Source organism: Callorhinchus milii, unplaced genomic scaffold (genome assembly GCF_018977255.1).
Source record: "Callorhinchus milii isolate IMCB2004 unplaced genomic scaffold, IMCB_Cmil_1.0 Scaffold7, whole genome shotgun sequence".
Lineage (NCBI taxonomy): Eukaryota > Metazoa > Chordata > Chondrichthyes > Chimaeriformes > Callorhinchidae > Callorhinchus > Callorhinchus milii.
Window position 1 is genome coordinate 6,834,996 of NW_024704748.1, and position 72,089 is coordinate 6,907,084.

Genomic DNA, 72,089 nt, shown 5'->3' on the forward strand with positions numbered 1-72,089 from the left:
TAACCAGTGCACATTATAAATCTGCTTTACTAAAAGATTTACAAAATATACAGTCGAATGTAGTCTGTGTGTATACTAAATATTTATATTTACAGTAGTTACACCGTACACTGAATTCACTTTGCAGTATATTCTGTGAAGCGCTTTGAGACGTCTGGACGACGTGGTAAAGGCGCTATATCAGATGCAAGGATTATTATTACTATTATTATTATTATTACTATCATCATCATCTATGAGAAAAGGCAGACCAGATCGCATTATTTTCCAAAGTTCATGCCTACAGTACCGCAAATCCAAAGTGTCATCTCCTTTATGACTCTCTTATTTGGGCGAACGTAAGAGCTGTGATAGCACTTGATATAATTCCGTTTAAAGGGGCCATCCTGAGACGCCTTGGGAAGCGACTGGTCTTGTGTTATCAGCATCCAGAAAAGTCAGATCCACTCAACACTCGAGGTCAAAAAGTGAAACGAAAAAAAATCCCCGGCGCCTGGGCAAATACCAGTCACCAGTCTGTATCATTTTGCCTCTGAATTACCTCTAAACCGCGTGCGGATTGCCCAGAACGACGGCAAAAGAGAGCTATCCTTATTGGGAACTAAGTGAGTTCGAATCATTTTGCTTCGTGATACATATATGCATATATTTTTTTAAAAAACAAACGCTGCACAGAGTCGGCAGTTCATCTCCTCAGCGCCCTCTTCACTGTTCGAAACGGTACTGCCCTGTGTGTGTGTGTGTTGTGTGTGTGTGTGTGTGTGACAAGTTCTTGGATCCCGTCCCCATCCTCTTTGGGATCGGGAGCGAACTGGTCTCAGCGATCCCCCCCCCCCCCCCCCCCGAAGCGTTGCCGTTTTCTGGAGAAAACCGTTCTGTTTCGGGGGAGGAAACGTCCGGAATTGAATTCGCCCGTTGCACATTTTTTTTATTTTTATTTTCGCTCCCCCGTCACTTTCGTGTGAAGTTCCCACCGCATCTCCTCGCGAATTGACATTGTTTCGCTTGGAAAGCCTTTCTCTCTCTCTCTCTCTCTCCCTCTCCTCTCCTCCCCTCCCTACTTGATGTGCAATGCATTTATTGACCTAAGTTTAGAAAGGGTGAGTGGGTGAGAGTGAGTGAGTGAGTGAGTGAGTGAGTGAGAGTGAGTGAGTGAGTGAGTGAGTGGGTGGGGAGGGAGGGATAGAGGGAAAGATAGAGGGAGGAAGGAAGTGGGGCAGGTGGTGGGTGGTGGGTGGGGGGGGGGGGATAAAGTGGGGGAAGCTAAAGCAAGGATTGGTTTGCAAATTAATTGTTACAGACTTAATTTTTTTCAGGAGCGATTTAAATCAGGTTCTGCCCGGAGATCAAGAGAATGGTTCAAACCGAAGTGTAAGTGCACTGTTATTATCTGCAAAGATATACATCATATATATATATATACATACACACACACACACACACACATACATCTAATATATAAGGAGTGACATGAGTTGCAGTTAGCAGATAGATTTCCAATTTATATTTAACTCGTATCCAATCGGTGAAATCCAACCGAATTGATACGTGAAACACGAGATCAATCGTGGGGTTTGGATGGATGGATGGATGGGGAGAGAAAGAGGAGGAGGAGGAGAGAGAGCGTCAGTGTGTGTATGTGTGTGTGTGTGTGTAGTGCAGGAAAGGACACGCTGACGTGCTCTCTCTCAAGCAACGCTGTGTGTGTGTGTGTGGTGTGTGGTGTGTGTGTGCACTGTGTGGTGTGTGTGTGCATTGTGTGTGTGTGTGTGCACTGTGTGGGGAGAGGGAATTGGGGCATAATCTGTAGGGTCTGGTGGAAAGCGAGAGAGGGGAGGGGGTGTGAAAAAAAATCTCGTCTTCTCGCCTCCTCCCCCCATACCCCCTCCCACACATCCCTCCCTCTTTTCAACAGCTTCCAGTGAGGGTCATTCCTGAAGATCGGATGACTTTCCTGCCTGGAAAATGGCGAGTTTCGAGAGAGGCTTTGGCGGAGCGGCGCTGAGCGCTCTCCTCCTCTCCGCCGCCGCCTTCTGCGCGCTGTCTGTTGCCCAAAGGGCCGAGGATGGAGGAAAACCGGGAACGGGGGGAGAAGACAAAGACCAGACATCCTGTCACGGAGCTTTCGACTTGTACTTTATTTTGGATAAGTAAGTGGAGGCGCCGGGTGTTGGGACGAGTTTATTTCCCCTTCACTGGGTCTGTCCTTGTGCTCTCTCCTCTCTCCCCCCCTCTCTCCCTTTCAGTTGGGAGTTTTGCTGTGGGATCAGTATCTATGTTGTCTTTAACTCTCTCTCTCTCTCTCTCTACATATATATATATAATATATATATCTCTTTGAGTTGGAAGTTTTGCTGTGGGATCAGTATCTATGTTGTCTTTAACTCTCTCTCTCTCTCTCTACATATATATATAATATATATCTCTTTGAGTTGGAAGTTTTGCTGTGGGATCAGTATCTATGTATGTTATCTTTAACTCTCTCTCTCTCTCTCTCTCTCTATATATATATATATACCTCCCTCTCCTTTTGAGTTGGAAGTTTTGCTGTGGGATCAGTATCTATATTATTTTTATCTCTCTCTCTATATATATATAAATATATATATATAAAAATTTATATATATATATACCTCTCTCTCCCTTTGAGTTGGAAGTTTTGGCGTGGACCAGTATTTGTGTATGTTACACACAGACATATATATATATATATATAGATGCAATAAAAAGGATGGAACAGGTACTGTTTTGCAATCGCGTGCAAAACGACTCCTCTGGACGATTTGCAAAGTAGAAGGAGAGAGAGAGAGAGGGAGAGAGGGGGAGAGAGAGGGAGAGAAGGTGTTTGCTTTACTTGTCTCTGCTGTGGGGTTAGTGGAGAGCTGGAATCAGGGACCAGCGCAGAGCCCCGAGCGGAACCCACTGCTCTGCTGCTCCGATCCCTTTTGTTTGTTTGTTTGTTTGTTTGTTCACTCACTCACTCACTCACTCGCACTCACCAACTTGCACTCACACACTCTCACTCACTCACTCACTCACTCACTCACTCGCACTCACCAACTTGCACTCACACACTCTCACTCACTCACTCACCCACCCACCCACCCACTCACTCACTCACTCACTCACCCACTCACTCACTCACTCACACTCACTCACTCACCAACTCACACGCACTCACCAACTCGCTCACTCACTCACATACTCACTCACTCTCTCACCCACTCACTCACTCACTCACACTCACTCACTCACCAACTCACACGCACTCACCAACTCGCTCACTCACTCACATACTCACTCACTCTCACTCACCAACTCACACTCACTCACTCGCACTCACCAACTTGCACTCACTCACTCGCTCTCACTCACCAACTCACACTCACTCACCAACTCACACTCACTCACTCGCTCTCACTCACCAACTCACACTCACTCACCAACTCACTCTCAGTCACCAACTCGCACTCTCTCACTCACTCACTCACTCACTTGCACTCACACACTCTCACTCACTCACTCACTCACTCACTCACTCACTCACTCGCACTCACCAACTTGCACTCACACACTCACTCACTCACCCACCCACCCACTCACCCACTCACTCACTCTCTCACCCACTCACTCACTCACCAACTCACACGCACTCACCAACTCGCTCACTCACTCACATACTCACTCACTCTCACTCACCAACTCACACTCACTCACTCGCTCTCACTCACCAACTCACACTCACTCACTCACTCTCACTCACCAACTCACACTCACTCACCAACTCACTCTCAGTCACCAACTCGCACTCTCTCACTCACTCACTCACTCACTCACTCACTCACTCACTCACTCTCGCTCAATCACTCAGTCGCTCTCACTCCCACAATCTCAATCGCTCACTCTCACTCTCTCAATCTCTCACTCGCTCTCACCCAATCACTCACTCACTCGCTCTCACTCAATCACTCACTCGTTCTCACTCACTCAATCATTCACTTGCTCACTTACTCTCACTCACTCTCAATCAATCACTCACTCACAAGCACATTTGGCTGGTGGCTAGAACACTTTTTTTCAATACTTTTGGTGTTATTTTTGCTGTTGTTGGGAGAAGTGTTCATGTATGTGGAGGTTGGAGGGAAAGGGGCTTGTTCACAAGCTCAAACAGGCTCCCTAGGGAGACGGTGATAGCAGAGAGTGTTCGTTCATTCAAAAGCAAATGATATCAATTTATTTTAGGAAATAATAATTTGGGATACAGTAATATGAGGACTTCAGGAAATAACAATACATAAGACTGAGGGATGGTGGAAGGCAAACTGGATGGCCTCGATCTTTCTTCCTCTAGCATTTTCTATGTTCCTACTAGGTAATTTGAGGCTGATGGGTTTGGGCAGAGTCACTCAAAAATGTTAAATTATCTAACTTAAAAAGCGAAACGAATGTAAGGCAGCAGTTAACTGATGGAAAGACAGGATAATTGGTTCACTGAAGTGAAGACCAACACATGGACCGGCTGGGTCTAAACTGATGCTTTGGTATTTGTTTTGAAATTGTTGACCGGACTTGACATTCAGTAAAACTAAAAAGCATTCAGATTTTAGAGCATGCACTTTGGAAATTTATATTGATTAGCATAGAATCAACTTGTTGACTGGACTTGACATTCAGTAAAACTAAAAAGCATTCAGATTTTAGAGCATGCACTTTGGAAATTTATATTGATTAGCATAGAATCAACTTGTTCCATTGCTTAGAATGAGTCCTTCCTCCAGATGCTATCCTTCGGGAATATGAATGCACTTTGTTGTTGTCCTAAAAAAAAATTGGTCACTCAATCCAAGACTGTTTGTGGGACACTGCTGTGTCCAATTGGCTGCCACATTTCACCCACAAAATACCCATCAATCTGCTTCACAATATATTCTGTGAAGCCCTTTGAGATGTCTTAACACCAATAATATGGCACAATATTAAATGCAAGGATTATTATTAATTTACGTTTACTGTTTTGCATAGTTTCATGATCAAAAAAACACTTCATTCCACTTATTCTGTACTGTAAGCTACTGTAATAAAATAACATTCCTCAAGCCGTTATTAATGGAATGAGGAAATATTTAAATGTAGAAAATAACCAGCAATGATTGCAAAGCACAGCCAGCAGTGATAGCCAGCAATGATTGCAAAGCAGTCATTTCAAATGACTTACATAGTGCAAAAAACTGCACAAATGCAAAGCTCATTAACAATAAGGATGATTACAGACTTGAAATCAGTGCCTTGAACTAGTTTTGGTCAAACAATATATTTCACAAGAGGGTTTCTTGTTTCCTTTTTTGGTCTGTCTGCTGACTGCACTGGCCGGTGTAAAATTCACACCAAAGAACTGGATCACAATCAAGTCGTCTTTTTTTCAACCGCCAGGTGTCTGACACATGTGGAAACACATCACTGTGCTTGAGGGTGTCATGAGGAACCTGAGAGTTTTGTACATCCCACCTATACGTGAAAATTCCCATGTTTGGAATGGAATGCGTACTCTCTCCCTGAGGGGTCGTTTCAGGCACAGGTTGGCGAGAGCCAAGACTTGGGGAGCCCAGTGTGTGCATTGGGGTACTGCTGGAGTCTAAGCAACGACAACCGCATAGATTGTCATTGAGGTCACTACGTGTCAAACTTCCTGCTGCTTGTCCAGTTTGGATTATCCTACCCATTAAGGTTTCGGCATGAATGATTAACAAATGGGAAAAATCCTGGCCTCCAGTACGTCAATCTCATATCGTGTTAGGTCCTTTAAAACCTACGCACTTCCCCCACCACCCCCAATTCACAGCTACACACCTTATTGCCATTAAAATGACCTGTTTGTACACAGCTGCACGGAACACAATTAGATTCAAACCACATAATATTGCTATGATCCACAGTATATACAGTTGGGAATCTTGGGGGAAGGGTGATTTTATTCTATTCAGTCTTTGGCAAGATTGTCTTTGCTGGCAGCTAGTGTCAGTAACAGAAAACTGGACCTTGCAACTGAATTACTTCATCTGAACTGAAGTGATTTTGTGCGATGTGATTTGAACCAAAGTGATGCTGGATTTTATTTTACTGCAAAGTATAGGGGAACAAAGCATATTTGTAACACTGTGTATGTTTTACCATATTAACCTTTAGAATGCTACTCATTGCAACTGAATTAATTATAGAGTACAACAGACAAATAAATAATTAACATGTCTTCCTGCTTGTTTGCAATCTACTTGCAAAGATTAGACATTCAACAACAACAACAAGATTTCATTTATAGAGCGCCTTTCACGTCAGGAGGACGTCCCAAGGCTCTGGACAGTTGGGTCAGGACCCGAGCGGGGGGGAAATAGTCAGTGTGAGGGGAGGGAAGGGAGGGAGCGAGGAGGGGGTAGAGAGTCGAGAGGGGAGCTGAAGGCACGGTTGAAGAGAAAGGTCATGAGACCGGCCTTGAAGGAGGAAAGGGAGGAGGCGGCGAAGGCACTGGGGGATAGAGTTCCAGAGCCTAGGGGCTGAGAGGCTGAAAGCCCGGCCACCGATGGTAGGACGGTTAGGGCGGGGGATGTGGAGCAGACCGGAGCCAGAGGAATGGAGGGTACGGGCAGGTAGGTAGGGGGATAGTAGGTCGGAGAGATAGGAGGGAGCAAGGCCGTGAATTTCCGACTATCTTACAGTAAAAGGAGTTCTCTCACTCTCTATCTTATAACAAAAGAGTCAATATATTTTACAACTTGCATTAACATACAGAAGTACTGAGGTGGATAGATATTTGTTAAGTGATATGGGGCAAGGACGGATAATTGGACTTGAGGTTCAGATCAGCCATGATCTTATAGAAAGGCGGATCAGGCTCGAAGGGCTGAATGGCCTACTCCTGTTTCTATGTTTCCAATACCTACCATTCACAAAGGATGCCAAAACACCAACAAAACTATCTTGCCTTATAGAGACCTTTCAGATAGGTTGCATAACATCTCAAAAGCACATTACAGGGATGTATTGATTACCAAACAATGTGGGTGGAGGGGGGGGAAGGAGGAAGGAATTTTAGGTTGTTGACCGATTAGAGAGATACATTTTTGTGAAGGTTTTGAGGGCATGAGAGAGGGCGTGAAGGAAAGGGAATAAAGGGGGAATAAGACCCAGACAGAGCAAGAGCATAGAGACCAGTTGGGGCCTGAATCGAAATGTATCTGGAAGAGAGCAACTCTTCACTTTTGTTTCAAATACTTGCTACTTTACGCCATTTGAATGATACATTGCTTTTAATTTTTCAAAGGAGCTTTGTTGTTGAAATGCGCAAACGTTTCTGTCTGCAAAAGAAAAACAAGTGATTTTGTTTCTGTGAATCCCCTAAGCACCCCTGATATAAACAGCAGAAGCTTTGTGACTAACGTAATCAAAATCAAAATAATTACACATCTACTTAAAAATAGGAAAGTGATCCAGATGCCTTAACGGTACCTGAATATTGTTGCTGCACAGTAGTTTAAAGTTTGAAAATCCACAATGACTTGGTACGTAGAAACATTGAATCTTACAGGAGGCCATTCGGCCCATTGTGCCTGTGCTGGTACTTTGAAAGAGCTACTAACTAGTCCCACTCTCCCGCTCATACCCCACAGCCCTGCAATTTTTTTCCTTTTCCAGAATACATCCGATTCCCTTTTGAAAGCTATTATCGAAGCTGCTTCCACCACCCTTTCAGGCAGACCATGACAGGCCATAACAACTCTCTGGGTAAAAGAAGTTCTCCTCGTCTCCCCTCTGGTTCGTTTGCCAATTATCTTAAATCTGTGTTCTCTGGTTATCGATTCACCATACATTTATGCACAGAGTTGAGTTTAAGACCTCTGTTGTTTAATTTTTTTCCTTACAAGGGTGAAAATCAGCAAATGCCGAAATCACAACAGATGCTAAATCCTGCCAGCCACCAGATGTGCTTCATTTCGACTTATGGGAACTCTGTGTCATAGTGGAAAATTTTGTGGGACAACCATGCAGATTGCATTATAGACACAGAAATGTAACAAACAAGAAACTCAAGTAACATCAACAGAATTATTACAGTCATTAAGCTTCACAGTAAATCCTGTGAAATGCTTTGAAACATTTGCCCAACATGAAAGGTGCTGTATAAACGTAAATTGTGTTGAATTACATTATTTTACTGTGAGTCTAACTGGGTCCCTGCATTAGTATACAAGCAAGTCATTTTAATGGCAATAGCAATTTAGATCGCATCTGACCATGAATCTTTCATGTCTTGAATATTTTAGATTCTTGTTGCAAATAAACACTTTTTACGGAAACCATCACAAAGTAGTTGTATGAGCCATCATAAATTATACTTCCTTGTATTATTCCTGACAATTTTATCTGCTTAATGTATAACATATGCATATATCTACATATATATTAGTACTTAACATCTCTCTGTGTAATATACCTATATATTTAATGTACGTTAAGTTTAATATATGTTAGTCTGTAAAATGTAACAAACACTGCATATAAGATCTAATAACATATAAGATCTTTGCTCCGTAAACATGGGTGTGACAATCAAGTTGTTGAAGTGTTGTTGTGTGCTGTGCCAATTTTAAGGCTTGTATTTCAAGTGGTAAACATAGGAATATACAAGACCAGAACGTATCATTGTGATCCATCTGATTGGTCCCTCTTAAATCTTTGCTATCTGTTTTGCATCCTTGCTGCAAACCTACTGGTATCATAGGGAGTGGAAATTCTACCTGGGTCTAGATCTATTCTTATTTCTATTTTGTTTCAGGGAGTTCAGAATTTGCCAATATCTTAAATACAGTTTTAATTTTAACGTCGGATTTTGAAAATTACTTTTAAGAACCACAAAAATGGCTTCAAAGTTAAATCTGAAATCGATGATTAGCCACATTTTTGACACTCTGAAGCAAAGAAAATAGTGTTAATGTGGACTCAGGTGGAATTTCTCCCTTCCAGTTCCCTTTTGAAATAGTCAACACTATTCAAATCCACTAGCAATGTCAAGTCAAGGCTGTTTGACATGCCTTGGCTGTTTGTTTGTTGGTTTGTTTGTTGGACATCATTGCATGCAAATCGGCCAGTGCATTCACCTACAAAATACAGTCAGTATGCTTTATAGTAAAGCACTTTGAAGCACTTTGAGACAATCTCCCAACACGAAAGGCTGCATATCAATTCAAAGATGTTTTTTTGTGTGTGGAACTTCTTTCTTGTCGCAAGGCAATTTGACTCTCATTGTGGAGACAACTACAAAGCAGTGATCTAGTTGAGAGGTGGAGTTCAAATGAGGTTGTAAACTTCAAAAGCAAAGCTTTAGTGCTTTTTTTTGTTTTTGTTAAGAAACGGAAGGTGAAGGGGGCAAAAACCACAGTGCAGAATACGACCAATAATTACTTGTGGGGAAGAAGAAAGAGATAAATCAAAAAGCACATTGAGTGTCTTTCACACTCAAGATTCAGATTAATACTTTGAAGCCACTCCTATGATATTTCTACTCACACAGATTACCTGTAACCTGTAACCATAATTATCATTACGGTAAATAATGGAGTATGTCAAAATTCTCTAATCTTTCGTTGGGGAGATCATTGTGCATCAATTTTTCCGTCCACTGTGAAAATTTATCAACAGAAAAAATAATAAAAGGGCAGAAAAAAAAACTGCTAAATAATGGACACTAGGAAAAATTATAAATATATGGGAGCAATTTTGAGTCAGTATCCTTTTTGGGATATGTAAATGTCACCTGTCTAAAACATTTTACGAGATTACACTTTGCTATGATGCCTGGATATCTTGGTGTACAAGCTGTTCTATTAATTTTATGGGTGATTTTATTTATGTTTGGGTCTGTTCTGTGCCAGTAACATCTGTCAGTGTGGATGCTGATGGACTGCTGGTCTGTTCTGGGTCAATACAGTATGTTCTCACTGCAGGATTAACATTGCAGCTTTATTACCATTCAGGTATTGATTGCCAAATTGCAGTTGATTCACTGACATTGAATGGCCACTGAATAACGCATTAATAATAATAACAATTCTTGCATTTGATATAGTGCCTTATCAGGTTGAAATATCTCAAAGCGCTTCACAGAATATTCTGTCAAATGAAATGATTGTATATTATGTGGGTGAAACATGGCAGCCATTTGCGCACAGCAGAATCCCACAAGCAGTCATGGATTTAATGACCAGACTTTTTTTTTATCATCTCTTTTATCACATACAGTAATGATAATCCTTAAATGTTATATTGCACCTTATTCATATCTTCGAGATGTCTCAAAGAGCTTTGTAAGACTTTACTGTAAAATGTAGTTACTGCATTTATAGGCAACAAATCTGTACATCTACAATTCAATACAATTTACATCTATACTTGTCAGAAGGGTGTCTCTAAGTGCTTGAATAGTAGTTTAAATTACATACTTTAGTGCTCGGAGGTGCCAAGGTGATAGGATTTGTACTGTATTTTGGTTATGACACTTAAGGCTCAAGTCTTAAGCAAGATTAGATAGTCAAATTTCAATGTACTTCACAAATCATTTTCATTATCTTTATAGAATGTGGGGGTGGCAGTTACATTCAATGGATTTTCAAGTACCAGTTTACTTATTTGCTTAAGTTTGAATTTGTGCGTTCTTATTTATTCCAGAAGACTGTAGTTATTAACAGATAGTTACATTGGTTCTGTGTTATTCAGATCATAACTCTGTGTTTTTCAGATCTGGAAGTGTTAGAAACCATTGGATCGAAATATATTCTTTTGTTGAGCTCCTGGCAGAGAAATTTTTGAGGTACCATTAATTTTTACTGCATTGTTTATGTACAGACAGTTCAGTGCAGTTAACGTATTTTGCCAAATATTGCGCACATTTTACTAACAGTACTGCTTTCTCAGTCCTCAGCTGCGGATGTCTTTCATCGTATTCTCTTCTAGAGGTACGACTCTGATGAAACTAACCGAAAACAGGCAAGTAGCTGTTAATCACTCCAGTGCTGGGGAGGGGGGGTGGGGGAAAATGCTGTCTATAATACGTACGGTGACTAAAACTAGATTTTCTCGCAACTAGCAATTTCTTTAACATAACGTAAAAATAAAATTAAAAAAGGTTTATCTGATGCTTTTGTAAAACCAACACCTAAGTTTTGACAAAGTGTCTTTTAAAAAAAAAGAAAACAAAGCCATATTACAAAAATACATATTTGCCCAGATTATTAAAATAATGTGTTTTTATTAAAGGGAAACCATCCGCAAAGGACTTGAAACACTTAAGAGAGAAATGCCTGGAGGAGACACATTCATGCATGAAGGCTTCAAGAGGGTATAATTTGCAACTCAAGTTTTGTACATAAACATCTTTGAAACGTTTTTTTTGCTTCTATAGAAATGATTACTGGCGATTCATAGGAACTGAGTAATTTTGTTCTCATTTAAAACTTACTGCAGGCAACGGAACAGATTTATCATGAGAACGTTTCAGGTGAGTTCAAGCCTTCCATCACAACAAGCAAATTTGATATTTTCCACAGATATTTTCTCGACATCAATAACAATTATTTGAGTAAGAAGTACACAATTAATAGATATCCCGGTTGTAGATGAAAGCTAGGAGTTTGAATGTCCACCCATCTGTAGCATAATCATAACACAGACTGTATTCCAGTGGATAATCAAACTGCATTTGATTAGTACAACAATTGCTCTGCAATAACCTATAGGCTTTTTAAACAACAAACTGGTGTTTTTTTTTATTGTTTTGCCTTATTTCACATTGATACTACACCTGAATTAATAAAAGAGTTACATTCTGGAATTTGGCCATCTTCTTTCGTAACGTAAATTATAACATTCTGTATAATTTTTTTCTGTATTTTTCAAACAAAGGTTATTTATTTGCCATCTCCTGTCTCTGACAAGTCACAGAGAGTAGCCGAGAGCAGACCTGCTCCCAGGCTTCTGCTGTCAATGCCACTCTTGGTTGCTAGGAAGTGCATGAAAGCGGTCTTGTGACAACAAGTCTTCCAATATTCTTCTCTCTGGGGAAATGCCTGAACTCCATTTAGCACCTCTCTGTATAGTGCAGTTGAGTCTGCAAATTGAGTGGAGTGTTGGGAGAGAGAAATTATTGGCTAATTATTGGCCAAGTTGTAGTTTTGTGACAAAGCAGGTTGTAACGATAAAGAATATGTTCAGCTACATTTGCAGATGGACTCAGAAACGTTGTTTAAAAACCCTTTAGTAGTTCTGTGCAATTTATGCAGCTCAATAAATCTTTGGTACATTTTAAACAAACTATTCTGCAAAACATTTGCAGCAAAATTAGTTCATTGATTCTGCAATTGGACCAGTAAAAGTAATTCCAGGGAGAGTGAGCATTATCTCATGGTCTTGTGGCAAGTCAATCAAGTCAAATACAGATGGAAATTTCTGTTAGAAGTTAAAAACTGTGCGGAATAACTCTGACTTGGCAATAGGTTACTTGAGGGGTTAAGCAGCACATGGCGGAAGAGAATAAGTCACAAGCACAAGATGATTATTTTCTGGTGCAACTAGTAATCAAAATGGACATGCCATTTATAGCACAGAGTCACTCAGCACTATTTTGGGTTTGTACAGTAAGTCATAAAACTATTCTGTTTTTAGTGCCAGCAATTTTAGCAGCAGGAGGACAAAACAGGCTGCAGAAAAATATGGCTTGTTCTTGCTTGATTAAGCCTGGTATAGCCCGATATGAAAGGCACTAGCACTATATCGAGTGCAAGGATTATTATTATTACAGCTCCCACAACCTTTGCTTTCAACACAAGTCACCTTTTGAGTTTGGCTTTCAGTTGTTTGGCTTTTGAAGTTTTTTTTAAAGTATTAGGGTTTTAAATCAACAAGGAATAAAATATTACTTCTGACTTTACAATTCCAGGGATGCGAGCTGCCAGTGTCATCATTGCTTTGACAGATGGGGAATTAATCGACAGATTATACGATTATGCAGAAATGGAAGTAAGTTCAGAAGTATTCACAACAATAGAGAAAGTTTCCAGTATCGAATTTACCTTCAACGCCAAGTCAATTTGATACAAATGTGTCTCTCTTTCATTAGGCTAAAAGGGCCAGGGACTTTGGAGCTACTGTTTATTGTGTTGGTGTGAAAGACTTCAATGAAACCCAGGTAAATCCATTTGCAAATTGCTGTAGTATGATACGTTGAGTCCTGTAGCGTCTGTGGAGTTCGGTAGTGTATTGTTTAGAGCGCTTATCTTGCAAGCGAGGGGACCAGAGTTCGATTCCCACAAATTACGCAATATATTCCGCGAAGTGCTTTAAGATGTCTCAATAATGTGATAAGGTGCTATTTCAAATGCAAGGGTTATAATTATACTGTCAGGCTTTTTGAATGCTCGTTTGGTTGTAAGGTTTGATGAACAAAGTGCTTCAAAGTTGTTTTCAAATGACGAAATAAAACTGATGGATGCTGTCCTTGCAGAACACGCTTGTATGTGTTGTAACCCAAAACTGTCTTTCTTTTATAGTTGGCAAAGATTGCTGATAGCATAGATCATGTATTCCCAGTAACAGGTGGATTCCAAGCATTAGGAGGTATAATTGATTCGGTAAGTGAGGTCCACTGAGGCAGTCAGTGGGTTTTCATTCTCACTGTGCCTGCATGCATTTGGCACGTTATCAAATGGTTTCCTTATGGAAAGTTTGTGACTCGAGCCTTTAATCACCAATCAAAGTAATTCATTGCCCCCCTTGCCTGTGTTAACAGATCCTAAAGAAGTCCTGCATTGAAATTCTTGCAGCTGAGCCATCGAGTGTCTGCGCTGGGGGTAGGTTTAAATGTCCCACCAAACCTGAAATTTACTAAGTGAATTAAGTTTAGAATGGTGATTTGCAGTCCTTTACATCTTTTAGTTCCGTTTCCATACAAAAAAAGTGACGGGTTAGAGACAGGATGTTGCTTACTCATTTGAGAATAACAGTGTGATGCTGTGAAGGGAAGACCTTAGGGTGGGTTTACTGGAAGAATGAGATCAATGAGGCCAAAGGGCCTGTTTCATCTGAACCAATCTTATGAGCCAAGGGTCTTCTTCATCTGAACTTGCTTTGTCCTGTGCTGTTTTTCTACTAATCCTTACAGCCTTGATGGTGCACTGCACAAATGAATGAGACTCAGTCCTTCAGCAAAGTTCTCAATATAAGATAAAATAGATCATAAGAGAAGTAGAAAGTGAACAAAAAGGAAAAAGTCAGCACTCAGATCATTGCACAATAAATATGGTATTCTTTGTATAATTTTCTGCTCCATATTTTTGTAAGAGTCAAGTTTGAACACCAGTTGACTTGTGCAGGGTGAAAATTGTCTACAGATCCCATGAGATTAGGCAGATCTGTCAAAACCCACAGCTGTGGATTGTAAGGAATGCTGCTGCAGCTTAACTGGATAGCATAGTTATATGTAATATATATGTATAGTGGCAAAATTGTAACCTTTAATATCAAGTCATAATCCAGTGTTCAAATTTTAAGAACACACACAAGTTTTCACCTCCTTTCTGCTGTACATATCGATCGATGCTCTCAATGCTTGTTTTTTAAAAATTGTTCAGAAGAACAAAATGTTTAATTCCATCAGCGAGGTGTCGTTTATTTTAAAAGTTTTAATCAAGCGGGTTCACATGGAAGACACAAGTGGGGTCAAAATTACACCTAGATCTAGATTTATTCTATTCACATAGTATTTTGAAAGGTTGAGCAAGTAAGTAGGAACCCGGTTGTTAGTTCAATTGGCGGATCGCTTTTTCGGAGGTAATAATTCCTTGAAAATAAATAAAAATAATTTGGTCACTCAATCCACAACTGTTTGTGTAAACACTGCTGTGTACAATTGACTTCCGCATTTCGCCCACAAAGTGTACAGTTAATTCACTTTACAGTATATTCTGTGAAGCACTTTGAGACATCTCAAAGATATGATAAGGCTCTATATCAAATGCAAGGATTATATTACATTTCAGAGTGCACAGAATTTAGAAAATTGTTGAATTCAGTCTTAATTTTCAAGCTCATTTTGTGAAGTTTCTTCAAATAAACTTACAGAAAAGCAGCTTCAAAATTACAGGCTATGTTTAAGAATTTAACATCATCCTGGTGGTCTGAAATCCAGCATTAATAGGCTATGTCTTGACCCAGGTAGAATTTCTACCCAAGAACATTTTAGTAGTATTACCACCATTCAAAGTTTCCAGTGCAAACCAGACTTTTGTAAATGTACAGGCATGTGACAGAGATGGCACACTCTGCATTTATTGCTCTGAAAAGGGATAGAGTTCATACAACGTAACATCAGCAACTACAGTATCTTTTTCTTAGGACTGCACACAAACCCCCTCAATGAAATATATGGAAGGCATCCCTAAAATCTGACAGTAAAGAGTCCCTGAATGTAATCAACTTAACTGAACACAACAAACAGACAACCTTCCTGTTTACTTTAAACAGAGCAGATGGTTGTAAATTGGGGTCCAGTGAGGTCAGTTAGCCAGTTAAAAGTGAAGGAAGGATATGCTTCTTCTCAGGCTGATAATGGCTTCAAATCAGATCACTTGCAAAAGAAACAATGCAGTGTCCCTGGCTTTCAACAATCTCGCAAGCGTCAGGATTTGGCTATTTATCTCTGTGCCACGTCAAATTAAATAAACGAGCCAGATGTGGCTTACATTGGCACATCTGTTCTGAAGGTATATTGGTTCATAGTATTATAGAGTGCTACATCACAGGAACAAAACAGGCCGTTTGGCCCATCAAGCCTGCGCTTGCTGTTTTTCTCCACATGAGCCACCTAATCTAATCCTGCTCTGTTGCTTGCTCCCTCACACTCATTAATATTCCTCTCAGGCCAATTCCCTTTGATTATAATTCATGGAATCTGCTGCAACAACTGTTTGGAACAGAAAATTCCACATTACATCCCTCCCCCTGTATTTCTTTCTCTCTCCAACTCCTTTTTAACATGAACTTTTATATGCATCCCCTCCCCTCGTTGCTGATTCACTGAGCTGTGGAATAAAATCTCACTATTTATCCCATTGTTAACTCTTCATAATGCGGGAAGACCTTCAAGATTATGTGGGTTATGAAAAGGGTAAAATGGTGTTGCCATTCACTGAATAATGGTCTTGAATATATGCGATTCAGCAACTACCTTGCCCTTTAAAATACCCTCCCTCTACCTTACTCTATCGGTCTTTAAATCCTGCTTACAAACCGACATCTTGACCATGTCTATGGCAACCTTCCTGTCCTCCCATTATTTTGTAGCACCACAAGACATTATCTTATGCGGAGGGCCCTATATACCTGCTAGTTGTTGCTGTTGGTGATTAACACCTTCATTTTAAAAGGCAAAGCACATACCAAAATATTGCTCAGCTTGTCATCATAGGAAAGGGTTTCACTTATCAGAGGGACTAAAACATTTAATGATAAAATAAATAATATGGGGTTTGTTTTCTTAAAAAAAACCTTAGCAGTCAAATTTGACTGAATCCAATTGGCCTACTTAACAGTGCACACAGTATACACATTAGATGTTATTATCCAGCATCAAATTGTTCTGTTTTGGTGGTAGAGTTTTACACATTGAAAAACCACAGACTAATTTCCGTAGCAAAATCCAAATGATGGTATTTACAGCGGTTCATTTATTCATCAGATAATGAATGAAAGACTCTTTTCTCAAATTGTAATTTATAGCAGTCAGTGCTGGCAATAAAGACGATCTTTTTGTTGTTGCACAGGATAAAATGCATTCATGTGATTTGAGGGAACTCAAAAGGACATGAGTTGCTCAATGAATAAAGGATGATCTAATTTGTATTATCTGGTTGTTCTTTTGTTTTGTCTGACCCCCTTATTTAAAAAAAAACCACAGGCATTGAGAAATGAAAGCATTGTGCTTTTTTGATTTCTGGCTCATACCACGCTATATAAAGTGCAGCTAAATGTTTGCGTGGCCTAACCTGTCAATGCAGAGTGTGCACTGAGAAGGGTGAAAATAATAAAAAATGGCATTGCTGAGTTGTGACAGACATGTGTGAAGATATCCTTGCTTTTAGAACATGCCACTTCATGCTTTCTGCCTGCATATTGATGGATTCGGGGACAAAATTTGCATTCCGCAAATCCTGATATGGAGCAAAGCACTGCTATCTCGGTAATAAGGCTGATTTAAAATGACCAGGACATGTAGCCTGTAAAACAGGCCATCAATTTGGAGTTGGAGGTGCATTGTATATAAGTTGACAGCATCATTGCTTTGATTATGCTCATGGTACGCAGACATGATTGAAAGGTTTTGCTGGATGTGGCATCCTACTGGCCACGTCAACCACCAGGTGTGGATGCAAACAGTCAGCTCCTCATCAGAGTCACAAGAGCAAAGCCGACAGCACAGCCAGCGCGCACCAGCTTCAACCCACCATCTTGCTGCCAGCGCTGCCCGATTATTTCAGAGCTGACCTTTTTCCCTTCGCTATCTTGTCAAAATCGACAATGTACAATCTGACAGTAACTAAGGAAGAAAAGGACTCGGTCACAGTCAGGGCCTGAAATTAAATAGAATTAGCCATTTCAGCATTCAGCTTTCATATTAATCACATACAGCTTGGCTCGGGTAAGAGGAAGAATTCGATTCGTAGGCTTGTCCGCCATTTAAACGCGGAAGGGAATTTATGTAAAATTGAACTGGCTTCCTTTATTACGATGACATTTATTGGAGAAATGTGCTGGCTGCTAGCTGACAGAGAAGAGTCTTTTTTTTTAGCTCTGTACCTCAGCTGACAAGGCAAGTGGAGCATCAGGAGAGCAGTGGATGTAAACTGCAATGACGTGATTAAACCCTGTGACATTAACAACAGTGCAGTTTACAGTTTGAATGTTCACAGCTTTGCTTGGCCTGTACCAGCCATCTTTTCTCTCTAATGCAATCTCTTAAGCTGAAATCAGCATTGCTAATATAGCTGCCACTATTTAAGATCCTTCATTATTTTTTTTGATGGGGGGGAGCACTTTAACCCTATTAATTATGCAGTTACAATTGTAAAATAGTTGGCTGGTATAAATGTTTGCCAAGACCGTGAGTTGGATATGGATGAAGAGCCAATCATGTTTATTCAGTTAGCAAGATGGGAGAAGGAAGAGGATAAATAAACTTTGCATAATGTGCAGAAATTCTGACACTGGTGCCAAAAGTAATATTCAAAACATCTTCTGGTGCTTCCTGTTGAAAGTGAAATGTTGTGGAACTCGGTCTTTAAAAAATGTTATTGGTTTAAAGTCATGGGGAAGGTACCATTAAGGGCGCATTTGTTTCCAATGAGATTGGAAAGAATGTAGTATTATATTTTGTCTTTGTGCAAAGCAGGCTCTGTAATTTTTAACCCTCTTGGCTTCGAAGAAATGCCATCAGAATGCTATAATTAACAAGCTGGGATAATTGGATTATATGCAAGAAGGTCTCAGTCTGTCGGCAGGGTTTAGGCATAAAATGCATTGTCTGGATGACATATTTGTGCTTTGGGACGCTACTCTGCGTGAGGGGAGCTATATAAGACACAAACTGTTGTTGTTGTGCTCAGCATGGTGGTCGATGTGTTTAGTGGCGGAGTTCATGTATTTTATCTCATTCTAAGTCCAGGCCTGTGACTCCAATCTCAAGCATACATTCAATTGAAATATATTAAGCGTTTAGCCAAATTGTTATCTTAGATGTTTGAATAATTTCCTCTGTTCCTCCAATCCAGTGTCTCGGGATCATTATAGAAATGAGAGCCGAGTGAAGACATTTTATTTTAAAAGCCAAAATTCCTGCACTTCCAGATTTTCCCTTTGAACTGCGTTAAAAATACCGTAGATTAGACCTCTTTGTCAGCAGGGATTCCAGTGTTAGAACACGAAACACCTCAGGTTGGACGGTACACTTAATGTTTATTCAACCAATGCACATAAGTAAATTGCCAGTCACAAAGTTGTATGTTTTGGTCTTTTAAGGTCGCCTTAAAAGCACCAAATTATCTACAAACTCTGCACGTTCTACATAGCTCATTGTAAAGATAGGCAGAATAAAAAGTAGTAGATAAACAAAAGAACAGTACATACTGTGAAGCGTTTTGAGGTAATATAAAAGAATATGATTGTTATAGTGCTGACTTATATTTCCACTATTTGTACAATATAATAAAGACTAGATTTATGTGGCATGTTGATTTGATTACAGAATCCTTTCAAGTTGTTGTACGAGGAAATGGATTCTCTCACGCACGGAATACAGATCAAGTGCTTTGCAGCTTCAAGATAAATGAGACGGAGACAATAAGTAAGTATAGGTCTGACATTACAACATGCCACCTTCAAAGTAATGTTTTTGCAGCATTCACATCTATTACTCAGGCTGATCAGAAATGAGATCAGGTGCAGAGGTAACGACAAGGATGATCCTCAGTGGGATAAGCAATAGGAGTGACTGGACTAGATAAGCGAGGGCTTCCATCCTTCACAAGGTCTGACTTTACAATGTGCTACCTTTAATGTTAGGCCTTTTAAGTAATGTCTGTTGGAGCTGAAGCACCACCAAGGCAGCAGCGCAAAGAGGACAAAGATTTGGAGTTGAATATATAAGATTTTAAATGGGATTGAGAAAGTAAACTCAGGGGAATACATTCAGATATGAAAAGGCAACTGAACAAGAAGGCACAAGTATAAATATGTACAAACATATTTATTAATGTTATAGGGAATCCTGTAAAGCATTTTGTGGCATATGTTATGTCAAATGTGTCATTTGATATAATATATAATATGTCATCATTATTATTAGTACAATCACCCAGAGGGTAAATAATGACTGGAACAGGTTATCAGGAAGGATAGGTGAGGACAGAATACTGGAACTCATTCAAAAAATAGCTGGAGGCTGTGATGGGAGGCTCTGTTCTGGAGGATTTGTTCTGGAAGAATGATATCAGATGGGCCAAAGGGCCATCGTCATCCAAACCTAACACTGGTGATGTTGTGAAGGGCACGTCTAAGACCGACATCAGGAAGTATTAATTTACAGAGGAGGAATAACAGCTGCAAAAAGTTAGCAGCAAGTCTTGTTGAGGCCAAGACTGGGCTCGTTGAAACAGTTTAATACTGTGTTGGGAAAGTAGTAGGGTGGGTACTCTGGGAAGATGAGAGCAAACGGACTGAAAGGACATTTTCATCTCATGGTATTGGTAACTACAGCTTGACCCCGTTGAAATGAAGGCCATAATAATGTGAGACTAAACAACAAGCGCAGAGGTTCACGGACTTTCCTGCAAATTTCCACAAAGTGAATTCCATACTTCAATTGGGTTCAAAAGCATTTAGTTGCATAACCATCCTCGATGCAGCTAGACAACAATAACTTGCATTTATATAGTGCCCCTCACGCCTTGGTCCTCAACTGGGTGCTGGTATATCACTGGGATGCTTGTAGGCTCAATTCTGAACACCAGACTACCAGTGTCTGCTGGCAGCCATTGTTGAAGTGTATTTCTGAAGGGGTGGGTATACTGTGTGTTGAAGCGGGGTAATACATGTGATATCCATGTCCTTTTGTTGTAAGGCCAAAGTGCTGACAAAACTCTCAACTGAGAAGCCCAGATTCAAATCAGAGCCTCGGCTTTTGTTTACCCACCACAGTCCTGCAGAAGATAAAACTGTCCATTAAACCGCTTCTTATGCTCTCAAGAGTATCTCCTAACCAGTCACCTAAAGAGCAGAACTGGGACCATCTCTACCCAGAACAGGTCTTTCTTTAATGTCGTTAATGAGCCAGGCACACAAGTCAGCTTCTCGATATATTGCCCTGCTCAAAGCTCCCGAGACCTTTGAAAGCAGCACAGGGGATGTGGGAAGGAATTTAGTTAGATTGCGGTCACGACTTCAGGCAAGAGGTCAGCCGAGATCCACGTTAATGTTTACAGATCCTTTTTGCAAATCTCGCAAACCTCGACCCCCGTTATGATTTATGAAAGCAGAGCAAAGTGATGCAACTGTGCAATGGGGTGTGGGAGAAATAATCCCTTTAGGTTATGAGCTACGTGGAAACTTTGTACCTGGAGCTTTCCAAGCCTGCCACTATCGCATTTCATAGCAATGGATTCATGAAGGGCTTTCTCAGAGCCTTGCAGCTGTCTGTAGTTGTGTGAACTTGGTATCTGCCTCTCAGCTTTCCAATTACACACAGAGTTAAAGGAATATTTATTTCAACCGTGCAGTGAATATTCAGCCAGTTAAGTGACAGACAAAAAAAACTCACTGTAGTTATACTTATTGAATGTAAAATAGCAGCAAAGTAGATGTGAATGATCATGTAAGGTCTTTACGTGGGGGTGGGGGTGGGGGGGGGGGCAGCTGGGTGTTTGACACATGTGGAAACCCATCACCATGGTTAAAGAGTATCCAAACCAAAGAGTTCCATGCATCCCACTTATACACTGGAATTGCAAAGATATTTATTAGAATGGAATGTGCACTCTCGCCCTGGATTAGCCCAGATTGGCAAGAGCCAAGGCTTGGGCATCCCAAAGTGCACATTTGGGTAATGCTGGAGTACAACCAGCTAAAACCTTGCATAGCTTGCCATTGAAAGCATTGTCTGTCCAGCTATGAGCATCCTACCTGTTAGGACTTTGGCTTGCAGGGTTACGGGAGCTGAGTGGGTAAAATCCCTGCTCTCAGTGACTGGTCTGCTCTTCCATGTTCCGCCAATAAGGCAGGTCTAGATTGAAACACAAGACTGAATAAGCATGAATTGCCGGTTCCACGTGAGTAACTGCACCTTGTAGGTATCAGTGAGTGGTTCAGAAAGGACTTGCAACATTAATTGCAACAACAATCTCCCAGATAAAATGGGTCATTCACTTTGAGGCTGTTTGTGGGACATTGCTCAATAAAAACTGGCTGACAGATTTGCCAACAAAGTACAGTCTCTTCACGTTTTACAGTAAATCCTGTGAAGTGCTTTGACACATTCTCCTGACATTGAAGAACACTATAACAAATGCAAGGATTTTGTTTTCTTTCTGTGACATAAATCAGCGTTTGTGTTGGTGTTTGTACACAATCAGATTCGAGGATTAAATTTGATCCCACCATCTAACTACCATTTAAATATATTAGGCACCGAAACCACACCCATCCATCTAGGAGGGCTGTTAGAAATGACCGTATTGACCATTGTTAGTTTTTCTGAACAGTGACTTGAAAATCAAAATACTACGCTTCTAAAGCACAGAAACACAGAAAGCACAAAATAACATCTTGAATGTGCATGTCTGTAGCTCCTTGTCGCATCAAACCATTTCAAAACGCTTTGCGGGAAATTATTGTCAAGGTGTAGTGACTGTATTTAACAGTGAATTGAGTTTTAATGTAATGAGGAATATGGAATATTCCAATCTCATACTAAGCCCTCCCAACACGTTTTAAAAAGTACATGGTCATTCAATCCACGACTGTTTGTGGGATATTGTTGTGTGCAATTGGTTGCCACGTTTTGCACACAAAATACAGTCAATCCACTTTAACTATATTCTGTGAAGCCCTTTGAGACATCTCAACAAAGTGATAAGGTGCCTATGTCAAATCCAAGGATTATTATTACACATGCAGATAAAAAAAAACGGAAAATTGCAGTTCAATTTACCTGTCACCTTACTGTGGGAAGCCATTGCCATAGATTCGCTGCTTGCGTCTAACTGCATCGCAACAGTCACCACACTTCAAAGTGACTCATTCTGTGGAATGCTTGGAAAGGTTTTCACTTGACAAGGGGCTACATTAAGTGCAAAGATTGTCCTCATCAGCCCCAGCTGGCTTTCTGTCGTGTTCAGAGGCATGACCAGGAGAGCATTGTGCTGTTGCAGTCAGTTGAGTTTGTGTCAGCACTTATTGCCGCAGCAATTTAACGCACTATTTTCATCTTGCAGCCGAGAAGCCTCTTGTAGTTGAAGACAATTACTTACTCTGCTCTGCTCCAGTGATAGAGGAAACTGGAAAGTAAGTAATGAGGCGGCTTCTTGCATCCCTTTTCGTTATTCAGTGCAATATTTTCATGAGTTGTACACTTGGTACATTTCAGTAAGTTTCTGAGAACAATAGTGAGGCACTTATCAGTGGGGCATTTGGTGTTATGCCTTTGGCAATGTCGAAAGCTAAAGGGATTTCCCATCATATTCCCCCTCCTGCGCCCCCACACCCAAGCAAAACTTTGACCCCAAATCAATAACATTTTTGTATTTTAAAATTTTGCTTCTTATTTGGGTACTATTTTTTGTTAAATCATTTTAATTTGGGGGCAATTATCACCTTTCAGAAGCTCTCTCTGAATGTTACCAATTTGCGGCTGCTATCTCTCTCGCCTCCGAGTTGGGAAGTTGTGGGTTCATGCTCTACATCAGGACTTTGAATCTAATCGAGGCTGACACTCCAATATAGTGCTAGGGGAAGGTTGAAGGTGTCATCCTTTGAGTGATACGCGAAACAGAGATCCCGTCTACCTGTTCAGGCCCAACAATCTTCCAACAGATTAAATTGGTCCATTTTCATTTACTTTTTATGGGGGACAGGGTTGTGCCCAAACTGACTGTCTGCAAAACACTACACTTCATCATTATATCCTTTGAAGCGCTACATCAAATGCAAGAATTGTTATTAATTGTGGTTGAATGGAATTCAAGTATTGCTTTTGTGTGGTCAATGCAACTTCCATTTATATAGCGCCTTTCGCATCGGGAAGACGTCTCAAAGTGCTTAAATAGGAAAATACCAGAGGTCTGAACTACATTCACTTCACCTTTCTTTACATTCCATATTTATGTTTTTTTTCCCCAGATCATTATTGCTTTTCAATTTTAGCTATTAGTTCAGGACCTTGGCTTTTCCTGTCACTGTTTCAAATTATCTCCCTCCCATTGTCCTGACTGTGTGTTCAAAGTGGCTTCCATGTTTTACTGCAAATACATAGTCACTATAATTTACAGTAAATGTGAAGTGAGATGTTTTGATGATGTGAGAGGCACTATATCAACTGCAAGGATTATTAATTGTTATTATTAGATTCTCATCTCACCCATATTCACCCCACAAAATTTAATTAATTTACAAAATAGACAGTCAATGCATTTTACAGTATAGCCTGTGAAGCTCTTTGAGACGTCTCAATGACGTGATCAGGCACTATATCAAATGCAAGGATTATTATTATTATAATTATTAACAATAATTAATTTGTTGCACATCTCATTGATGTTTGTAGGGTGTTGCTGGCGCACATTAGCTGCCACATTTGCCTCCGTGACATTCACTTTCAATTAATGTCATTCTGTGAAGCGCTTCAAGTGATTTCTTTTACACGCGAGGTGCTATAGAAATGTTGACGTTGTTGTAAGCCTCTGCCAAGCAAAGATCCCACCCCAGTCAGCAGATGCAGAAATTACAACCTGAACATGACAACCTCATTGTTCACCTCTGCAAATGTGCAACTGTATCTTATAACTTGTACTTCAATTCAGCAAAGTGTGCAAGTCTTGTTTAAAGGCTTTTCATTTTATATAAAATAAAATAAACAACAAAACTTGCATTTACATAGCGCCCCTCATGCAAGGTATCGTCCCAGAGCGCTTGACAGTGGCAGAGCATGGTGCCGATCCAGGGGGGAGAGGGGAGGTGACCATAGGCACGGTCGAAGAGGAAGTCACGACCTAAAGATAGGGAAGGATGGAACAAGCCAAGGAGGGTTTGATGGAGAATGTTTAAGAAAAATAAAATAATAAAATGCAACGTGGCTACCATTGTGGTAAATAAATAGGGTCAGTTACGTTTTTAGAGACCTGGGTAGCTTGGGATTTATTAGACGTTAGCACAAGTTCTCAATGTAAGATTCACGTTACTTCTTCAGATGCAGGAACTGCGCAAGTAGGAACGGTTAACCTTATATGATCCTTGCTGCAGTAGAATCATTCCCATTCATGTACTGTGTCAACAAATCAAAACCATATGAACCCTCCATCAGTCTATGGTGACACTGTTGACTCTGAAGTGGAATAACTACCAACAATTTTGTGGGAGTTGATCAGTGCAAAGAAAATGTAAAAATCCATAAACTCAGCTTTATGTCATCTTCGGGCTATGGTTAACCAAAGAACTGAGTTGCTGTAATGTTGGGATTACTGGACAGGATGGAACTGTGGTTTTCCTGTGAGACTTTGCTTGTCGAGACTGAATCTGAACCCAACGCTGCCTTTGCTGCACCTGCAGTCGAGGTAATGGCTTTCACAGAGATGCCCGTTGTCCAATATTGTTAGCAGTAGCTGAGAAGTTGCGTGTTTACAGCTGTAAGGTTTCAACTTCAAGCTCCCTCCCACTGCTGTCTCGGTCTGCTTGCCCTTAAACTGGAATGTGCTTCCACTGTCTGCTGGGCATTGATTGATAGGTAGCCGGAGGCTTAAGAGGGTTACAGAGAGAGAGAGAGAGAAAGACATTTACTGTCTTCACATAGCCCTGAGTTCTGCCTTCTGCAAACTGCATTCTGAGAATAGTTTTAAACATCTAAAATGCTCCCTGCAACTGTATTTTACACTTGTTTGCCTTCTTTGAGAAAAGTAATGGCTTGGAAATGTGCACTGTTTGCTACTTGTTTTATGGCACAGTAAATTAAATTGCAAAGAAAAAGAGTTGCTTCTTGACGCTAACGTTGTTCTCTTGGTTGTTGACCTCTGCTGTCTAATGCTAAGCACGATACAAGTTGTTAATATTTTCATTCATAAAGAGTTAATTTTCGTGCGAGCATTTCCAGTGCTGCATTGTGGCTGTGGCTTTTGCTCATTTTAAATGCAGTACAGCTCCATTAAAACACTTTAATTGTGGGTCCATAAAATCCCAGCCAGTGTTTCAACCGAGCATGATTGTTGGTCAATGTTTCCACCGATCATGTGATGGGTGACGTCACAGCACATGCACACAGGAAGTAGTCTGAAGCCTCAGGCAAGTTTTGTCCCTCCACATGCCTCTATTTAGCTAGCAGTAAGAGGGAAACTGGTTGTTAGTCGATTGGCGAATCGCTTTCCAGGGGTAATAATCCCTAAAAAAAAATTGGGTCACTCAATCCCCAACTGTTTGTGCACTCAATCCACGCTGTGCGCAATTGACTGATGCGTCTTGTCCACAAAATACAGTCATTCCACTTTCACTGAGTTCCAATACATCAAAATAAATCACAGACCTTCAGATTATTTATTACGACACACTGTTAACTTCCATTCGTTCTCATCAACAGTGCATTTCAGGTGCCACAAACACGACCAAGATAAATTCCTGATACCGGAATTTTGCAGCTTAACATTTCACATCGGGTTGTCAACTTTAAACAGACAAAACCAAAAAGATTTATGCCAGTAAATTAGTACATATGCTTCAGTAGATAACGCCCCCCCATGAATAATAAGCTTCATTATAACATGGGTTCACTTATATGGGTGGTCTGTGCATCCCCTGCCAACAATCCTGCGTTCCTTAAAAAAATGGTCAACTTACAGGTATCAGCCTGGCTCAGTTGGTAGCATACTTGCCTCTGAGTAAGTGGGTTCAAACCTCACATCAGAACTTTGAACAGTTGTAGCCTTGGCTGATGCTCCAATGCAGTGCTGGGGATGTGCTGCATTGGCGGAGGTGTCGTCATTTAGACGAAACATTAAACCGAGCTGCCGTCTGCCTGTTCACGTGGACATCTCATGGCATTATTCAAAAAGAGAGTTTCTTCCTATGTCCTGGCCAGCAATCCCCCAAATGAAATTGGTCATTCACTTCATGGGTGTTTGTGGGGGAGATCGATGTGCGCAAATTGGCTGCCTCGTTCCCTACAAAATGCACAACCACTGTAGGTCCTGTGAAACGCTTTGAGACGTCCTCTCGACATGAAAGTCGTTACGTCAAATCATTAAAATCAGTAAAATTATCGAATTACAATGAGTGGCTGTCTCTTCATACTTAAACCAATCTCTGCCTCCTTCCGTCAACATTGAATCATTCTCAATCATTTTATTTTTTAGGAAGGTCAAGAAAATTCAAGGTTTGCCACCTTCCTCTCAAATGTCACTGTTGGTTGATGTGGTTCAAATGGTCTCTGATGTTGTTGACAGCTGCCCTTTCTTTGAAGCCTCATTTATAGCACAAGCAGAGAGTTCAATTCAAATCACGTTCACTGGAGCTGAATTTACATCCTACAGCACTGCCAGGTGCCAAGTGGATAACATATGATAATTCAAAGCCATCCTTCCTCATGTCAAAATCGCATGTTTGCAATTTGCTGATCCACACTCATCAGTTGCCCTTAGTTCTAAGACCTGCAATTGCTAATGGTCGTAGCCTTAAAACCATTGCCTTAAAATTGAAGGTCATGCACAATTTGGAGAATTTTTAAAAAATAGCTCATAATATGGCACCTGGTTTCCTGCAATTCTAACCACCTTCCAAGTAAATAATTGTTTTTGGTCAGCTGGGTCTCTGACATATCCAGAAATCCATGACCATGCTTTAGGGTTTCCAAACCAAACAGTCTCACATATAATAATCCTTGCATTTGATATAGCGCTTTTCACGTCGGGAGGACGTCCCAAAGCGCTTCACAGAACACACTGTAAAGTGAATTGACTGTATACTTGTGGGCGAACGCGGCAGCCAATTGCGCACAGCAATGTCCACAAACAGTCGTAGATTGAAAATGACCAATTTATTATTGTTTTTGGTTTTGGAGGGATTATTATTAGGCTCTGTGTGGAGTAATGAAACTTGCCCAAGGTTTCGCCCTCTGCCTGGAATTGAACCCAGGTCTCTCGCTTGCAAAGCAAGTGCTCTAACCACTGAGCTACAGGTCTCCACGCATATGCCACCTGCACGTGGAAATTCCAGTGTCTGGAATGGAATGCTCACTCTCCCCCTGGAGGGACACACCCTGCTTACCTATGAGTTTTCTACAGATCAGCCCATGTTTTAAAGGAATGACATATTGCAATATTCCCTTTTCAGTCTAGATCGTTCATTGTACGACATTTTCTCTCTGTTTTGTGCTAACCTCAAATCTCAAATCTTATAATAGCAATAAAAATCCTGCCATTTGGTTTAGTACCTTATCACTTCATTGAGATTTTTCAAATTGATTCACAGCGTATACTGTAAAGTGGATTGACTGTGTATTTTGTGGGCAAAATGTGACAGCTACTTTGCGGATAGCAATGTCCCACAAACAGCCATGGAGTGAATTACCCATTTTATTTGGGGGAATTTGTTGAGTAGGACACTGGAAGAAACCTTCTCTTTTTGAATAGTGTCAAGGGATCTTTAATGTCCATCTGAACAGGCAGACAGGACCTCAGTTCAACGTCTCATCCGAAGAATGGCTCCTCTGCCAATGCAATGCTCTCCCAGCACTACATTGGAGTCTCATCTTAAACTATGTGAATCCAAGTCCTGATATGGGACTTGAACCCACAACCTTCTGATTCAGAGAGTTCCACAGTGTGAAGGCATAAGAGTTTGAAGGCTCAACCACTAATGGTTGGACTGAGGGATGAAGAATCAGCAATAGTCATTAGAGTGAAGGGCATGGGCAGGAGAACAGGATTGCAGGCAGTTGCAGAGATAAGGAGGGGCAAGGACTTGAGGGAATTGTAGAGCTAATGAGGGGCAAGTTTGGAAAGGGAATTGAAAGTTAGAATGAGGACAATGAAGTCAATCTATTGGGACACAGAGCGAGCAGAGCCTGCGAGGTTGGGGATGGGGTGAATTTTCTTTGAGCTGTGAGTATCGCTTTTAGAAAGTCTATCAATCTCATTTCTGCTCTCTTTACTGCAGAAATCCCAGAACCATCCTATAAAGGAATCCTCTGTCCCATGTTCCACTTTAGCCACCAAAGGACTGGTTTCAATGAACTCGCTTACTGAAGTTGAAATGCTATTTCACTGTTGGTTGTGAATCCAAATGTTTTATGACCTAAAAAGCGCAAGGTTGTGAAAAATCGCCGAACAGCCTTAATCCAGACTGCGCCTGTGTGAAATTCAATGTGCTCACCTTAAGCAAACTTATTGCGTCATCAATGAAGGCTGATGTTTCTTTTTCTTTAAGGGTGGTTTATCTTCAAGTGAGCATGAATCATGGACTAACATTCATCTCCAGCTCTGTCAGCATCACTAGCATCTACTGTGTAAGTATGTCCATGGCACGATTCAATGTCATAAACATTAGTGAGAAAATAAATATCTGCACAAAATGTAATCAGGACAAACTTGCTGCCACCCCCCACCCTCACCCCGGCGTGACCTACAAATATTTGTGATGAACCTTAAATATGTTCTCTCTCATTGCTCACTCATCATCCAATAGATAGCAGTGTTCTGTTCCCATTAACTTTTTAATGTTTAGTAGGTTGGAGTGAAACAATTATTCAACATGCAGGTAAGGTTCATCTGAAAATGATTTCGATCTCTTTCCCTTCCCCCCTGGCTCCCAACCCCAGTTTGGGTGCACAGCCAATATTGCTAAGCTGAGACGTCCCTCCGACATTAAAAGTGCTATACAAATGTAACTGTGTTGTAAAAACAACTAGTAAGAAAGGTAGAAACCAGCAGCTACTGTGTAAGTATGTCAATGGCAGGATTCAGTGTCACAAACATTGAACCAAAAAGGTGTTGGTTGTCTGCCTCTCAGTGTCGAACAAACCCTTCTTGTACTCTCGACTGATTTCTTCCTTTCTGATCTTTCCATTTAACCTTTTCACCTGATAGACTCACTCATTCATCTTTGCAGAGCTGGTTTCTTTCTCTTCTCTGAGGCCTCCTATTTATTGAAGGGTCCTAAAGAAATTCTGCTCAGCTCACGCTTCTTCTCTGATTATCTTCCTTTGAGTAAGTTTCTATGTCTTTCCCTGGCACGGTCCAGCTGTTACATATTTCAAGCTGAATTGCAAATACCATCAGTCTTTTTTCTCTTTTCTGAATGCCTTGCTTCTCATAACTTTTTATTTCAGTGTTTTTAAGACCCATTATATGCAGGGTGAATCAAAAGTACTTACTTCGAGAGCGTTTAATTACTAATCACTTTTTTTTAAAAAGACATCATTCTTAGAGAGTGTGCAGTTATTACAGGAGATGTCATTCATTGTGTTTGTGAACCTTCTTGTCACTGAGTTGATATGTATAAATGTCTCCATTGGCAAGCAGTTTGAACATCTTATATAAATCTAGAGGGGCTTCAATTATGTGGAGAGACTAGAGAGGCTGGGATTGTTCTCCTTAAAGCAGACAATGTGAAGGGGAGCTATAATAGAGGTGTTCAAAATTATGAGGGGTTTTATAGAGTAAATAGGGAGCAACTGTTTCCTCTGAGGTGGGTTGGTAACTGGAGGACACAGATTTAAGATAGTTGGCAAAAAAGACAGAAGTGGGGTGGGGGGTCAAGGAGAATTGTTTTTTACCCAGGGATGTTGGTACGATCTGGAATGCACTGCCTGAAAGGGTGGTGGAAGCAGATTCGATAGCAGCTTTCAAAAGGGAATTGGATAGGTACTGAAAAAGGAAAAAAAAATTGCAGGGCTGTGGGGTACGAGCAGGGGAGTGGGACTAGTTGGTAACTCTTTCAAAGAACCAGCACAGACTCGATGGGCTGAATGAGCTCCCTTCTGTGCTGTAAGATTCTATGATACCTATGAGTAAGGACTTTTGATTCACCCTGTATAATTGTACATTTTTCTTCAAACAATGTCTTTTGCTAAACTGTTTGTTTTTTTAATCATTAGTCTGACGGAACAATCCTATTCATTTCACTGTTGGTCTTGTTGCTGCTCCTGGTGTTGATGTTGCTGTGGTGGTTCTGGCCTCTGTGTTGCACTGTGGTAAGCTCTCAGTCGCTGCTTTAGATGATATTTTTTGCCCAATCATTCCAGATTATGAGGAGAAATAAAATATCTCCGGACATAATTGCTGTGTGGAATTATTCATTTACCAGAAGCAAAACATTTGCACGCACGGACATCTGTTTGTGTGTATATTATACATTATAATACATTCTATATACTTGGGCACTCAATCCATGACTGTTTGTGGGACACTGCTGTGTGCAATTGGCTGCTGGGTTTCGCACACAAAATGTTACAGTCAATCCACTTCACAATATATTCTGTGAAGCGCTCTGAGACATCTCAATGACGTGATAAGCCGCTATATCAAATGCAAGGATTATTATTATATTCTAAGTGTCAGGCTGGCTCAGTTGGTAGGAATCTCGCCTCTGAGTCAGAAGGTTGTGAGTTCAAGCCCTGCATTGAGATTTTAAATTCACATCTAGATGACTCTCCGACTCAGTGCTAGAGGTGTGCTGCACTGTCAGCCTTTGAATGAGATGTTAAACTGAGGTCCCGTCTGCCTGGTTAGGTGATGTTAAAAGATCCTATGGCACATTCGAAAAGAGAAGGGAGTTTCTCCCAGTATCCTGGCCAACAATCCTCTAAATAGATTTGGAGATTCGCTTCATGGATGTTTGTGAAACATTGCTGAGTATAAATTGCAGCTACGTTCACCTACAAATATCTCTTTCTCTCTTTATAGTATTGAAAGGTCTCTTGGCAATGCATCAGTTATGTGTAATTTTAAAATGTTAATGATTACTGTACAGTTAATAGTAATAATACTTGCATTTGATTATAGCGCTTTTTGCATCATCTAAACATCTCAAAGCACTTCACAGAATAGACTGTAAAGTTTTTGGGTGAAATGCGGCAGCCAATTGCACACAGCAGTGTCCTACAAATAGTCGTGGATAGAAAATGACCAATTTCTTTTTTTAGTGCTAGTTACTATCACTGACACAACAAGCCACAATTTATTTAGTAATAAACTGTTATTTTTTGTCCTAGGTTATCAAAGGGCCGCCTCCTCCACTGTTCCCCTCAGATGTAAGTAATGCTTTCTTTTCGTTTGGTTATTTTCTTCAACTATGGGTTTAACAGTGAGATTTTTATATGAACACAGTACAGTGAAGCTCGCACGAGTCTTATCTTTCTAAATCGTAAAATCACAAAGTTGTACATTCACCTGAGCCCCGTTCAGCTTCCTATCAAAACCATTTAGATTTCTTTTCGCTGATTAGGATAATCGCAGGAATATCCTGACCCATCGACGCTTGCGCACTTTCCCGGCCGGCTGGATTGAATTGCGGGACACACAGTAATCCACTGACCCACGTGCAGAACTTCACTTCCTACAATTCAATGCGATTCCAACACTTGCCGGTATGTGCGCATGTGGTGATGGGTCAAGACGCATTGAATTGCAGGAAATGTAGTCTTGATCCATCACCGTATGTGCACTTACCGGCTGCATTGAATTACTCAGTGTAGATGATTGATTAAATCGGATTTTCTACGACTTATTATATAGTTTGCCTGCAACTCGGACTTTGCGTAAGTCATATTACGTGCTATGGCTCATCTAATACAGCTTGTGAATTTTACTGTATCGCTGTCATTTTATCCGAGTCCCGAATTTACTAAAGCCCACCTCTTCTGAATCCACAAGGATAGAGATACAGGTTTGTGATAAGTAGAGCCCAGGCATGGCTATTAATCATATATAATTACCTCTACTTCAGTTTGGTTTGTGTGGTGCAGTTAAATATCAGAGGCCCAGCAAAATAACATGTGCGAGTGGCAGGAGAGCAAGAGTTCAAGGCACATGGAAGAATTGTCTGCTTGTGCTGAGTGGGTTATATGAAAGGGCAAGGGTCAAAGATCTTAACACAGTGCCTTGCAAAAGGTCTTTGTGATACTCTGCCACTGAAGTTCACTTGTGTCCTGTACTGGAAAAAAAAAGTACAAATTGAAACATCTACAGGGAGGTCTGTGTGTGTCTCAGCAACCATCACAGAGGCAGAGCAGACACGAGTATAATATGCTGTTTGTCTTCACATAATGGTTTCCCTTTGCCTTGAATTATCAGAACTACTTGGCCTGAATGCATATACATGCGCTTGAAAATAGTAATATGAATCAGTCCTGAATCTGGCAAATGCCAAATGTTAGCTGTTGCTGGCTTTTTTCCTGGACGTTATGTCGCAAGAAAGACACAGAAATCCTTTCTTTTGCCTGGGGCTGAACATCTCCTTTGGTTTTTACTTGAGCCTTTTGTAGCAGCGTGAAACCGCTTGCTGTTTCAGATCTGCTTCAACTGACTGAACGGGTTTATGGAAAAGTGACGTGGGTGGAATTCAATTCCTCATTCCAATCCCTCCGCAACTTCACCCTACCCAACCTCTGCAGCCTCCTGCACCCATACCCGCCCACCCTAGCCACCCAGCGAACATCAGCCTGCATAAGGTGCCCTGCCTGATTCACCCCACCATTGGTGGGGGAGCTTTCTGTCTCTGCTTACTGATATGTCTACCCTCTTCTCCCCACCTTTAAAGCCCTCCTGAAGACTTTACTTTTTTAAAACCGTGTTTTTGGTCACTTTCCCCCAACTCCCCACCCAGCTTATCCAAACCTCTTTGATGGGCTATGAGCCATCCTCCTGACATGAAAGGCACTATAAAAATGTCAAATACTTAGAATTATATTACTTCTTTTTTTAAAAAAAAATTTGAACCACTGTTCAATCTACTTTACCATCAATCTTGTGAAGCACTTTGAGCCTTCGATAACTTGATAAGGTGCGATATAAAATGCGACGATTATAATTTTTATTATACTATAATCCATTATACACTGCTGTGCACAATTGGCTGCTGTCTTTCGCCAAAAATATAGTCAATTCACTTTATAGTATATTCGGTGAAGAACTTTGAGACGTCTCAACAACGTCATAAGGCGCTATATCAAATGCAAGGATTAATATTATTATTTGACTTTTATTATGTTCTTACCAAAGGACTCTGACGATGAATCAATGCCGAAGAAAAAATGGCCAACAGTTGACGCATCCTACTATGGGGGAAGAGGAGTGGGCGGTATAAAAAGGATGGAGGTAACTTCCTGCTTACTTCTATGCTTCCACTGTCAGCAAAAATAAACTGCTGTTTTGCAAAGAGCAGCAAATATTTAAGATACCTTCACTGGCTGCATCTGTTAAGGTATTGTTTGTCAGCCTGGTGCAGTGGTAGCACTCTTGCCTCCAAGTCAGAAGGTTGTGGGTTCAAGTCCCACGTCGCGGCTTGGAATCACATAATCTAATGCAAGGATTATTATTATTATTATCCTGTTCAAATGGATATTTAAGATCCATTTGAAAAAGAGAGAGGCGTTTCCTTCAGTGTTCTGACCAACAATCCTCCAGATAAAATTGGTTATTTACTTCAAGGACACAGCTATGTGTAAATTGCCTTCTGCATCCGCCTACAAAAGACAAACACTACATTTTACAGTAAATCCTGTGGCATATATTGATATGCCCTCCTGACATTAAAGCGTGTTTCTCCTGGTGTCCTGGCCAACAATTCTCCAGATAAAATTAGTTATTCATTTCAGGGCTGTGTGTGAGACACTGCTGTGTGCAAATTGGCTGTCACATTTGCCTCCAAATATGTAATAATAATAATAATAATCCTTGCATTTGATATAGCGCTTTTCACGTCAGGAGGACGTCCCAAAGCGCTTCACAGAACACACTGTAAAGTGAATTGACAGTATATTTGTGGGCGAACGCGGCAGCCAATTGCGCACAGCAATGTCCCACAAACAGTCGTAGATTGAAAATGACCAATTTATTATTGTTTTTGGAGGGATTATTATTAGGTGTGTGGAGTAAGGAAACTTGCCCAAGGTTTTGCCCTGCCTGGAATTGAACTCAGGTCTCTCGCTTGCAAAACGAGTGCTCTAACCACTGAGCTACAGGACTCCACAGTCACCATACTTAACGGTAAAAATTCTGTGAAGCACTTTGAGATGTTTCGATGACATAAGGCACTTTATCAAATGCAATTATTATTGTTATCAATAAATTCACTGAATGCTTATTTGAACTTTGCTTCTAACATGTAAGAAAAATCCCGCATTTGATGTAGCGCCTTATCACGCTGTTGAGATGTCGCAAAGCGCTTCACAGAACATGCTGTAAAGTGAATTGACTGTATATTTTGGGGCAAAATACATCAAAGTAAGGGAAAATTGACTGGCAGGTCATGCAAGCCACCTGTTCTGGCTGACATAGATTGGCAATTCCTCCTCTCAAATTCCAGTAGAAATGTCCTGGAGTTCTCTTTAGAAACACCAGAAGCAGATGCAAACCTGCTTTGTGGCTGCAGTGTACAAGAGGGAATCTGGACTGTAACCTCTTTGCACAGGTGATCTTGTGGATCCAGTTACTTAGCAATGCATTACTTGCACAAGCACACACTTGTTAAATTGTGCCAAAACAAGGGTGGGAATGGGGGGGCGGAATGGCTTCTTAACAATATAGCAGTGGAAAAGTGTCCAGCAGCGATAGGAAAATCTTTCTAGTTACAGGGAGTCTTTGTACAAATAATATGAATTTAAATGAAAGCCAGGAACAGCACATGAAGGTATGCAGAATGTTAATAACGTGCTTGATGTGAAATGGGCTGGCACTCAGCACTGAGAGACTGTGTCATAAAAATATTAATAATGAGGGCCGTAAACGTTTGATTTTCAATTTTTGCTTTCTGAGGAGAATATAGTCCAAGGGGAACTTTTTTTGGAAAACAATGCAAGACAATTGAAAACGGACCCGATAGAGGTGGTTAAAATTACGATAGAATTTGATAATAAGAACGACGCCAACAAAATGACCATTTAGATAGCGCCTTTCAAGTCAGGAGGACGTCCCAAGGCACTGGACAATCAATGTTTCGGCCCGAGCTCGGGATCGGGGAGGGTGGAGTGCAGGGGAGGGAAGGAGCGTGATCGGCGCCACAGTCGAAGAGGAGGGTCTTGAAGAAGGCAAGGGAGGGGGCAAGATGGAGGGACTGCGGGATGGAGTTCCAGAGGGTAGGAGTAGAGTGTCTGAAGGCCCACGTGCTAATGGTGAGGCGGGCAAGTCGGGGGACATGATGCAGGCCAGAGCCCGCTGAGCGGAAGGAATGGGGATGTTGTTTGGGGGTTAGGAGTTCGCAAAGATAGAGGGAGCAAGGCTATGAAGTGCTTTGAAGGTGAGGACCAGGATCTGAACTGTATATATCCTCCCAAGTGATAGGAAGCCAGTTGAGTCAGGCGAGGATGCATGTGATGGCGGAGTTTGGTGTGGGAGAGGACATGGGCTGCAGAGTTGCGGATGATCTGCAGCCTACAAAGGGAGGAGTTGGGGAGGCCGACAAGCAGAGAGTTTGCATAGTCGAGCTTGGATGTTATGAATGCATGTATGAGGGTCTCAGCGGTTTGTGGTGTGAAACAGTGGCGGAGCCGGGCGATGTTGCGGAGGTGGGGGAAGGCAGAGCGGGTCATTGCATGGATGTGGGATGGAAAGGATAGTTGAGTGTCAAACAAGACACCAAAGTTCTGGATGGTGATGTTGTCAGTGCCTGAGGTGTGGAGGTGCTGATGGGAACCAATCAGGAGAGCCTGGGTCTTGTTGACGTTCAACTGCAGAAAGTTAGCTCTCATCCAGGACTTGCTGTCTGACAGACATTCTGTCAGGACAGCAGTGGTCCTGGAGTCGAGCGTGGAGGCAGAGAGGTAGAGTTGGGCGTTGTCCGCATACATGGATAAGGTGGATGTTGGCAGTTTGTTTCCATTTGTTGGTGAGTCCAGAACAAGAGGGCATAGGAACACAAGTAGGGCATTCAAGCCTGTTCCGTCATTCTATTAGATCACGGATATCGTAAATTACTCTAGATTAGCTATTTATCTGCTTTTGCTCCGTATCCCTTGATACACTTACCTAGCAAAAATCTAATGACCTCAGTCTTGAAATTCATATTGATCCAGCATTCACCGCCTTTTGGGGGAGAGAGTTCCAGATTTCCACTTCCCTTTGTGTGAAAAAGTGCTTCCTGATATAAGACAGCTGGTAACAGATCTAATAGAGAATTTAAGAGGAACTTCAACCAAGAGAGCATGGTGTGACTGTAGAACTCACCTCCAGAAGCCGTGTTTGAAGCAAAAAGTATCAATGTTTTTAAAAAGAAACTTGATGGACAGGCGAAGGAGAAGGTGACAGAGGGTATAGGAGACGGGAGTAGGAGGGGTGGAGGCTCATGTGGATTATAAACATTGGCACAGGCTAGTTGAGCTGAATAGCCTGCTGCCGTGCAGAATCATATCTGTGCAGCAAATCATGTATTCTGGGGCTTTAACAATTATAGCATCGGGTTAACAGTAAATAGAGACGAGTGAACTTGTTACACATCATGTGCACAGACTTGGAGGCCAAAGCCAATGATTCAATATGAATCCTTGCAAAGTTGCCGCATTTCGCCCACAAAGCGCACACAGTCACTCCACTTTACAGTAAATTCTATGAGACATCTCAATGACGTAATAAGGAGCTGTATAAAAATGCAAGGATTATTGTTATTTAATCAATGCTATTTCAAGCCCCTTTGTTTTTCCCTTCAAAGCTGCCCACAGCCTTGCTCTTTACCATGCCCTGGTCCACACATTTTGCCTTTCCTTCTCGTTTTCAGTTTCATTAATTGAAAACAAATTTTCTGCCGTACATTACAGATGCTTTTAATGATGTTTGCATATGTCCAACAAATTACGAGCACATTTATTGGGATTAAGATGATGTTGAAAAGATATTAACAACGGAACATTTCACAGTTATCGTAAATTACTCTAGATTAGCTATTTTAACAATAATAAGTCGTGCATTTGATATAGAACTTCAGCACATTGTTGAGACATCTCAAAGCGCTTCACAGAATATACTGCAAAATGAATGGACTGTGTTTTGTGGGCAAAATGTGGCAGCAAATTGCGCATAGTAGTGTCCCACAAACGGTCATAGATTGAATGACCCAATACTTTTTTTTCCCCCGAGGGTTTATTAAAGCAATCGACCAATCAACTAACAATCAGGTTCCTACTTACTGCTAGGTAAACAGAGGTGTGTGGAGTAAGGAAACTTGCCCAATGTTTCACCCCGTCTGGGAATCGAACCCGAGTACTCTCATTGAAATATTCAACAATCTAACCAGCAGTGTCTAAAAATTATATCTCAGATCCAACCATAACTGTAACTTAACCTGTGGAATCCTGTAGCTCAGTGGTTAGAGCACTCGCCTTGCAAGCGAGACACCTGGGTTCAATTCCAGGCAGGGTGAAACCTTGGGCAAGTTTCCTTACTCCACACGCCTAATAAAATATCCCTCCAAAACAAAAAAAATAATAAATTGGTCATTTTCAATCCACGACTGTTTGTGGGACATTGCTGTGCGCAATTGGCTGCCGCGTTTTGCCCACAAATATACGGTCAATTCACTTTACAGTCTATTCTGTGAAGTGTTTTGAGACATCGAGAAGATGTGAAAAGCGCTATATCAAATGCAAGCCATGAATTATTATTATTATTTCTTTTAAAAATATTCTGCTCCCTGGCTTTCTGAATTTTCTCTTAAATACATTGATTTGCATGATGCTATTTGAATCCAGGCTTGACTATACAAACTTAACTATACAAAGGCTATTGGCCTCCTCAACTCCTCCCTCCATAGGCTGCAGATCATCCAGTACTCTGCAGCCCGTGTCCTCTCCCGCACCAGGCTCCATGACCCTATCAATCCATCCTCTCCCGACTCCATTTGCTTCCCATTACACAGAGGATGCAGTTCAAGATCCTGGTCCTCACCTTCAAAGCCCTCCATGGCCTTGCTCCCCCCTACCTCTGCGACCTCCTAAACCCCTACCAACCTGCCTGCTCCTTCCCCTCAGCGGACTCTGGCCTGTTTCACATCCCCCGCCTCGCTCAACCCACCTTTGGTGGGTGGGCCTTCAGCCACTCTGCCCCCACCCTCTGGAACTCCACCTTCAGTCTCTCCATCTCGCTCCCTCCCTTGCCTCCTTCAAGACCCTCGTCTTCGACCATACCTTCGATCAGCCCCCTACTCTCCATCCTCCCCGATCCCCAGCTTATGTCCGAAAGACTGTCAAGTGCCTTGGGACGTCCTCCCGATGTGAAAGGTACAATACAAATGTAATTTTGTTGTTGTTGAATCCTAAGATGAATCTTCATGGAAATTTATAGCACAAAAGGTGGCAAATCAGCCCATCGAGTTTGCTCTCAGAGCAAAGTGTTCATTCAATCCCACTACCCTGCCCTCAGGTTATACTCCTTTACCCTTCATATATTGTCTACTTCCCTCTTGACGCACAATGGACTCTGCCTCAACCACTTTACTTGGTGGAGCAGGTTTGATTCTCTGGCAGTGCGAAACCTTAGGCAAGTTTCCTTAATCTGTGGTGTAATTGCTGTGTTTCTTGGATCAGGTGCGTTGGGGGGACAAAGGTTCGACAGAAGAGGGTGCAAAACTGGAGAAACCTAAAAACGCCGTTGTCAAAATGCCAGACCAAGAGTTTGAGCCCCTGGATCCCAAGCCATTTAAACGTGGACGGAAACTCCCCCAACAAAGGAAATGGTACACCCCAGTAAAGGTAATTTATGACTCCTTGTTGTACACATTGCACTTTTGGCAGAATTTCTGATTTGGAAGAAGTTCTAGTCTGGTTTGAGTATTTTTTTTTGGAAAAAATAAGAGGAAACAACACTTGCAATTTTATGCAAAATGCTATTGAACCACATTAGCTATTTGATCAGATTTTTTTTCCCAGAACAAACTGGCCCAGAACGACATCAAAAGTGTAAATACTAAATTGCAAGAGAAAAGTTTTAAAACATGGAGTTAATTTTTGGGGCCACAATTTTCCACTTGGGCAGCTCAAGAGACTCGTGCGGACATTTGTGCTGTGAAATAGTTTCAGCTTTGGCACTCGCCAACCATGTCATCACAATCTATTGCTAAAACCATCTTGAGTCATCAACATAGGTTGTGCAGGAGTACAAGACGGAAGGACTCTGGAATGCAGGTTCAGAGCAGGGTGAGGGGTGAGAGGGAAATGGCTGCAAGCTTTCCCACCTGCTTTATTGAGAGGAGGTTGCAGTCGGCTCAGTAAATAACAGACGTTGGGTGGAGTGAAGCCACGGTGGCATTTGAAAGCAACAACAAACATCTTGCATTCAATGCATGGCTTAAAGGTGACAATAGGATGAATGTGGAATAGCCATGAATCATTCTTTTACATCCCCTGGAGTAAAGTGCAGTGGAATGTTTTTCCTCAGTGAGTGTAAATCCTGGGACCTGACATTGTGTGTGTGTGTTTATCTAGGGCAAATTGGATGCCTTGTGGGCTCTTTTTCGCAGAGGCTACGATCAAGTATCTCTGATGAGGCCACTGCCTGGGGACAAGGTAAGAAATCACTTATGAAAATAACTCATAAAGAAGCAAAGAGCATCAAAGGGTGCACAGCAGAGGCAGCAGACAGGAGGAGACTGACTTTCTGATAATTTTTCTGGGATATAAACTGTTATCAAAGTATTTGAGCAACTAAGTTTCAATTTGTCCTGATTAGCAGTCAGGCTCCTTTATCTCACTTTTTTTTTAGGAAGTTAAGAGTGAAGACCTGGGACTGTGTGTGTGTGTGTGTGTGTGTGAGAGAGTTATACATACTTTGTGTGGTAAAGTTATATGCACATTACATTTGGAATGCGTCACACTGACAGTATATGTGAGAGCAAGAACCTTTTACAGTTTAAATATCTCACGCAAAATATGCGTCAAAGCTTTCAGTCATCAGAAATGTTATAATTAAAGTTTTATTTATTCATTCTCGACTGCGGGTCAAGTGCAGGCTTGTGTAGTAAGTGTACACGTGGACAAAGCACACACAGTCCATGCGCTTACTCTGCCTCCAGTACAGTAAGCACTGTATATTCGGGCCAGAGCAGCAATTCTGTTGCGGTTAGACTCCAGGTCTCGATAGAATCCGACACCCACCCAGCTTGTTAAAAGGCATGGCTGGACCAGGCAGACTGTTCCTGCTGTCCAATAATATGATTATAATTGAACCAGGATTTTTGAGAGCAATATTCTTTCTTGTTGCAATTTGTCGTCGGTTGGGGTAGGGGGAAAAAATAGTCACGATATTTCACAAACGTCTGAGATTTTACTTAAACTGACAGCGGTTTTTGAACTTGGCAAATTTCAGGATTAAGTTATTTTTCTTTGCTTCTAAAATGTTTTACCAATTTTTTAAAAAATGTTTTAATAATCGGATGTGCAGGTGTCGTTTCTCAACCGCTTTGCTGCGATTTCATTGAATAGGTCGCCATGACGTATTGAGTGCAATCTGCAGTGAATTCACTGCTGTGCGCAAATTGGTTGCCACATTTCACCCACAAAAATAAGTCGATCCACTTCACAATATATTCTATGAAGCGCTTTGAGACGTCTCAACGACGTGATAAGGTGCTATATCGAATGCAAGAATTCTTATTATTTATTATTAATTAAAGATCCTCACCCTCGTGTTCCATTCCCGCTACGTCCTCATCCCACCTTGCCCTCCACAGCTTCCTACAAGGAGCTTCTCCCAGCGTCCCGGTCAATAATCCTCCGGTTAAATAGGTCATTCAACCCCATGTGTGTTGTGGGGCTGCGTACAAGTTGGCTGCGTGTTTGCCCTGCAAAAGCGCATTCACCACACTTCACAGTAATTATTGTAAAACGCTTCGAGAAATTTGAGTTACGGGCACTACATCAAAGGCAAGTATTATTTTCTCATGAATCATTTTTTATGCTATGCATTTATCTGAGGCTCAGCAACCAATGTCTATACAGGCAGCGGGGGTGGGGGAAAAAAGAGGAATAAGAATGAATTGTGAATATGTTAACCAAACGCAATGCAATTTAGAGTTTTGAGAGTTCCAGAGATCAGAGACATACGGGATGAAAGCTGACCCACCGATCTCTGCACTGATGTGTCTTTTGAAAAGTTATACTGTTGTGAAACTGTCAGAAGCAGCAGGTAAAGCCAACACCACCAAGCACGCACATTTCAGTGCAGGGAGTGCCACTGAAGAAAATTGCTGCTATTTCCCACTGAACCTTGTAAGAGGTTTTCCAGGGATGCGTAATGCTGGAAAATGTGAATCCAAATGAATCATTCCATGGGAATATGCTTTTGGCATCTTTTTTTTCTCACCAGTGAAAACTTGTGAAATAGTGTCAGTGAAAGTTATTTTTAGGGTTATATTAGGCTGAGCATTGTGCTTATAAAATACCACCGTCAATTTGTGCAGGTTATGCCATGTCATTTCAGTTTAATGTCAATGCTTCGTCTACACATGTAATCCGAGTCAAGTGAAGGACAAATTGAAATGTTTTGTGTCTAAAATTTCTCGTTGGAGTAAAGCACAGCAGCAACAAATCCTCAGTTGATCCACAAGAATTTTAATTTGTGTGAGGTCTGGTTATTTTAATTGTCAACTCACTTTACAATATATTGTGTAAAGTGCTTTGAGACATCTCAATGACGAGCTAAGGCACTATATCAAATGCAAGGATTATTATTAATTCAGAAGGGAAAAAGGAGATGCTTATTTTTAGTTGGGGTGATCATTTTTGGATTTCTGTGTGCTGTTGCATAATGCATGGATTTTCTTCCGCCTCTTGGAAGGAAATCCCCTTTGAGATTTGTAAATAGGCAGCACAAGCCCAGCTGTTTCCTGAAACTGCATCCTGTCTCACACAAAATCCACTTATTAAACCCATTTAGTTTTCCTTGCCAGCTCCTCTCTTCTTCCCATGCATGCATACATACATACATACATATCAAGGCACCAATTGAGTCATAACCTTAAATATTCACAAAACCAGCACTGGAGACCCAACAGAGTTCATACTCAGTCTGAATGACATTTGGAGGGTAAAAGAATAGACCATTATATGCTGAAAGAAAACACACCATAAACAACTGGTGGGCGGTTGGCAGAAGAGTGTAGATAATTGAATCATGATAGCTGGGATGAAAATCTGCCCTTAGTCCCAGCTGTAAAATTATGTGCATGCTTCAGCCAGCATCAAAACAGTGATGTGGCAAGCATCCTGGAGTTCCCCAAACATCTTCGAACCCTACATTCTGTATATTTAACATATTATTTTAAAGCCCACATTCAGAGGTGAAGGGGCAAAAATAAAATGGAAAAAAAAATCAGCCAAATAGTGATTCAAGTCACAAGAAGATGTGGTGACGTCAGTATTTTACCACATCACCCAAAATAAGCAGATTTCCTTCCCCCACTCCATACACCCACCCACTCTCAAATTCCCATTTGACCTTCATTTTCTCAGAAGCAAGGGAGATTTTGTGACAGATGTTTGCCGTGACTTTCGCCAATGGGAAAAGTGTAAAATCGTGACATTTAAAGCCACTTTCAGCCTGCTTAGAGAGAAAAAAAAACTTGCTTCAGAAATGTTGCTTTGACCAACAAGATGCGTGGCTGTGGCGTTAGACTGAGTAGTCAGCATGTGTTTTTAATCTGCACAGAAATGTTAACTATATGCCTAATATTTCTTAAACCAGGTCCTGTAAGCTCCAAAAGCAAAACTCTTAACTGCACCATATTCAATTTATGACAGATTTGAGGAGGTTTTCTGGTTCCAACGCAATAACATGTGAAAACACCCATGGTATTACAGTGTTTGACTCCTAGCAACCCTGAATTGGAGGCTTTACTGGCAATGCAGATTGTTTCACCTTGAATAGAGAATCTGGCCAGCGCTAAATGGAGCATTGCACAATGTCAGTCACTTGGGAAGAAATTGTTTAACACATTAAACATAGTCGAATGTAATTTTCTGCTAAAATGTCTTCATGTCAAAAAACATAAATGGTATTGATCAAGTACATTGTGAAATGTTTAATGAGAGATTGGGGAAGGAAAGATGAAGTGATGGAGTGTTGTGCAATTCTCTGTCTCTCTCTCTCTCTCGCCCCCCAACTCTCTCTACCAAGGCTTTTTCCCACGGTTATTCCTCCCAAACTTATTTCCTCCCTCTTTTACCTTTGATTACATTAAAATGTCTCCAGTTCTTTGAGTTTGGCTCTCCGTCTGCATCTCTGCCACAATTCTACAGCCACCACATCTTTGTCTCTTGAGGCGCTTAGAGTTTGGGCTGGCTTTTCTATCTCTCTCTCTGTTCCCTCCTCCCGCACCCACTCCGCCCACCAGCCCTGAGCTCATGGACGTAGGTTTTACAGATCTTCTCATCAAATAGAGATTCCAGCCTCTACCCAAATTTCCTGTCATCAGGACAAACCTGGCCAAGTAAAAAGCAAACACAACCAATTCTCCACGGAATAAATTCAGGTCAGTCGAGCAAATGTGCGTGGATCCAAGTCTCTGATCTTTCAGAGAAACTGTAAAAAATCATCTGCCAAAGAAAGCAACCAAGAGACCCTGCAACTCATGACGTTCAATATTCTCAGCAGCGTCAGCTTCCAAACAAAAACCACAACAGAGCTGTAACTTCCTGCCCTTCGTAATGTCTGTCTACACAGCAGTGAAATGGCTTATCCTAACCAAATTTGTGAATGCAAGGAAAACAAGGCTATTTTAAGCTGAGGAGCATACAGACAGTATCCTCACAGACATGCTGAGCTGTCTTCTTCCAACTTAAGCAATGCGCATCAGCACATGGCATTATTAGAGATTAAGACATCTCAGGATATAAAAGTCCCCTTTAAGATATCTTCTCTCAAGACTGAAGAGTCTTGGCCTGTCTGATCTTTCCTCATAGCTCATTTCTTTAACACTAATGCCTCAGCAGCCCTTATGTCACGGTAACAAGAATTCTATAATAATAATAAAAAATCCTTGTATAATTGCAGAGGACAAGTTTGCAGGGCTATGGGAAGAGAGTGGAGGAGTGGGATTGAATTGGGTAGCTCTTTTCAAAGAGCTGGCACAGACATGATGGGCCGAATGGCCTCCTTCTGTGCTGTATAATTCTATGATTTGATATAACAGGTTTCACACCAGGTGGGTGTCTCAAAGCGCTTCACAGGATACACTGTAAAGTGCAGTGACTGTGTGTAGAAGTGGCATAAACACATCCAAGTCCAAAATTTTTTTTATTTTTAATCCTTATGAGCATAAAAAATAATCTGCCACTACAGATCCAAAAGGAATTAGGAGGAATTTCTTCACACAGAGGGTGGTGAGAATGTGGAAGGCATGGTTGAAGCAGAAAGCATCAGTGCATTTACGAGGAAACATGATGCATCCATAAGGGAGAAGGGAATAGAGGAATATGGGTGTGGGGTGGTGGGGGGGAATATAAAAACTGGCACAGACTAGTTTGACCGAATGGTCTTTTCGGTCCAAAAACCATAGAATCTCACACCCTAGAAGGGGGCCATTCGGCCCATTGTCTCAGCTCTTACCCCATAGCCCTCCAAATATTTCCTTTAAGTACATACCCAATTCCCCTTTGAAAGCCACTTAAGTTTTTTGGTTAACTCTTTTTTGACTCTGCCCTTTTATACTACATTTTAATATTGCTAACACTTAGACAACCTCCTTTTTAAGGACATTTGAGTTGATATCGAAAATCATCGTCATGGTTTCGGGTTTGAACTTGTTTTCACTGGAGCAGAGAAGATTAAGGGGTGATCTGACAGGTCTTCAGGATTATGATGGGTTGCGACAGGGTAAACGGTAACAGATAACTGTATTTCCACTGGCCGATAACTCAGTGACAAGAAGGTAGGCCATAAATACAAGATAATCATATGAAATAATTAACAGGGCGGTTGAGGAACATTTGTTACACAAGTTGGAATGTGGAATTCTTCGCCTCAAACCAGTGTCAATGCAGAGTTCAATTCTTTGAAAATAATTTTTGAAGCTTTAAATAAAAGGAATGCGAAAGGGTATAAAGAGTGAGCACGAGAGTGGGATTGGACTGAGTGGTTCAAGTGGGGAAAGAAAACAGGCTTAACAGTGAGCGAAATCAATTCAGTAGTAATTCGGATTATTGTATCGATTTGTTTAATTCCCTTCTCAAAACCTTTTAGGAAACCTGCTTCACCTATCTTTTTTCCCGACAAAATATAGTCAATTCACTTTATATTATATTCTGTGAAGTGCTTTGAGACGTCTAGAAGACATGATAAGGCGCTATATCGAATGCAAGGATTATTATTATTACCTATTTTGGTAGAGCATTCCATGTCCAAAAGACCATCTGTGTGCAATTAAATCTCCTAACCTCTCCCTTTGTTTTTCTGGTAATGATTTTAAATCAATGCCCCTACTTTAGAAATTCACCAACCAGTGGAAATAGTTACTCTCTGCTCACCTGACCAAAACTTCTCATAACAGCAATATTGACCGTCGAGTTCCAGATTGATGCAAGAAAGGCACTTAGGGTAAAACCTTTGAAATAAATACAAGAAGGCATGATTCAAGCATGAACAAAAGGAAAAGTATAAATGGGTTGTCAAATTTTTTGCAATGGATTGTTAACTATCTAGACAGATACTTGGCAAGTGGGGGGTGGTGGGGGAGAAGACATGTTAAGGCTTGCGGGTTCTCTGCTGGAATGTTAGCAGTGCTGCTGCTGAGAGAACGTCCTTTATAAACACAACAGCGGACAAAGTTACATTCGACCTAAAGAAACACACAGAGGTTGTCATGGAAGTGAATGCTAAGTGTGGATGGAAGCGTCTCATAGAACTGCTGAATGCAATGGCTTCAATGCATTGTCTCCAGGAGTTGCTTTTGTGAGCCACTTAGAGGAAACTCACAATACAAGCCAGCATCTAGGTGGTCTAATGGAATAAATCCCTCAGTAGACGGGCCTGAAAAGAACATGAGGCCGTTTCACAAGATGATATTCAGAAACAGGCATTCAGGCGTGATGTCCTCAGGAAAGGACTAAACAAATTGCTGTGATTGATTGGGCTCAAGTCAGGGTGAGGGCAACGCCTGCTGCCTCAACACTTGGCCAAAGAAAAGGCAATTTGGAGAGCAGTCCGCCAACAGGCTAACACAAGGATGAACATATGGGACGGAACAGAATGGGGCAGTATGAATACTGCACAGATGTGAGTGGAGGTAAGGGAGTCATCCCATATGGTGCCTTACTGGTCTTCGGTTGGTCATGAATGGCAATAAGCATTAGTTCAAGGCAGCGGAGAGATTTACTGTCAGAACTAATGATGGACGCACGGAGAGCTGAATGTAAGCAGACTGATAAGCTGCTTCTTAGGGGCGACAGGCTGAGCTGCCGACTGCAAACAGGGAAACAGACAGCTGTCACGGCTAGGATCATTAGTCCAGTCTCCAACAATGCAACTCTGACACCTTGGTTTAAAGATTTAATGCATACCAGACTGCAAGAGCACAATATGCCAGGGGTATTGCATTAGAGTAATTATTATCCGTCATACCTCATTAATCTTTTCATGAACTCGAGAGTGTGGAGGAGGTGGGGTTATACGAGTGTAGTTGAAATCATTTGTGGAGCGATCAAAATACTGCAGCAGGGAGGGGGGATTTTAAAAGAATACATCTTCATCTAAAACCTCACTGATACATTTTCACGAAATTTAGTTGTTTGGTGCATGCAATAAATAACATCTACCTTATGGGCGGTGGGGGGAAGAGAGAATTGCCATTTGAATGTGAATAATCCTTATAATAATAATAATCCTTGCATTTGATATAGCACCTTATCACGTCTTCGAGATGCCTCAAAGTGCTTCACAGAATATACAAAAAAGTGAATTGACTGTATTTTGTGGGTGAATCCTGGCAGTCATTTACAAAGTATTCCTGATCCTAAATTAGTCCAATTCTGCTTTATCTGCGCATCTCACTCACTGCTTCTGGCTTTGCAATGTTAAGCTTTTAAAAAAAATGTTTTGAAAGATTCTTGTACCAAACTGATATTGCTTTGCAGATTACCAGTGTCAGAATCTGGAAAAAAAAACATCAGGTTGAGTTTCAAAGGCAAGTGTAATAACAGCTTGCTTTTTGGGGGGGTTAGCCAGGTGTCTAACACACGCAGCAGCATCATCCTTAAGAGAATTTAAACTAGGCAGAGTTCCACAAATGTAACAGTATTTATTGCTCATCTTTCAGGGGGGCATAATAATCTTTGCTTTTGACATAGCGCCTTATCACGTTGTTGAGACGTCTCAAAGCACTTCACAGAATATACTGTAAAGTGAATTGACTGTATTAAAAATCTCGAAGCGCTTTACAAAATATTCAGTAGTTTGATCAGAAATGAAGTGAATGTGGGTATATAGGCAAACTCGACAGCTAATCTGCACCAGCAAATTGCCCCATGAGACAACAGCAAGACATGTAGCCTATTGATTTCAATCAGTTCCTTCCACGTCTGTGTAGGTAGAACGATGTTCAAAAGATTGTTGAGCAAAGCCTTCCTGCACAGCAGTAAACATTATATTTCAATATGGGAATTGAACACAGATGTCCAGATTTCTAAAGTCTTAAGGCAGCTTGCCTCAGTAATAATCCTTGCATATGATATAGCACTTTTCACGTCTTCTGGACGTCTCAAAGCACTTCACAGAGTATATTGTAAAGTGAATTGACTGTATATTTTGTGAGCAAGTAGATAATTGATAAGAGCAAATTTATAATTTGTTTTGCAACAGGACTGAACAAATCCCACAAGTTTATCAAACGCAAAGCAAAGCCTTCAATCAAAACTTTCCCAATCAGCACATCACGTTCAAACATTTTTAAAAAAAATTTGGTCAGCCGGGTGTCTGACACACGCGGAAACTCGTCCCCATGCTTAGGAGTATCCAAACCAAGCTGAGAATTCCATGCATCCCACTTACACATGGAAATCCCAGAGACAGATTATTGGAATGGGATACTCTCTCTCTGGATGGACACATCCTGCTTACCTAATTCTGGAAAGTATTAGGCGCAGGTTGCCATTGATATTGCTGTCCGGCAAGCTTTCCCGATTCAAAAATTACAAGGAGTCCTGGAACTCTTAAATTGCTAGCAGTCAAACATGTGCCTTATAACAGGTTCAGAACTGATTTGCTGACCAAAACGAAAGTTGCCTGATCCACTTGGGTAAACATGAGAAATTCCAAGTCCCATCAAAGATTCATGTCATAGAATCATTCAACACAGAAGGAGGCCATTCAGCCCATTGTGTCTGTGCCGGCTCTTTGAAAAGAGGTATCCAAATCAGTCCCACTCTTCCACTCTCTCCCCATAGCCCTGCAAACTTGTCCTCTGCAAATAATTATCCACTTCTCTTAAAAGTTGTTATCAAATCAGCTTCCACTGAGAATAATCCTAGTATCTCTAGCCTCTCCTGATAACCGAAGTTATGTCAAGCATTTGTATGCTTATGTGGTATTGAAAAGAAAAAAAACATGCCCCACAGAAATTCAGGCAAGATCTTGGAATAACAAACATGTGGGCTTTCAGTCAAGTTGTAAAGGAACATATAATAGGATATCTATCAAAGTACAACGCAATAGATGCATGAAATTCCACATAATATAATCCTTGCATTTGATATAGCGTCTCATCACATCTTCAAGACGTCTCAAAGCACTTCACATAATATAACTGTAAAGTGAATTGACTGTATTTTGTGGGCGAAATGTGGCAGCCAATAGCGCACAGCAGTGTCCCACAAACAGTCATGGAATGAGTGACCAAATTGTTACTTTTTTTTAATTTTTGAAGGAACTTTTAAAATAAAAATTAGGAAAGTGCCGTGAAGGCTGAAACCAGGTGAAATTTGGGTTTTGGAGATTAAGGGGATTAAATTAAAGCATGTCCTCCACTGATTCCAACAAGGATCAAACTTATATACTGTCTAACACACAGTGCTGAAACACATTTGATGTGAGCCATGTTTGTATAGAAAATAAAGCCAGGTGCTGTGGTAGCTTTTGGCAAAATGTTTAGTGTTGGAGGGAGACTGCGTGGCTGGGATATGATACAACTTGTTTCAGTGCAGCAGACACAAAACTGCTGATCCTAGCTCAAAACAGACGGGCATTCCTTTCCTTCATTGGCATAAACCTGAGAGTGTGCCAAACAAAGAAGGGAATCTTTTCTGTCACAATATGGCTCGTGGCCTTTAAACTCTCCATCTGTTTGTGTGACAAGTAATCAAAGCGCGTGGCAGGAACTGCCAGCACTTTGACGGCCCTTCTCCACTTTAACTGGAGTGAGAGTAATTTGAAGAGATTCATGGCTTCTTACTGGATTGTACACCAGTGATGGGTTAGCTATGAATTTTTTTACAACCGAACATTTTTGTGTTTGATTAACATGGCATGAAATGAGTGCAGACACCTTGGTTGTATCCCGTGACAGCGGATTGCCTTAAGGAGCATTCAGTGTATCTGCACGGTAACTTTACTGCTCTTTTAAGCAAAATGCGTTTAAGTGAAGCTATTTTAAATGCAGGAGGTAAACTTTTACTTAGAGCTGCTTTGTGTTAATGCAAATTCACTCATCTGCGCACACACACGCATACAAACAGGTTTTTACTAATAATAATAATCCTTCCATTTGATATAGCATCTTATCACGTAGGCGAGACGTCTCTAAGTCCTTCACAGAATATACTGTAAAGTGAATTGACTGCATATTTTGTGGGAGAAACACGGCAGCCAATTGCGCATAGCATTGTCCCACAAACAGTTGTGGATTGACTAATTGTTTTTTAAAAAAACAAGACCAGAATAAAATAATAAAAAAAATACATTTGCAAAAACTTCAACTCAGGGTTAGAAGAAATAAACTTAGCAGCTACATTTGAATATAAGTTCCTCTATGAACCAGTGTTGGATTAGACCAGATTGTGTTGTAAAGTTTCATTTTTACCACATCTTGAAGAGATTCCAGTCTTAAATGTGGTTTGCACAATAAATATAACAATAATAATTTTGTGCCTTGGGATATCCGCCTGACTTAAAAGGCACTATACAAAATGTGTTGCCTGCTTTTGATATAGCGCCTCATCACCTTGTCAGTACTTCTCAAAGTGCTTCACAAGACTTTACTGTAAGGTGGAGTGACTGTGTATTTTGTTGGCAATTCTGCACACAACAGTGTCCCACAAATAGCCATGAAATGACTAATTTTATCTGGGGGATTGTTGGCCAGAAGACCAGGGAGAAAATCCTTTCTCTTTTCAAGTAGTGCCATGGGATCTTTTTTTAACAGCCCCTGAACAGGCAAATGAGAGCATGGTTTAATGCCTCATCTGAAGAATGGTACCCTCCAACAATGCAGCACTTTCCCCACCACTGTATTGGAGTGTCAAGATAGTGAATTCAAAGTCACAATGTGGGGTTTGAACCCTCAACCTTCAGACTTGGAGGAAAAAGTGTTACCAACTGAACCAGACTGGCACCTGGTGATACATACCATGTTATATAGTAAATAAAAGATTTTTATAGTTCCTCATTACATTGAAATATCTCAAAGCATTTGACAGTAATTGTTTTTGAAGGCAAATAGAGCAGCTATTTTGTACATGCAAAGTCCCGCAAGCAACAAGGAGGTGTATGACTAATTAATCTGAAGGATTCTTGGTTGGGACACAAAGAGGAACTCCCTTTCTTTTTTAACCAGGTTAAAGTCCACTTGAAGATGGGCAGACAGGACCTTGTGTAATGTCTCATCTAAAGCGTAGTGCTCCTGGAGTATGAACAAAGGCAGTCAGTTCAAGTCCTCATGGAGGCTTGAACCTACAACCTCTGACCCAGGGGCAAGAGTCAAGCTGATACATAGGCTACAATTACTATCCAAGAACGAACCTAATGGCACATACACTATAGTTAATTAAACTAGTGAAGGTGATGTCTAATTTCTGCACAGTTAGCAATTTCATGTAAATCATTTTAGACACTTTTCAACATCACAGGTACTGTGTCAAGGATTATCATCACCAATACTGGAGTTAACGTCCAGTGAAGTAATTTTAGTGGATCTTACCCAAGGTTTATGTATGGTGCAATACACAGAATAATAATTTTACACATCACCTTTCAGGTCAGGAGATGTCTCAAAGCACTTCATTTGTAATGATAATAATAATAATAAACCTTGCATTTCATATAGCACTTGATTACGTCTTCAAGACGTCTCAAAGCACTTCACAGAATATATTTTCAAGTGAATTGAGCGTGTATTTATAGGCAAATGCAACTACTTGTTCAGAACTACATAGACTGTACAGCACAGAAAGAGACTGTTCAACCCCCTAACTAATCCATGCCGGGGTTTATAATCTGCACAAGCCCGCATCCCTGCCAATTCCCTCTCCCGTGCCTCTCTGTTCCCTTCTCCTTCATTCATGCAGGCATTGCACCAGAAGATGGGTAGGCTGTACCTCTTCTTAACGTCAGATCTAAATTATTTCATTCAAACACACTTCTAACTGTTTTGTAGGGTCACGTGGATTTGGGGGTTGTCTTTCTGTTGCATTTTGTGTAGGGCTGAGAATTTCTACCGACTCCCAGCCCCCCGGTGAACCGGCGCCTCAGTGATTTGGGGCAGCCTGAATAGAAAAGGCTGATCTACTCACTGATCAGCATTGTAAGCGTCAGACAAAATACAGGGTTATCTTGGATTGGAATCCCAAACAAAGCTGTCATTCAGTGTATAAAGGACTCAACTTACTTCAAAGTGTTGGAGGTTCATACTGGCAAACATTTTATTTGTGCGGGAAATATGTAAGATGATAGTTAGATGCTCATTAATCCGCCATGTGGAGTAGGAAAGGCTAAAAGCACAGAATTAGATGGTAAAAAAGTAGAAGACGTTTTATTAAAAACTTTTGTTGGAACTCTATGGGGTAGGAACTCCACTTGGATTTAGATTTACTGTTACATTTGCAGCATTTTCAAAGTGGGTAGAATTTGGTACATTCTTCAATACAGCCTTAACTTTCAAGCCTATTTTCTGTAGTTTTTTTTAAACAAAATTAGTGCATCCAATTTTCTTCATTATTTTCTCCCCATTGGGCGTATGCTTCTCTAGTGCTGGTTAGGGTCCCTCTTTATGGGGTGCGATTCCATAGACATTAGTTGCCCTCAGGTTTCCCCCCCCCAACCCACTTCCGCCCACCTGCCCAAGTGGCCATTATTCATATGTGGGACTTGGCAGTGAGTGTCAGTGGGTCAATTGACTGTAGAGTGCATCATAGCCGAGCCTGACTTCTCCCCACCCGGCTGTCCAACACATACAAACGCGCGCACACATACACTGCCGGTAGTGAGTGATTTAGAGGAATCAAGGAGCAGGAACTCAGGTTAGCTTTCCCCTCTCCAAACCCAGAATCTCAGCATGGATTAGAACCACAAGTTCAGAAGGTTCTTAAGAGATACTTACAGAACACTGGCTTTAAAGTTAATACTGTTATGGAAGCATTTGCCATATTCCAGACACTCTGAAATGTTAGAGCAAATCCAGATCCAGGCGGAATGTCTTCCCCAGGAAAACAGCTTCACCTTTTCAATCAGATTTAGTCAGTGACTCATCTGCATTCAGGGTTTTTTTTAATATGAAAGATATATGGTTAATGTTGGAACAAGGCAGTATCATTTCAGTATTTGGTTGTTACAGAGTGATGCATTCATCAGCCTCATTAACCTTCTAACTGTGTTAATTAAATGTGTCAGAATAGACAGGCATTGGATGTATTCATACTGATATCATTGGGTCTCACAGTGCCCAGTGATTCTGTTGTTAACTTCCCTTTACTGGTAGCTCTGGAATGCTACCCTGCGTGAGGGCACTTTATAAATGCAAGTTGCTGTTGCTACAGTAAAACTCTTCTCTTTATAAATCGTATAATTGCCTGAGTCGTACATACACTGGAGTCCCATCCACTTTCATACCAATTTGCCCACCAAATATACAATCCTATGCAAATAATCTAATTCGCAATGCCTCCACCACACTTACCGGCTCATTGCAGTACCCATGAGCAGTGTTCAGTTATGAAACAAGCGCGGGAAACTTAGTCTTGACCTGTGACCGCATGCTCACTTACCAGCTGAAGTAATGAAGTACCACATGCAAGGTACAGTACAGTGTGCTCTGTCGAAACAAGCAAAGAAATGAGGTAGTTGTTTACTGTTATGTGTTCGTTATGCAAAATCCAATTTATGCAAATTAGCCTGTAACTCATACTTTGCATAAGTCATATTAAATGTTACGGTTCTGACTGATATGACTTAAGTGAGTTTTACTGTAGCAAGTTTGCTGGTACTCTATCTCTGCTGGTACTCTAAAATCCTGCCTTTACTGTCTGCTCCAATAACTCTAAGCTACTGCTTGTTCTTCACTTTGTCCTTCTCACCATCGGTGGCCAAACCAAGTGCTAGGGGAGCGCAGTATTGGAGGTGCCATTCTTCAGATGAGACATTAAACCAAGGTCCTGTCTCCCTGTTTAAGGTGGACGTTAAAGATGTAGCAGTATCCAAAAGAGAAAGGAATTTCTCTCAGTATCTTGGCCAATAATTCCCTCAGATCCAAATTGTGGTTGTTTGGGTGACATCACTGTGTGCAAATTGGCTGCCACGTTCACCCACCCACAAAAAAAATCACTCTACTTTACAATATATCCTGTGAAGCTCTTTTGAGAAGTCCTCTTGATGAAAGGCTTTATATAAAAAAGTGTCCTGTCAATCCACGACTGTTTGTGGGACATTTCTGTGCACAATTGGCTGTTGCTGTGAAGCGCTTTGAGATGTCTCGATGGCGTGATAAGGTGCTACATCAAATGCAAGGAATATTATTAGTATTATCAAATGTAGCAATTATTTGTATTATTAATTACTCTGATAATATTTCCGTTCTCCAACTAGGGACGCTGCATAAACTTCACCAGAGTGAAAGACAACAAAGATCAAGCTCCTCCGTGCAGCCCTGCTGAACCCGAAAGGCACCCGCCTCTCGTCGAGGACATCCCTCTAATCTCCGAACCTCCCAGTCCGCCCGCCTCCCCTGCCGAGCCGCCCACACGGAGGCCGCCACCCGGTCCACCTCCGTCTCGGGCTCCGCCTCCTTCACGACCCCCGCCTCGCCCGGCAGCGAGGACCTGACATCACCGGCATCTGCGGTGGTAAAAACAACAAGACATCCCCATGAAGAAGAACAGAGACGAGGTTCAATGGAAAAATACTACTGGATCTAGAACCAAATATTTATTGAACTTGCGGGTTTCCTTCAAAGGGTAATATCTGTTGCTGTGCAGCAAGAGTTTCCATCTGAAGATCCTTATTCGGTGAAAAACCTTCCCTGGAGTCAAAGACGATGTTGTTTGCACCTGATGTACTTATTTGTTTGTTTGGGCGGCAGGAACACACATGGTTGGAAGGGGAGATCGGGATTGTATGTAATGGTGCTTGCATTTCTTTTTAATGCTTTATCAAACTGCACAAGAGCGAATGTTTACCCGGCTTCTGCAGAGTTTTAAAAAAATTAGTTGATCGGTTTAAAAGTTGGTCCAAGCAAAATATCGGGGTGAATAAGACTCAAATGTACAGCGCAGTCGGAACTCAGATCATCTACACTGATCGTAACAATTTGATTGTTAGTTTTCTAAATTCAGAAGGTAAATTGTTGGCGAGTTTGTCACATTTGCATCGTGTTTTGTGTTGGGTGAGACTGTAGTAACTGACCATCAGCTTCAAGCTGAACAGGAATCCTGCTTGTACTCATACCTAAAGGCAAACGGTATGTCAAAAGGAAACCATAGCCAGTGAGCGGAGCCAAGTGTGTAATTAATGTACAATAATTAAAGCCAGAGGCTAGTTGACCCATGGATGACTTTTGAAAGTTGCTGGTTGATGCCATTTGACATTGATTGACCCGGCAAATGATTAATTCGCAGAACTTGGGAGCCGTTACTTCAATTAGACTTAATTCTTGGCCAGTCATGAATGTTAAGATGTTGGCAGTGGGTGGATGGGTGGAGGAGGTGAAGTGGGGTGGGGAGGGGGGGGGGGGAGTGCGGGGAGAAAGAGATAAAAGGAAAGGCATCTGTTGCATTGGAAACACAGGTTGTCGCTCACATTATTCGTTTTTTCAAACCAGTTTGCAACATATGCAATTTAACTAATCTCCTCTTATAGAATTTATTAACCTAGCAACCAAAACGCAGGATTATTCTCTACGTTAATGTTATCATCTGTCTGACAGTTTTAACTGCAGACATTATCACCACACGAAAAGAAACAGTTAATCTGGTTTCTAAACTGCTTGCCTGCCGGACATCAAGGACTGTACAGATACTCCATATTAATTGACTTTGGCACAAGGACATTTTGGTGACACACAACCACATCTATATTAGTGTCTGACGTAAACAGATGAGAAATGCACTCCATGCTGATAAGGAAAATATTGTAAGGTTTTTGTGATATTAAAAACAAATTTTACTGCAGGACAGTTAAATATATTAAACCATGCTAAACTGTGGTCTAGGTGTAGGTAATGACATTGGTTTATGGTGCCCACTACATCCTCAACCAACTATATGCATGCTGTAATAAACAGTAATAGAGGCAGCAACATGAAAGCTTGTACGGTTACTCTGCTTTATTAATGTCTAACCTATGAAAGCTGTGCTTAACCCCTCTTACTAATCAACCATTAACAACTGATATAATCTCTTTTGGCATTTCACATCCGATGGGCAATTGATAGAATACCTTTGAGAGCGCTAAAGGAGTCACAAGTTGGAATTGTGGCTCTGCAAAGCAAAGTCAAATGCCTCTTCATGTCATTTAACTTTTTCTTTGGTACAAAGTACTAGTATTAGTACAAGTACTAGTAGCCCAGCCCATGAATGGAAGAACTCACTATTGTGGTCAGTTCCTGTGCTTGCCCTCCAACCAAACACACTCGTTCTGAATGCAAGCCAAAGGCTTTCAAGCTGTTTCATTTTGGTGTTTTACTGAAGAACGTTAGTTAGTTTGGTTTAAATGGACAACCACATTGCAAAATTGCCCTTGCAGGAACATTGTTCCACCTCATTAACAGACTTAAATCCAAGGGAGATTCTGGCTGAATGTTAACATGCTGTTTGTCTGTTGTTAAGATGTTAGTTGTTGAATTGCAATTCAGTTTACCGTCCATATTATTGTGTTTTTCAAACAAAAAAGTTTGTAGCATGTGTAATTGAATCCAGTATTTCTTATTCCTAATGGGTAACGCCAGCCTGTATCCACATGGATTGTTGCTCTGAGAAAACTATCGAACAAAAGCTTAACAACACATATCATAAATGTTCATTCTATGATTAAGAATGCACTATGTAAAGCCTCGTCACCCATCCTCCCGCCTTCTCTCGGTCATTGGATACATTCAACAGGTGCATTCTCTGACCATTGAAGGCTGATGGATTACCATGCTGTTTGGTTTTCACATGTTGCATTGGAACGTCAATATTAAAAGGAGCTACAAGACATTTAAGTTGTTAAATGTTCAATTATTTGGGAACAATTTCCTGCCGATCTTGATTGATTTTCTTCTTAAAAAGAAAACAATCAGTTTTTATTTGGCATTCATGTACTCAAGTCTCCAAATTCCTAGCTTGTCCATAATACAACACCACAGTGATCTGTTATTTTTAAACAATGGGGTTGATTTTGTGACACTTGTGTAAATGTATGTGTAGAGAGAAAATTGAGTTATCTAATATAACAACAAATGAAAGGGCTAGTTGCTAAATTAATAAATCTTCAATTACATAATAAATGAGCACCTGCAATTCCCTTTTTGCACATGCATGTACACATGGCGCTCAAACCAGCTGTGCTAACATATGGTTTGCACATGGCAAAGAAAAAAATGCCCATGACAACATTTCACTGGAAAAAATCCTTTTGTAAGAATTCCAGTGATTCATTAGTTTGGTGCATTTATGCCTTAACGACACCATTTAATTGCATCTTAATGCAACAAATACAAAATTGCTAATAGCATTGGATATCACCAATCATAGACCGCAACACAGTTACACATCGAGCATATGTATGGATCAGTGTTCGTCGATCAACCATTATTTTTAGTGTGTACGTTACATCTGTAGCCAACTACAAGCCTCTAAATTTATCATCACATAAAAGAAACCTCAAGTTATAAAAGCCAAATACCAACATTTTGCTTTGCATCTCTAACAGAGAGCTCCTTCCCCCTCCACCACACACAGACACACAAGTCTTCAACTTTTACATTTGGCTGTAAATGTAAGTTGAATGAAGTTGACCAATAGTCCACTTTTCCTATATTAGTCGCAACATTGGGGGAAGAAAAGGAAGAACTTGTATTTTTTTATAGCGCCTCATCGTGTTGATCGTCTCAAAATGCAGCACAATTTCTATCAAATGTAGTGACAGTTTATTTGTAGGCATGTTTATTTCTTTCGTACATAAAATGCCCAATTGTTTTTTTGTTGAGAAAATGGATGTACATTACTAAACATAATAATGCTTGCATTTGAGACAGGCCTTACCACATCATTGCTTCAAAGAATATACTGTAAAGTAAATTGACTGTATATTTTATGGGCGAAACACGGAAACCAATTGCGCACAGCAGTGTCCCACAAACAATCATGAATTGAGTGTCCAAATTATTATCTTTTTTAAAGGAATTATTACCCCCCAGAAAGCAATCCGCCAATTGAGTAACAACTGGGTTCCTACTTACTGCTATGTAAACAGAGAAGTGTGGAGTAAGGAAACTTGCCTAAGGTTATGCCCTGCCCTGGAATGAAACCAGGATCCTTTCGCTTGCATGTGAACGGTCTAACCAATAAATAACTCCACATATTACTTTTCACTGCCATATTCCCCAAGTTTGTTTCCAGAATAGTTTACAAATAATAATGCATCGTGATACTGAATACCCAAATAAAACACAACAGATTCACTTTCACTGAATCTATGATGTCTCTTCGCACTTTTTTTAAAAAATGTATAAAAGAAAAGCCTTGTTACTTGAAGTGCTGTTCAACAACCAAATCTAGTAGCTGAGACTGATGCACGTGGGAATGTTAACTAATCACAGCATAAAACTAGGCTATATCTATGAATGTGTGAAGAGTTTGGGAGTGTGCAGCAAGCTGGGATATCCTTCTGTCATCTGAAGACTAATTAACACCCAACATTTCCAACACAATATGTTCTCGAAAACTCACAGCAAGGGACTACTGGAATGCATGAAATTGATGGCAAAATAGCTCGTTCTATTGAAAATTAACTTAGCCTTAGGAAGCAGAAAAGCAAGAGAGCAGCTTTGCAGCGTCTTAGCATGTCAAAACATCTCGAAGGGTTTCACGGTTATCTCCCAAGTGTAGAGTTGATTTTTCGAGGTGTTTAGTAAGGTGGATGGGCACCTAGATAGACCTGTGGTGAATTCCTCCTCCCGTTTATTTTCTTAGAGTAAGAGTGAGGGGAAAGTGATCCCTTACACCACAAGGTATCAGCGTGGAGCTGTGAATTGCAGACAATGCAACAATGCAATAACAATGAGGAAACTTAATGAGAATAAGGGAGCAAACACCAAGTAGAGGTTAATTCTCATGCAGAAATATGCCTAATTTCCTTCAGTGGTTTCAGATGCTGCTAGCGGAAAAATAACAGTGACCACATTATTTCAAGAAAGCTATGATTTCACAAATGTTTATTAAAGGCCTCCTAAGGCTGGGTTCCGGAAGTCTACAGATGTTTGTTTTCAAAGACATCATCACAAACACTGCAACTAAAGGCAAATGTAGGAGGTTCACAGTCTCCTACAATCTCCACATCGCAAGACATGGGAGTTACAGTGGGGAGGGAAGCAGTGAGCAATAAGCAGAAAATTGCAGAAGTATTTACCAAACATTGCAGGGATATTTGACAAATTTTGCAGAAATATGAAGCAGTTTCGTTGGAGGTGGGAGGTGGACACACACACGAGTGCAGGCCGAAAGGGCCTGGAGATCCACAAACAAAACAGCACTACTCACCAAGCTCGCCAGTGTCCTGACTGTGGAGCTACAGGAGGTCATCAACTCCTGCCTCTCAGGGCCCACCACCGCACACAGACACAGATACCCAGCAAGAGGCAGACATGGACACAGAGAGAGAGAGAGACACATACACACTCAGACAGAGAGGCACACACAACAACAAAATTATATTTATAGAGCGCTTTTCACGTCAGGAGGATGTCCTAAAGCGCTGAACAGTCAGGTGTCGGGGCCCGAACATGGGGGAGGGGTGGTGTAGGGGTGAGGGAAGACAGAAAGGTAGGAGGGCGACCAAAGCCACGATCGAAGAGAAGGGTCTTGGGACCGGCCTTGAAGGAGGCAACGGAGGAAGCGAGGCGAAGGGACCGTGGGGGCAGAGAGGCTGAAAGCCCGGCCACCGATGGTAGGGCTGGTCGGGCGGGAGACATGGAGCAAACTAGAGCCCGCTGAACGGAGGGAGCGGGCAGGTTAGTAGGGAATCAGCAGGTCAGAGAGGTAGGAGGGGGCAAGGCCATGGATGGCCTTGAAAGTGAGGACGAGGATCTTGAACTCAATCCTCTGGGGAATGGGGAGCCAGTGGAGTCGGGCAAGGGTGAGAGTGATGGGGTCGCGGAGCCTGGTGCGTGAGAGGACACCAGCTGCAGAGTTTTGGATGATTTAATAAATGCACACAGAGAAGTTATAAGCAGTGAGAATACAACACTATGATCAGCTAGCACTGCTTCAGAGCCAAGAGGCTTGTAAAGTGGATCTATAACAGTTCATAACATCAAATTAAGGTGCACTGTGGAACCATTCTGCCTGCAGGTTGTTCGGCCAGCATGATTAATTGACTGAAGGAACTGATGCACAAAAGTGTGAGCTGTGAAAGGCAACCTACTTGACTTTGCTCTTGCCTTCCCCGTTGTCCGCTGTCCAAACTGTGCTAGTCCTTCAGCTGAGACGTTAAACCGAGGCCTTGTCTGCCTGTTCACTTAGACGCCAAAGATCCCATGGCATTTATTTAAAAAGAGAAGGGAGTTTCTCCCAGTGTCCTGGCCAATAATCCTCCAAATAAAATTGGTCACTCACTTCGTGGCTGTTGACGGGACGTTGCTGTGCGCAAATTGCCTGTAGCATTTTGTCTACAAATACACAGTCACTGCATTTTTTAGTAAATCCTCTTAAGTGCTTTGAGATTTCCTCCTGACATAAAAACACGCTGGATGAAATACAAGGACTGTTGTTATTTTACATCATCAAGCCATCTCTTGAACAATTCCATATAGGATTAAATATAAGTTGACTTTCCAAATCTTGACTCCGACAAAAGTTGCAGATGGACACATATGTCCTAATCCACATAATAGAAGAATCCCAATGTGGGTGGGTTTGTTCATACAGAATTCTGAGTGTGGGAAACGAAACCGAGAGAAACTCCTTTACCTTTTTGAACAGTGGCAAGACGCCCGGCTGACCAAAACCATAACTGAAGACAGGTTGGAGTGTTCTGTACAGTTATCATAATAATTATTTTAATAATCCTTGCATTCGCTATAGCGAATATAGCGTTATAGCTATAGCTATAGCGTCACATCATTGAGACATCTCAAAGTGCTTCACAGAATATATCGGTAAAGCGAATTGATTGTATTTTGTGGGCGACAGGGTTCTGATCAGCAACTGTAGGTGGGGTTCTGTGGAAAGGGACTAATCTTGCTACCTTTGCCTTCATTTCTGCTGGGAGTCAGTCTATCTGGCAGTCCAGCGAGCTGTGGGAATTCAACCAACTGCATTGTCAAGCGGTGCCATCCATGGATGAAATGTTGAACCAAGGTCTTGTCTGCCTGTTCAGGTGGACGTTAAAGATCCCCTTGCACTATTCGAAAAGAGAAAGGTGCTTCTCCCGGTGTTCTGGCCAAAAATTTCCAAATAATATCGGTCATTGATTTCATGGCTGTTTGTAGAACATTGCTATGTGCGATTTGTCTTCCGCATTCATCTTTGAAATACAGTCTTTTGCTTTGCAAAGCTCACAGTTACTACATTTCACGATAAAAATTTAAAGCGCTTTGAGACGGCTCAATGATTTGATTCAAATGCAAAAATTCTTAGCGTTATATTTTATCTGCATGTTGCCACCTACGGAACCAAATCAAGCATGACGCTGTAGATATAGTTGGAGCATATTTCACATCTGGCAGTTGATGTCAGGACGGTTAAGAAAAAATGATCAAGGGTTTTTTTTAAAACGTATGTGGACATTTACTTGTTAAGTCTTGTGCTGAGGTAGATAAGAATGCAATGAAAAGAGAGGGGGAAATTCAGGATATATTTCGACCAATGCATACTTTGGCTTCACAGCGTTTAACTGATCTAATTGCTGTTGACTTTACGAGAACAATGGGAGACGAGCCTGAAAAAAGTCATTAACTTTCCAGTGATTTGTTTTCTCATTTTAAGCCAACATTTAGAAATGAAGAACCGCATTTGATTTGTTTTTACAAAGTTCGAGTTTTCTACATTGAGCAGGCTAACGTTCCTTAAGCTTTTGCTTTCTAAGTATAGTTACGATAGCAATTCTAAAATGTTAGTTCGCAATAATAATACTTGCGTTTGATAAAACACCTTGTCACGTCGTTGAGACATCTCAAAGGGCTTCACAGGATATACTGTAAAGTGGATCGACTGTATATTGTGGACGAAACACGGCAGCCAATTGCTTGCAGCAGTGTCCCACTTTTAATTTTATGTCTCATCAGAAGCACGGCACTTCTGACAATGCAGCACACTCCCAGCACCGCATTAGGGTATCAGCCGAGATTATGAGTTCAAAATTCTGACATGGAGCTTGAATCCACAACCTCCAGAGGCGAGAGCGCTGCCAACTGAGCCAGGCTGATACTTGCATTTGCACAAAATTTTAAAAAAATCAACGTCGCAAAGCACTTCACACAACCGTAATTGAACAGAATTGATTCCGTGCCAAAATAGCAGCTGATTTACACCACGGCACTCGTCAAATATCAGTTGTCTTTTCTCAAGCAACAATTGTAACTAAAATCAGCTTGCACCGTGTACCGCTAAGGTTACTTCCAGTTGAGCGGGCATGTTGCACTAGCTTAGAGCAATGTTAATCATTCCACAGTTACTGACTTAGCCATTATCTTCAGATGGTCTCGCTACAGGGTGAAGGGACAAAACATAAATTTAACTCTAGGCATTTACACAAGTCATAGCCGTAGAGATGAGAAACTAAATATTGCATTTGGCATCTAAGACTGCTAGCCATTTTTTTTACGATATATATTATACATAATATTATAATATTTATAATATAATGTTTATATAATATGTTATATAATATGTAATTAATATATATATCACATATAAAAGCTTGCTTTGTTTTCATTGCAATATTCATTGGTGGTGCAATTCCAATTAAAAGGGTTGAATTTCATATGAAAAATGACACTGTCTGATCTGACGATGAGACTTACACAAAGTGAAGAAAATGATGCACGAATCTGTTGAACAATGAAAGTGCAAATCCTGCAGGACGTCAATTCTCTTAACGCCAGACTGGGGATTGGCAGTGGATGACCATCGATCCAAAGTTAGTTGCTTTAAAGGCTGACTTTACTCGCATGAACTGGACAGTAGCTCAAACGTCTACCAGCTATTCCGTTCAATTTAGCTTTTCTTAGTTTATGGTAAACTGCGAACGGCATGGGGTGTGAGAAGAGGGCAAGGTATTTCACTTCTACGCTGTCATATATATTAAAAAATCTGTACATGACCAAGGGGGTGATAGGAAGCAGCTAAGCAAACACTGTTGGGCCACATTCTGCTTCAGGCTTGTAAAGGTTGTTGCATTTTTATTCCAGACTAAAGACTGCCTTATATTTTTTACCCCCCCTCTCTCTCCCTCCCCTCTCTCTCTGCATGTGCTAAAAATACACAGCCCACAGTTTAGGTGTTTCCTAAACAAATCCAGGCTGAACTATAATATCATAGCAGATTAAAACCATGAACGACTCAACATTCAGTTATACAACAGCTTCAGACACTGGTTATAAAACGCCTTGCCGTTAATTGGCTCTTTAGCCCTTCGGGGGTCAGTTGAATTTTTAACAGATTATTGAAGTTTTAAAAAAAAATTTGGCTTCTCGCAAAACACACAAGAGCAAAATATTTGAAGTGCTGTGAAGTGTGGAGCAAAACCTGCCTTTCACAAATACACATTTTGTTCAATCAAATCCACTTTAGGTACTATAGTTTATTGTCAGACCAACAAAGCTCTTACACTACACCGCTGCGAATTACCAGGAGAGCTTTGAAATTGTTGCCAATGCCTATAAAATCCTTTAGAAATTTGGCAGGCCAAACAAACAGGGGTGTTAACGCTGTGTTATGGCACATACTTAGTGATCGCAAATGCTCAAAGTCTTGCCTTTGGAAGCTTAACGGACAGGAACTTTGCAGTAAAGCTGCATTAAATGCCAAAATCAACAAAGCCATCTTCATCTCTCCCTTTGATATTTGTACAGAAGAGAACCTGGGTCATGGACAATTACTGTACAAAACGTTATGCAAACACGGATTGAAAAGCACTGGAAAAATATATGGTGCCTGGGACAAACTCCCCCAATAAAATAAAACAGATTGGAAAATCGTAGGCACAAATCCAGCTTCCATTGGCATGGAACACACGTGTGCTACCAACATTGCAAATAACCCCTGATACAGATTCTTTCACTTAAAAGAAACATCTCGAAGCAATTCACAAAGAGAGATTAATTCGAGATGAAGCGAATGCTGTTATGAAGGCAAGCGCAGCAACAACATCCTTCAAATGAGTGGAATGAGCAGCCGACTGATCTGAAGTTTGTCACAAAATCACAGGATTGGTTTGGATAAAGAAGGCCCTTCGGCTCAGCTGATCTCATCCTTCCAGAATGACCACCCTTCCTGGCGATCTGTTCCTGTCATTAATTGCCCTCTAAGAAAAATGTTCTGTATCTGTCTTGAAATTGCCCTTTTCAGCTCTAAACCTATGTCTTCTTGTTCTAATGTCTTGGGGCATCCTAAAATATTGTTCTGGGTTTACCTTTCTTCTTATTATTACTATTAACTTTTATTTATTTTGTGAAGTGCTTTGAGGCGTCTCAATGATGTGTCTCAATGATATGATGCATCAAATGATTATTATTATTGTACACTGTAAAGTGAATTGAATTGTGGGCAAAATCATCAAGACGTCATTTGACTGCAAGCATTCTGTTGCTCAACTCAGTACTTGAGGAGATGAAGACTGTGTGGCCATTGCACAGCATGGAAAAGCCCACCTGCCGTCTCGGACTCCAAGGACTTGTGAAACACATTTGGCTACAGTTTTGCCATTTCTCAAAAAAAAGTCATTTAAAAACAACTGCATAGTAATGCAAACTAAAGTAATGCAATATAAAACATATACGGTACTCAGTCAATCTTTTTATTTTATGAAAACACAAAACTGGTAGATAATCTTAGTAAGTTAACCAAAGCCAAATCCTCCTGAAAATACCAATGGACTTTCCGTCGATACAATTTATTGTGTGTTTCAAACCAAACCCAAAGAGTTTGCCAAACATTTTCCCTTGAAGGCAGTGCCCTCTTAATAACAGATACAATCTTTCTCACTGTTTGCCAAATATAGTAGGTTGGAACATCCTGTTAGTTAACTTAACTGTGAGAGCAAAGAACTTCAACAACAACAACAACAACAAGATTCTATTTATAGAGCGCCTTTCACGTCGGGAGGACGTCCCAAGGCGCTGTGCAGTTGGGTCAGGACCCGAGCAGGGGGGAAATGGTCAGGGTGAGGGGAGGGAAGGGAGGGAGCGAGGAGAGGGTAGAGAGTCGAGAGGGGAGCTGAAGGCACGGCCAAAGAGAAAGGTCTTGAGACCGGCCTTGAAGGAGGAAAGGGAGGAGGCGGCGAAGGCACTGGGGAATAGAGTTCCAGAGCCTCGGGGCTGAGAGGCTGAAGGCCTGGCCACCAATGGTAGGGCGGTTGGGGCGGTGGATGTGGAGCAGACTGGAGCCAGAGGAACGGAGGGTACGGGCAGGTAGGTAGGGGGATAGTAGGTCAGAGAGGTAGGAGGGAGCAAGGCCGTGAATGGCCTTGTAGGTGAGGATGAGGATCTTGAAATCGATCCTCTGGGAAATGGGAAGCCAGTGGAGGCGAGCGAGGGTGGGAGTGATGTGGTCCCGAAGCCTGGTGCGGGACAGTACACGAGCTGCAGAGTTCTGAACTTCGAGACAATTTCCCAGACACAAGTCAAACACTGACTTGAAACCACACAAGTAAAATTTCCAGAGAAAGAAATATAATTTAAGAGGCATTTCTTCCCTTTGTTTCTGCAAAGTTCTTGCATTATAATATTAAAATAATAACCCTTACATTTGATATTGCACCAATTACATCGCAAACATCTCAAAGTGCTTCACAAAGTTTCTGTAAAGTGTAGTGATTTTGCATTTTGTAGCCAAACGTGACAGCCAATTTGCAGACAGCAATGTCCTACAAACAGCCATGAAGTTAATGTCCAATTTTATTTGGGCAGAATTGTTAACTGGGAGGAACTCTCTTCTCAAATAGTGCCATGGGACCTTTAATAGGCAGATTGGACATTTCATCCAAAGGATGGCACCTCTGACAATGCAGCGAAACTGAGATTCCATCTACCTGTTCAAGTGGACTTCAAAGATATCAGAGCACTATCCAAAAAGTGAACAGAGCTCTGAGATCTCCTGGTGTCTTGCCCAATAATCCCCAGGTTGTTTGGTTCTTTCTCTGCCATTTGTGGGACATTGCTGTTCGCATATTTGCTCGCCTACAAAACACACAGTCCCCCACTACGGTTGACAGTAAACGGTTTGAAACGCTTTAAGATGTTTCGATATGATAAATGCTGTGTCAAATACAAGGATTATTTTAATCATACAATAAACTCCTGAAAACTGGTCTCTCCAAGAGAAAAGGCTTTGATGAGTTATCCAGGGTGGCGAGTTAGGAAAAGGTATAAATATATAAATAAATGTGGCCGGGATATTGGCAGCATGATAATTTAGGCGGTAGTGACAAGTTATGCCAGGGTAGAGTTATTAGTAAACTTATCTATAATGCTTCACCTTTCTGCCCCACTCGGCCTGCCCCACCATCGCGGTCAGGCCTTCAGCCTCTCTGCCCCCACTCTTTAGAACTCCATCCCACAGTCACTTCACCTCGACCCCTCCCTTGCCTCCTTCAAGGCACGTCTGAAGACCCTCCTCTTTAACCATGCCTTAATTCACCCTCCCACCCCTACCCTCAACCCTTCCTTATCCCAACCCCCAACTCGAGTCCAAATCCCTAACTGTCCAGCACCTTGAGACGTCCCCTTTCAACGTGAAAGGCGCCATACAAATGTAATTTATTGTTGTTGTGATCATGGCTTTCCAATGACATTAATCAAGAACACTGTAAGGCTAGTAGCTTCTCTCTGCTCTGAGCAGCCTGTAGCAAATTGCTTCTTCAGGGAGTGGAGCTGGCCTGGAGAAGCATTCCATTGAAAAGGGACTGCATCATTGTAATAATGTAATATACGTGCTGGATTAAAACTGATGCGAACACTTAACCCTCAAAACGCCAGGTGCTGCTCACTGGACAGGAAGCCCCCTGCTTGTTTGGCAGAGCAAGTGTCAGCCGCATTAACATTCTGTCCCGTGAGTTATGAATAAAATTGTGATCAAAAATGCTTTGACATCCTGTGGGGTACACCGACTCCAAGAATCACGCAGGGTCTTATTTTTCGCGTGTAAAATGATTTGCTATTGTAGTGATAGAGGGTTTTGACTTGACATACCAGCATGACATTCTCCCTAAGGAAACACAGCTGACTGCACACTGCCAACTGGGCTAACAATACACACAAATGTCCGTTTTATACACACATACAAACACACAGGTTCTAAGGGGTAGGGCTTCAGCAATGCAGGTTTCAGGACTGAAAGCAAATCTTTTCAGACTTTTTTTTAAAAAACAACTCATAAAAATACCCTCTGTGATTTCAGATCATAGCACACAACTAGTTTCAACTAAATTAGCTTTTTAATAATAAAAAAAAAGTTGATACAGACCTGGATCCATATCAAAGGGAGACTCTGCCAAGCCAAAAGGTTCCAAGCTTCTGAGAGGACTGTTTTTTTTCTATCTACCTCATGATGATACTTACTTTAAGTGGACAAAGAGCAAAGGTTAACGATTTCATCACACCCACCTGGGGGGGGGGGGGGGGGGGCTGAAAGGTGCAAACAAACTCTCCCCCACCACTATTATGGAAGCTGAACTCTTAATAACTGTTCTCCACTCTGCATACAAATGTTGCAGCACACTACTTTAGGATGCAACATGCCAGAAAAACATAGGTATAGAGTTGCAAGGGGCAATTTCAAGACCGACAGCAGAAAGTTTTTCTTTACCCAGAAGGTAATATAACTACTGAAACAGGTTGTCAGGAAAAGTGGTGGAGGCCAGGACACTGGACTCATTTGAAAAGCAGCTTGATATCTGATAAAAGTCCTGCAGCGCATTGGTTAGAGTGCTCACCTTGCAAGCAAGGGGACCTGGGTTCGATCACCAGGAAAGGCAAAATCTTAAGCAAGTTTTCTTACTCCACGCACCTCTGTTTACCAAGCAGTACGTAGGAGCCCGATCGTTAGTCGATTGTCAAATCTCGTTCCGGGTGTAATAATAAATAATAATAATAATTCACTCTATCCACAACTGTTTGTGGGACACTGCTGTATGCAATTGTCTGCTGGGTTTCGCCCACAAAATACACAGTCAATCCACTTAAGCGTATATTCTATGAAGTGCTTTGAGATGTCTCATCGACGTGTTAAGGCGCTATGTCAAATGCAAGGATTATTATTATTATTAAAAGGCACCGTTAAAAAAAAAAGGTTCTTTCTTTAACTCTGCAGGGCTGGCAGGGTCTGAGTCCTGCAGAGCTGCTACATTCCACTTTACTTTACATTGAAGTCTGAGAGTCGAGAGCTTGTTTTCTTTCCTCTGAGTCACACCAGATTTCTGTCTCTCGTGCTCGTGAAAATATTTTTGGACTAATAAAGTGGTTCTGAAGTAACAACAAACTCCTGATTCCTCTGCTCACCACAGAAACCAGTTCTGCTTGTCATCATTCACAATTCTTACTTAATTGCTTCAAAAATAGGTTCCTGACAAAGTATTTGTCTCTAAAGTGTTGTACGCAACAAAGTCTGGTAGCAACTTTAGCCACAAATTGTTACAGTAATAATCCTTGCATTTGATGTAATGCCTTTCAAGTTGGGAGGACATCTCAAAGCCTTTGTTTGCTGTCAAGTGCAGTAACCATGTATTTTGTAGGTCAACTTAACATGTCTTTACCTGAATGTGCAGCTTTGTAACACGAGTTAAGATTCAGGTGCTGGAGAGTAAGGCGAAATAGCGGAGGTACCATCAAGCGTAAAATTACAGCTTTAGATTTGTTAAAAAAACAATGGCGCCAGATAGAAAGACAGTGAGCTCCCGAGCGTAGACAGAGACAACGTTGAAAATCCATCCCATCAATGGGATGGAATTTAGTCATTGTTAAGTGCAAGGACTACTTCAGGGTATAAAGGAGAGCAAAAGCATTGGGAATCTGAAATAATAATAATCCTTGCATTTGATACAATGCCTTATCTCATTGAAACATCTCAAAGCATTTTGAAGGATTTTTCCTGTAAAGTGTAGTGACTGTATTTCTAGGTGAACAGAAGGCTAGAGCGAGAAGGAAAAATAGAAATTAGTCTGACAACAGCACAGGGGAAGACATTGAGATTTTAGTGACAAGTCCACATATCTTAAACATCAGGTGGGAGGGTGGGGTTGGGGAGAGTCTGCATTGTGCCTCAGTGCCCTTGGGAGGGGGAACATTTCACCCTGTCGTTATCATCTTCTACAATTTTACTGCACTTGTTTGCAGAACATTAGTCACACAGCAAAATCCTGTGAAGCGATATAAGAAGGCCCCCAACAACGTGATAAAGTGTTAAAATCAAATGCAAGGTTTATTATTGGAATGTGTAAAGTGCTTTAAGAATGTATATTTTTAACACAAAACACACTATAATGTATAAATCCAAGTTATGACTTCGCTTTATAACTCACACCCCATCTTAATTAGCCTAAAGAATGACCATCTCAGGGGAGATACTTGGGAGTGCCTGACCTCCATGGGACACAACACAGTTGTAGTAAAAAAAAGGAATCAATGGCTTCAGAAGAGGTGACAAACTTGAAGTGGGGAGAAAGCACCTTTACCACAGACAGCGAGTTATCCATTGCTGTTATTGTTAATTTTATTTTTTGTCAGCTGATTTCTGACACAGTGCAGAAACCCATCACCAAGCTTAAAAGTATCCAAACCAGTCTTAAGAGTTCTGTACACGTGTGCCACCTACACTTGGAGATTTCTCCGTGTTTAGAATGGAATGGACACTCTCTCTCTCAAGGGATGCTTACCTAATTCAGGAGAGCATTAGGCGCAGGTTGGCGAAAGCCAAAGCTTGGAGACCCCAGAGTGTGCATTGGTGTAATTTCTGGAGTCTAATGCAGCTAAAACTGCAGTTTGCTTTTAAGAGCAGTGTCGGGCAAAATTCTGACAAGGACCACCCTACCCATTCCGGTTTTGACTTGCGGGGTTAATAGGAGCTGACTGGGAAGAATCCCTGCTCCCAGTGACCTGGACAGGCCTCTATTGTTAACAAGGAACAATTGCTCCTCATGCACCAGAGGNAAAAAAATTGGACCCAAGATGTCTAGACATTACTTTATTTGCTTAAATTAGACTGGACTCACAGCAAATCCTCACGATAGCATCTGTAGTTTTGCAATGTCAGTGGCATCCAATTTAGAAAGAAACACGTGCACAAAAATATTTACATGTAGCAGTTAGAAACGGTTCCAAAGGCACATTTTTGAGAAAACACTACTGCCAAATTGAAATGACTAGAAAAATTCCCCTCCCCCCACCCCAGGATAAAGCATAAATTCCCCTTCCTGGAAAACTGAGGGGAAATAATTAAGTGAAAACAATGCATGATGTTTGCAAGAATCTACACATGCAGAGAATTAAAAATAACAAATTTATGACTGAAGGGGAGGAAATAATTCTTATAATGACATTCATTTCACAGCTGTTTGTGAGACACTGCTGTGCAAATTGGCCATCCCTCCATTCCCTTCTTCCTCATGTATGCATCTGCAAGTTATCTGCAAAATAAAGTGATACTATTTGCTTGAACCACAGACAGATTGTGGATCAGGATAAGACAATTACAGCCAGAAATATTCATAAACAAGATACTTTGCGGATGTGCTGCAAGGGTAGAACTTGTTTTCCCCCCCCTCCCCCAAATTGAGAAATTGCAGCTTCGGGAAAAACTTGATCCTTGAATAAACAAAATGAAGACATCAAAGGAGGATGAGGGTTGATTGTGTGTCTCATTGAGTTTTGCCCACAAATACAGTCAATCCACTTCACAGTATATCATTTGAAGCGCTTTGAGACATCTCAATGTGTTAAGGTGCTATATCAAATGCAAGGATTATTATTATAAGTGGTCGACTCGACTGCAGACAGACTGACAGAAGGAAAGAAAGCTGCTCTTCTTCAAAAGCTGTTGTGATTCACAGTGAATCATGGAGATTGCAACATCACCATTTACACAGACTTCATAGCACGAACCAGGCCATTCGGCCCAATTCGGAAGTGTGTCATCTCAGCCTGGCTCAGTCGACAGCACGCTCACCTCGGAGTTAGAAGGTCGTGAGTTCAGGCCCCACGTCGGGACTTTGAACTCA

At 41.2% G+C, this 72,089-nt stretch overlaps 1 protein-coding gene across 2 annotated transcripts; it reads left to right on the plus strand.

Annotated features, from left to right (window-relative positions):
• Nucleotides 1-1,033: 1,033 nt before the first annotated feature.
• antxr1c (ANTXR cell adhesion molecule 1c) lies at nucleotides 1,034-56,151 on the plus strand. 2 transcript variants are annotated; one of them, XM_007904590.2, is made up of 20 exons: nucleotides 1,034-1,100; nucleotides 1,317-1,371; nucleotides 1,916-2,150; nucleotides 10,787-10,858; nucleotides 10,963-11,034; nucleotides 11,305-11,386; nucleotides 11,512-11,545; nucleotides 12,983-13,062; nucleotides 13,163-13,231; nucleotides 13,593-13,673; nucleotides 13,832-13,892; nucleotides 19,340-19,438; nucleotides 23,082-23,151; nucleotides 29,272-29,350; nucleotides 30,941-31,036; nucleotides 32,057-32,095; nucleotides 34,065-34,160; nucleotides 39,578-39,742; nucleotides 40,475-40,555; nucleotides 55,050-56,151. In XM_007904590.2, exons 3-20 carry the CDS (start codon nucleotides 1,966-1,968, stop codon nucleotides 55,284-55,286), a joined length of 1,698 nt encoding a protein of 565 aa, XP_007902781.1. In that variant the 5' UTR covers nucleotides 1,034-1,100; nucleotides 1,317-1,371; nucleotides 1,916-1,965; the 3' UTR covers nucleotides 55,287-56,151. The 2 variants fall into 2 exon arrangements, with proteins under 2 accessions (XP_007902781.1, XP_042193017.1); XM_042337083.1 differs by lacking the exons at nucleotides 1,034-1,100; nucleotides 1,317-1,371 and having other exon boundaries at nucleotides 1,776-2,150.
• The last annotated feature ends 15,938 nt before the right edge of the window (nucleotides 56,152-72,089 follow it).

Bases quoted from the DNA above. Each gene is read 5' to 3' on its own strand.
- antxr1c (XM_007904590.2), top strand. From the start codon at position 1,966: ATGGCGAGTTTCGAGAGAGGCTTTGGCGGAGCGGCGCTGAGCGCTCTC. The intron at 2,151-10,786 runs GTAAGTGGAGGC...TGTGTTTTTCAG, and splicing joins TTGTACTTTATTTTGGATAA to ATCTGGAAGTGTTAGAAACC. The intron at 10,859-10,962 runs GTACCATTAATT...CTGCTTTCTCAG, and splicing joins CTGGCAGAGAAATTTTTGAG to TCCTCAGCTGCGGATGTCTT.